This window comes from Pongo abelii, chromosome 18 (assembly GCF_028885655.2).
Source record: "Pongo abelii isolate AG06213 chromosome 18, NHGRI_mPonAbe1-v2.0_pri, whole genome shotgun sequence".
NCBI classification, from domain to species: domain Eukaryota; kingdom Metazoa; phylum Chordata; class Mammalia; order Primates; family Hominidae; genus Pongo; species Pongo abelii.
The window spans coordinates 11,831,157-11,902,474 of record NC_072003.2 but is presented as its reverse complement, the minus strand read 5'-3'; the positions used below and the strand labels follow the sequence as shown (position 1 = coordinate 11,902,474).

The following is a 71,318-nucleotide window of genomic DNA, read 5'->3' as shown; positions in this document are numbered from 1 at the left end:
ATGTACCCTAAAAAATGTACATCTAATGTATCACTAAAAATAAATACATTAACTTAAATGAAAAAAATAATTTTGGCTGTGCATGGTGGCTCAAGCCTGTATTCCCAGCACTGGGAGGCCAAGGTAGGAGGATCACTTGAGCCCAGGAGTTCAAGACCAGTCTGGGCAACATAGTGAGACCCTGTCTCTAAAAATAGTAGCAATAATAATAATTTTTTTTTTTTAAAGAATTTGGAGGCCGGGCACGGTGGCTCATGCCTGTAATCCCAGAACTTTGGGAGGCCAAGGCTGGCGGATCACCTGAGGTCAGGAGTTCGAGAACAGCCTCACCAACATGGCAAAACCCCGTCTCTACTAAAAATACAAAAAAAAAAAAAATTAGCTGGGTGTGGTGGCGCATGCCTGTAATCTCAGCTACTCAGGAGGCTGAGGCAGGGAAATCACTTGAACCCAAGAGGTGGAGGTTGCAGTGAGTTGAGATCGCGCCATTGCATTCCAGCCTGGATAACAAGAGCGAAACTACGTTTCAAAAAAAAAAAAAAAATCTGGAGTTCCTCAGACCTTTGAGTCTTGGCTCTTGCCACCTACTTAATTAACCTGTCTGAGCCTCTGCTCCCTCATCTGTAAAACGGGGGTCATAGCACCTACTTTCTAGTGTGGCGAGGATTAGATGAGCCAGGGCACGTAAAAAGTGTTCGGCACTTAGGTGTTCAATATGGTGGGAATAAGGAAGAGAAGCTTAGATGGGCGATACTGAGGACAGTCGGGTGTCTGTTATCACTTGCTATGTCTCCTTTCTCTCTCACCTAAGTTTTACTTTCCCTTCCTAGAAAATGCAGGGATGGGCCCCACCTCTCTGGACTCTTTCCACTCTATATTCTGTTCTGTCACTTTGCAAAGCTGGTTGCTCGTGCTCTAGCTAAGATGCTAACAGTTAATGTGTAGCTAATGGGATAATGACTGATAATGGCTTCACGGGGTTTCCCATCTAAGAATTTTACCCAGTGACACCTCGAGAAGCCAAAGGAACATTCTCTGCAGAGCCTGGCACAGACAAGGGGATACGAGAGGGTGATTTGGGTTGAAGGCCGCTTCCTTGGCCCTCCTATGTCTGCTAAGTGTCCTTAGACCCAGCCCCAGTTTATTAAATGGATGGGTGCTGGATACAACTGCAAAGAGGAAAGACAAGAATTAAAGCCCTTAGAATGTTTCTGGGGGGATCCTTTAACATCCCCTTTGGGGCATGCAAAAGGGCAGGATCAATAGATGTGCCATGAAAGTTCTGGGGGCTGCACGTGGGAAGAGGCCCCAAGATTCACTCTCTACTCCTCTGTGTTATTGTCCTTGATTTCCTAGATTTACGCTGGATCAGAGTTCTGAATTTGGTCATCCCAATACCACCTTCAAAGTTACTGCCTTTTCGGTACCTCCTACCTATATTATTATTTCAGAGTTTGTTCAATTGCAGCCTGTGGGCCAAATATGATCCCAAGTCTGCCTTTGTAAATAAAGTTTTATTGGAACACAGCCAGGCCCACCCATTTATAGTCGAGATGAATGGCCTGCAAAGTTAAAAATATTTGCTATCTGGCCCTTTACAGAAAAAGTTTCCTGACCTTTGATTTTACTTCATTTAAAAAAAACAACTTATGTTTTTGACTTACATTTATTTTAAAATGAATTTTTTTTTACCACTACCATAAACAGAAAATCACAATCTCTAGCCTGAATGGAAGGAAATTAGAAAAACAGAGCCAAAGCAAAACAATGATTTTCAATTCTACCTGGAGGCTGTCGCCTAACCAAACTTCTGAGTTGAGGCCTGTGTGCTCTTTCTTTAGGAGAGATATTATTCTTTCATTCATTCGACAGGTATTTGTTGAGCACCTACTATGTGCCATGGCCCCCTTACCCCCCACTCCTTTAGGTCTGACTTATACATTCTGTTCCCCACAATATTTCATTTGAACAAAGATAAAAGATTCGGATTCTTAAAAGGTTGAGATCAGGCATGGTGGCTCACATCTGTAATCCCAGCACTTTGGGAGGCCAAGATGGGAGGATCACTTCAGCCCAGGAATTTGAGACCAGTCTGGGCAACAAAGTGAGACCCCATCTCTTTAAAAAAAAAAAAAAATGATTGAAACCAACCAAATTAAGGGAAAATCCACTGGACCAGGAGCTTGGTTTTCTTGTTGTTTTCTTGACCAACATCTTGTGCTGTCTCCTGACCTGCCATGTGCCCTTGAGCAAGTCAAGTCCTCTCTGAGCTTGTTCCTTCCACATCAGATTTTCCAACTCACCTGGACATACAGTCGCCTAGTGCTCCACCCCTTACTTCTAAAAATGATAATTCCCAGCCCCCTTCCCTGGAGATTCTGATTCAGTGGGTTTGGATGATGGACCCAGTGATGTAAATTTTTAACAAACACTCCCCTCCCGCCCAATCCACCCCTGCCCAGGGGATCGCCCCCATTGTATTAGGTTGGGAAGAAGTCTTTGTGGTTCCCTCCCTCATTTCTCCAGCTTCCCAGGATTTTTTCAGCTCTGAGAACCCCGTCCCACCTGATGCCTCCTCTCTCTGGTTAGGGGAGTCTGGAGTGCTGCCAGGGGAGGGGGTGACCATGTGGAGACTTATGCTGTGGGCTCCTGTCATGCCATCGGAACTGGCTGGTTGGAGAGGTGATTAGTACCCTTGGGAGGGGGAGCATTTAGAAACCATTTCAGGAAAAACAGAACAAAACATCTCTTTCCCTAATCTTTAGCCAAAGGCTGATTTGCCAGTTTTCTGGCCACAAAACCTCGGATCCACCCTAGAAGAAGGAGGCCCTAGAATAACAGTTTCCAAGCCCTAGGACTGGTGTCTAACAGGCTTTTACAATCCTGGAGCAAGGAATGAGCCCAGGCAGCCTCAGCCTCCATGCTTCAGCACCAGGCTGAATAGGGCTGTGTTGAAGAGGATCCCATGGGCGCAGATGGACGGGATGAACTTATAACCGTGTATGGTCAGCGCTAGCTGCTTCTCCACGAATCTTACAATCTGAGCTCTGACATTTCAGGTTCTAATTCACTTGCATGATCCAGGACAAGACCTGGGCATCCATTCTAGAATCTTCCAACTCCTTCAAGGACCACCCACTTTCCATGCTTAAAAGACATGTCTTCAGAGAGGCCTTCCCTGGTCCTGGCTGTCCTTGGTCTTTCCCCTCCTTTTAACTCTGTGTCTATTCTGTCTGCTACAAATCCCTCTCCAAGTCTGCTGTTTGTCTTATGACCTTTTTTTTTTTTTTGAGATGGAGTTTTGCTCTTGTTGCCCAGGCTAGAGTGCAGTGGTGCAATGTTGTCTCACTGCAACCTCCGCCTCCCGGGTTCAAGTGATTCTCCTGCATCAGCCTCCCGAGTAGTTGGGATTACAGGCACGCGCCACCACGCCCGGCTAATTTTGTATTTTTAGTGGAGACAGGGTTTCTCCATGTTGGTCAGGCTGGTTTTGAACTCCCGACCTCATGTGAGCTGCCTGCCTCGGCCTCCCAAAGTGCTGGGATTACAGGCATGAGCCACGGCATCTGGCCACAACTTTTTTTGTACTTTATCATCTTGGATCTTTTTTTCCTTCTTGAATTGTAGCTGTTACAACTTGTAATTGAATGTTTGTTTGTGTATTTATTAATATCTCATAGTTCCCTCACTAGTCTGTTCCCTTCACTGAGTCAGGGACTATGTCATTTTCATTTGTCACTGTGCCCCAGCACCGGGACAGAGTCTGGCCCTTGGGAGGCCCTCAAAAAATAGTTGTGGGATGAAAGAATAAGTACAGCAGCACTTCTCAAACTTTAACACGCAGGTGATTCACCTAGAGATTTTGTGAAAATGTAGATTCTGAGCCACCAAGGCTGGGTGGGACCTCAGAGTCTGCATTTTTCACAAGTTCCCAGGGACACTGATGCTGCTGGTCCATGGACCACACTTTAAGTAGCAATGTCCTAGATAAAGTCTGTCCTCATCAGTCAGCCACCCCACCATCTATGTCTCCCTCCCATTGCTCAATTCCTGGGGAGAGGTTTCAAGCTTTTCAGAAGCAAGGAAAGGGCTACTGAAACCTAAAAAAGGATTAATAAAGAAGTAGGAAAAATTGCAAGAAGCACAGAATCAAAGATGCTCTGGAAGCTCAGCTGAGGACAGCACACACACTAGATTTTCAAAAGCATCACATCCCTACACTACCCAGTTTTTCTGGTCCTGGAGGCTGAGCAAACATGGTCCCACCTTGTCTGCCCAGGATCTCTCCCAGGAGGGAGAGTGGCTGTTCCAGGGCTGGAAATGTTAACCCTTATCTTACCAGCTCATCGTCATTCTCAATGCCAAGTTGACCATGCATATTCCAGCAATTTACACACTTAGGCTGGTTATTCCGGTGCTGTTTGTGCGACAGTGTCTTGGTGGCAAAATCCGACTCCTACCCTAGCCAAGGATTCACACAAAGCCCTCTCTAGCAACAGAGAGATGCAACTGAAGGTCAAGGTAGTTCAATTGAGCTATTGACGCTCTCCTGTGGGCCACCTCTGCGGGAATATAAGGCGGCTCTCCATCAGCCAAGAAAACCTTTCTCAATAGGATGTCAGCTCACCATCATGCCTAGGGTGTCAGGGGCTCCAGCGTTAAATTTGACACTCGGTTACTATGGCTGCAGTTGCTGAAAGGATTAAAGCGGTGTTTCTTGAAATGTGGTCCATTCATCACCTATGTCAGAATCACTTTGCAGGGGAGGGAGGCTTGTTCAATATGCAGATCCCTGAGCTTTCACCCCAGATCTACTGTGCCAGCACCTTAGGAAGTGGGGTCTAGAAATTTACATAGTTACTACGTTCCTCAGTGACACATAGGTGCATTCACCTTTCAAATCTCTGGGCTCATGTGTTTGCTTCCTCCTCCATCTGTGTAGTTTGTATTCCTTTTGTTTCAGCTCTATTGTGTCTGTCTTTGATGATAAGCTGCCCTAAGCTTCCCTTTGGAAGCCAGATGGGTAGATACATGAAGCTTCATTTGTGACCAGGCATCCTAGGGAACCGCCCCTGCCCCCTGCTCTCTGCAACTACTCCATCATCAAAGTGCAGCTCACATAGAAGCTGCCCAGCAAATTATTCCTTATTACCTGAGTTAGACCATCCTATCCCCAGAGTTCAGTGTGTCCCCAGCACTTTAAGAAACATCTGTACCATCAGATACTCCAAGGCACCAAGCCAAACCCTTCACATATGGCCCCCAGAGAAGTGCCCATTTCATCCGACCCCCAGACTCTTCAGTCTTATAAATAACATGATTTTCTCTAGACATCTCCCCAAAAGAACCTGGGAATCCCCTTTGGATTATTCTTCTCCTAGACCCAGCATCATTCTGCAGTATGAATGAAATCTTGAATTTCAAGTTACTATCATTTCTCATCTTGTTATTTCTCCACCTGCCTCCACACTTTCCCTCCCCAAACTTCTCCACAGAGCAGTCAATCAGATCATGTTGCTACTGACTTAAAACCTTCAGCTGGGCACAGTGGCTCACCCCTGTAATCCCAGCACTTTGGGAGGCTGAGGCGGGCAGATAATTTGAGGTCAGGAGTTCGAAACCAGCCTGGCCAACATGGAGAAACCCTGTCTCTACTAAAAATACAAAAATTAGCCAGGTGTGGCAGCAGGCACCTGTAATCCCAGCTACTCGGGAGGCTGAGGCAGGAGAATCACTTGAACCCAGAAGGTGGAGGTTGCAGTGAGCTGAGATCACATCACTGCACTCCTGCCTGGGTGACAGAGTGAGACTCCGTCTCAGAAAAAAGGTGGGGGGGGGGGGGGAAAGAAAAATCCTTCAATGGTGTTCCATTGCTCCTAGAATGAATTCCCCAGACTTACCGTAGCCTGACCATCTTTCTAGCCTCATCCTCACTCTGGCCTTTCTAGCTGCGACGGCTTCTTTCAGGCCCTCCTGCCTTTCATGTTCCCATCCACGAGGCCTTTGCACGAGCTGCCACCTCCACTTGGTGCTGTCTCCCATTGCTTTCTGCCAACCAACTCCTACTCACCATTTGGGTCTCAGGCCTAAGCTCCAGCACCCTTCCTCAGGGAAGCCCTCTTGATATCTCTGCTTGGGTCAATCCCCTTACGCTAGATTTGCAGAGCACTGGGTTTCTCTTCCTTCATAGCACATTGTCATGCTGATACATTCACATTTAGTTGAGGGATTACTTAGTTGATTATAGTTAGGGCAATTGCACACCCTTGTCGCCCTGGGATAGTTCTAGGTATGCTTACTATCCCACTGCAATTACTGACAGCACCCTTTTCACTCTCAGAAGTGTCCTACTTTGGATGATACATGTGGCCATCCTAATAGTAGTGCATCCCACCAGACTGTAAACTTTATGAGGCATTGAACTGTATTTGTTTCTGCTCATCATTGTAGTCCCAGTGCCTGGCTCAATGCCAGTAAGTAGGTGCTCGGTAAGTAGGTCCTCCAGAGAACCAGGCTAAGCATGCATGGTCTTTTATGACCTGGCCTTGGAAGCCACATACTTGCTTGCACCATATACTGTTGATTGACTGGACACCAATCAATGAGTCCAAAGCTCTCAATGGGCTGTCATAGAATTTGCAGACATTTTTAAAAACCACCACACATCCCCCAAGGATCTGCCTTTCATTCATTAACTCATTCATCAAATATTTATTGGTTCTCATGCCCCTTCCTCTTGTATAATTTGTGCCCTGCACAAGGATTCCCAACCAGGAGGTTAGAGGGTGAAATGCAGCCTACAGACTCTTCACCAAGCCATACGCCTGGCTTGGGGATGTGTCTGCCTAGAGGAAGGGGAATTTTTTTCCCTTTGCACCAAGGTGCTGTCTATTTGTCAAGCTATCTGCCCTGAGAGGTGACTATTTTCTAAATCATTGGCTCAGAAGAGGCACCTTTTTCTAATTTTCATATAGGCACTGTAAAGATTAGTGGGGCTGGGTGCAGTGGCTCACACCTGTAATCCCAGCACTTTGGGAGGCCGAGGCAGGAGGATCATTTGAGCCCAGGAGTTCAAGACCGGCCTGGGCAAAATAGTGAGACTTCATCTCTGCATAAAATAAGACAATTAGCCGAGGATGGTGGCACACACCTGTAGTCCCAGCTACTCAGGTGGCTGAGGCAGGAGGATCACTTGAGCCCAGGAATTTGAGGCTGTGGTGAGCTGTGATCTCACCACTGCATTCCAGTCTCAGCCACAGAGCGAGACCTCCATTTCTAAATAAAATAAAATAAAAATTAAATTAAAATTTAAAAGAGTAATAGGAACCCTGGTTGTTCACCCACTATGTGAAGACATTGGTGGAAAAGCCACGGGTAAGATAGATGAAACCTCTGCTCTCGGTAAGCTTGTGTTCTATTGGGGAACGAAGACAATAAGCAAGAAAGCACACACTTGAAAAAATACAAATCTGATTACAGATTGGAAACAGCATTATGGAAGAAAAGCCCCTCACGTGATCATCTCCACTGTGCTAGTTGCTGAAGGCAGAGGCTGGAGTCTGGAGGCTGAGGCTGCCTTATCTCGGACCCCCACCTCTCAGAAGACATCAAACAATGGAGGAACCAACAAGAGCAAATAGACATAGCCTGTGTCCAAGAGGATTTTAATCCCACATTACGAGGGAATTCCAGAATGTCAATGTATAAGGCCTTTAAAATCAAGAATCTCATTCATCCAGAATAGTTTACATACCGTCCTGCCAGGAGGAGAGAATGGGGAGGAATTCCTAGGCCTCCTCCTGCCACGTCATTCTTTGAATTTTGAACTGTTGGACCATGCATGGGGCAGTAGGGTAGAAATGGAAGGCATCCTCACTTCCCCAGATCCAAAGATTCATACGGATGCGAGAGTCTGGCCAGAGTCCTAAGGTTGAAGTTGCCTGTGGCGGGGTAGGCAACTGAGGTCACTTGGATTAGGAAGATAGTTCCATGGTTTTATAGCCTAAGAGACACCTCACAAAAAGATACCCGGCAATCTTGGAAAGAAAAATAAAACACATATCAGTATGAAGAAGGATAATGAGCAGAACTGACCAGGGTTGGTTAGTGAGTTCCATGAGATCAAGGGGTTTTGGGGACAAGTTGGTTCACTCACTGCTATATTCCCAATGTCTCCAATAATGTCTGGCATACGGGAGATTCAAAATATGCATACATTGAGTGAATAATTGGAAAAAATCACTTTTCTGGCAGAAGGGAAAGAATTTTTTTTGTAAAATTAAAAAATATTTATTTAGAAAAGTACAAGGATGGCGCAGCGGCTCACGCATGTAATCCTAGCACTTTGAGAGGCTGAGATGTGGGGACTGCCTGAGCTCAGGAGTTCGAGATGAGCCTGAACAACATAGTGAAACCCCGTCTCTAACAAAAATGTAAAAATTAGCCGGGTGTGGTGGCGGGTGCCTGTGATCCCAGCTACTCGGGAGGCTGAGGCACAAGAATTGCTTGAACATGGGAGGTGGAGGTTGCAGTGACCTGGGATCATGCCACTGCCTCCAGCCTGGGCAAACGAGTGGGATCCTGTCTAAGAAAGAAAAGAAAAGAAAAGTACAAGGATGCTCTCATAGAATGAAGGATCGCTTTTATGACTGTACTTGGGATCCTGGGAAAATGACAGCCCACTCCTGGGACATTATTTACAACAGAAACATCTTTTTTTCTTCTTCTTTGCAAAACTTTTCAGTGCCAAACTGTTCTTTTCAGAAGACAGGCCAAGAGAGCTGGCCTCCATCCTCCTTGCCACTCTGGGGACACCTGGGGACTTTCTTCTGTGACTTGCCAAGAACATCCCATGAGCCACGCTGGGTTCCAGACGTTTGGGTAGTAATGACTGTGGTGGTGGAGCACAACCCCCACCCCCTGCTTCCTGTTATCCTTTCTGACCATATTTCAGGGAAATTCAAATCTGGGAGAGCTCTGAAGCTCCATTCCGGTGGTGCCAAACCTCCTGATGAAAACAGAACCAGAGTCAAGCAGCCAGATGTTTCTATAATGGGAAAAACCCGGGCACAGCCACTTACTTTTGTTCTACTCACAGACATTTGCATTCATTTCATGTGATAGCTTTAGGAGACACGAAACAGCCTAAAACAGCATGGTTTGGGGCTGTTTCTCCAGAAGCTTGGAAATTCTGTGGTTGTTGCCTTTGGTGCTTAGTCAAACCTTCCTTGTCATAAGTCAGATGGACACTATTTGTACTGTTCATTCTTACTGCATTTGCAGGATGTTTTACGACAGCAGTTTGTAGGTATTTCTGTGACAGAAATCAGAGACAAAAGGAAGCAGGAAAGGTCAGACTCAAAAGGTATGGCTTTACCCCCTGACTCACGGTGAGAAGCTATGAGACCCAGAGCTCTGAGCTTTAAGTCGGACGATACTAGGGCTTGAAATCATTATCTCCATCTTTCCCCTCAACCCAGTCTGTGGAGGTGGGCGGCAGGGAGGAAATGGCCTCAAGAAAGCATGTTTCTCAGGTCCCACTCTAAGGAATTCAGATTTCCTGACTCTTCATACAGTAAGGACTTGGGGGCTACCCAACCATCTGTCTCACACCAAGATGGCAGCCAGCTGAGCCACACTTATAGGCTCACGCCTATAACCCCAGTACTTTGGGAGGCCAAGGTGGGTGGATCACCTGAGGTCAGGAGTTCGAGACCAGCCTGGCCAACATGGTGAAACCCCGTCTCTACTAAAAATACAAAAATTAGCCGGGCATGGTGGCAGGCACCTGTAATCCCAGCTACTCGGGAGGCTGAGGCAGGAGAATTGCTTGAACCTAGGAGGCTGAGGTTGCAGTGAGCTGAGACTGTGCCACTGCAATCCAGCCTGGGCGAGAGAGCAAGACTCTGTCAAAAAAAAAAAAAAAAAAAAAAAAAAAAGAAGCAAGTCATTAGGTGCAGCCCACTCTCAAGGGGAGAGAATTACACAAAGGCATGAATACCAGGAGGCAGGGGTACGGGGGTCATCTTAGCAGCCTATGAACCAGTTTGTTTTCAGCAGAAGCACCCACTGAGTGGAAGTTAGTAAAACCCCTGGCATCTGTTAAGATTCAGCTAACCCACCAACCAAAAGTGGGTTATGATGGTTGAATCACATTCATATTCAATCTATTCCCATCAGGAGTTTGTGGCTATTTGAAAAAATCTCCATCCTCCTTAACAAGAGTCCACGTTGTCTTCTGCGCGACCTGCGCTGCTACGACGTTGAGTTCTGTTCGGCTTTCTTAAGGTTGGGGATCAGATTTGCACCCAGGCATGGGCACCCCTCGTCATTCCTTTTAAGAACAAGAAAGAGTGAACAGGATCCAGTTACAAGAGACTGCAGAACCCTAAAATGTTCAAGCCAGAAAAGACACATGAGAGATCACTGTGTAATCAATTATCTTCTATCCCACCCTGAACCAAGCCCCCATCCTTGGTGACTTTCCATACCTTCAAATGCCTTCCTTACAGTTCTTTCTCTCTCTCCATATAGACCAGCTACTGCTGTGAAACAAACCAGCATGAACTGCAGTGGCATGCAACAATTAGCATGCATTTCTCATTTACATGTCTGTGGCTTGGCTGGAGTAGCTCTGTCTCTGACAGAAGTTCTGTAGATCCTCTAGGGTAGCTCTACTTCACATGTCTTTCATTTTCTGGGACCACTAAGCTGCCAGAGGTATACTATGCTCATGGAAATGGCAAAAGAGAGAGAGGGCAAATCCTACCACCCAGGCACCCTTCCGTTCTTTGTGTGTGTCATCTTTGCTAGTATCTCATTGGCCAAAGCAAGTCACATGGCCAAGCTCAAGATCAAATTGAGGAATATACTCCTCTCATTACGAGGCAATGGCCAGGGTCAGGATGTATACTATTATTATAAGGGGCTGAAGGACTGGGACCAGAACTCCATCAAACACACTCTTTCTTACTTTCCCCCACACCAAGTTCATTATCGAAACACCAGAAGCAGGAATACAAGCAGGTATGAGGCAGGTTTCTGTCTCCCATCTTCCTAGAGGGACAGGAGTATATTTAAAGACAGAAAACAAAGAATAGCAAGTAGCAGGTGAATGGGACAGACAGGTTGGGCTCTGGAGAGGGTTGAGAAACAAGGGAGAGGAACAATTGTCCTGTTTTTTTCTCTGGGTCTTGGAGAGGGATCTTGGGGGTCTGGACAGGTTCTTTCCAGTTGGGACACACCCCACCAGCTGGTGGCTTGGGAGACAGTACAGGGAGGAGGCATCTCCTGGCTCTGAATCAGAGTGAGAACATGACTGTCGTTTCCAATGATCTTGCAATAGTTCTGATAACAGAAGAAAGACTTCTCTGTGATGGCATGCCTTTAACATCTTACTGATCACCCCCACTATTTTTTTAAGAGACAGAGTCTTGCTATGTTGCCTAGGCTGCCTCAGAACTCTCAGGCTCAAGCGATCCTCCAACCTCAGCCTCCCGAGCAGCTGGGATTACAGGTAAGCACCACCGCACCTGGCTCCCTTTTTAATAGACCCTAAACGTCAGACTCATGGACTCTTTCAGGCAACAGTATCTGGCTACAATTTACTAACACTGTTTTATTTCAATAGTGTTTATATTCATAAGTTTGTCTTCTATTTTTGGCAGATGGCACTGGTTTCCTGTTTACCATGGCAATATAGGGCTTTCTTTTCAAATAAACATATTAAAATCAACGGAGTTAATTTAAAGAAAACAATTAAGTGAATACTAGTTCAGGTGGAAGGTGGATACGGCAAAAATTAGAGCTTGAGTGTGGTTAGCATTTGGTAAATAGTGATAGGGTGGAAAGAGGAGAATGGGGTTTGCTGCAGTGAGTCTAGGTTCAAATCCAAACTTTATCAATTGCATAGAGCCTTTGGGTAAGTTACTGGTGTAGCTTCTCTGAGCCTTAGTTTCTTCATGGATAAAATGAGGGTAACTTGTTTTGCAGGGCTGCCGTGTTCTATTGAAGGTTATGTTTGTAAAGTAACCTGCACACACTAAGCCCTCAGCAAATGCAGAAACCTGCCTGCTCCATCCCCTACCTGGCCTTTCCATTCTGGGAGACTTTGGAGTTTTCTCTGTCCTCCACATCGCTATAGGCAGGTAGGTGGGCCCTTCCTGGCCCTTCTCTATAGCAACCAGATCTCACCCTCCTCCCCTTTTATGGAGGAAGAGGACTCAGTTCATATAAGTGCCTTCCTGTCCCCTCTCCAGCTCCACACACACACACACACACACACACACACACACACACACACACACACACACACACACACACACACACAAAATTATCTTGGGGGATGGGAGTATTGGTTAACCGTAGAATTAAAGGAGATTTGGCAGGTCAGACCCTAGGCCAACTTGGGAAGCTCAAGACCTGGGGGAGGGGGTGGCCCTTTAGAGGGGATCTCAAATCCCCCAAGGATCTCTAATTTAGACCCAACAAGGCCCTCTCATGACAGACCTCCTCAGCAGGATTAAAAAAAGATGCTCAACAGAAAATACAAACATGGAGTCCAACCAGAGCACACAATTGCACAATAAGTTAACATTTCTTAAAAGGGTTTCTCATTCTCTTGTCAGTAGCACAAATCAATTGCCTTGTATGCTGGGGTATGTGCAAGTAACATGAACCTGTCAAATTAAAAGTTTTAAAATATACTGTTATATGTTGTGACCCTGTTTTGGAATTTCTTCAATTTGTAAAAATACTGACTGCCACTCCCTCCTTCCACACACACACGATGGGGCTCAGGCGCCTCTGGTCTCCTCCCCCATCCTCCCAAGAGCCCCTAGAGCAGATCAGCCCTCCCAGTTTACAGATGGGGAAACTGAGGCTGAAAAGAAAGGCAGTTCCTTTGATGTCATTTCCAGGGACACTAAATACCAGGACTGTGGGTTGAAAGGCTGTGGGGAGTGGTTTGTGTGAGTGTGTGTGTGTGTACTGGTGGGGTGGGGGGAGTGAACAGGGGGTCCTGGAAGAGTCTAGACTGGTTGCTGGGCATCTCACACCAAGGCCAGGACTCCAGGTGAGATAATAAAAATAACAATGACTGACGTCTGTGGAGCAGGTACCATGAGCCAAATATTGTGGACGTATTATCACCTTCCGACCTATAATCACTCCCATTCCCAGAAGAGGAAACTGAGACAGGGGAGATTATGGACGAGCTCCGAAAGTTCATAAAAGGCCAGAGAAGGGGTTCTAGAGCAGGGAGCCCGGATTCCAAAGCTCCTTAGGGAAGAGGAAGAAAAGGAGAGAAGAGGAGAGGAAAGAGAACGAGAGGGATGTGGAAACCTGCAGAGAAGGGAAGCCCCTTGCTCCCGGGAGCCTCCCTTTCTCCCTTTTCCCCCGGGCCCGTGCCACCGGCTCCGCCCCAAACTTGGCCACACAGCCGCAGGGAGGCGGGCGGGGACGGGGGAGGGGGGCTCCAGGGCGCTCCCGGCCTCGGCCTTTCCCTCCGGGGCCTCCTCCCTTCGCCGGAGGCCCCTCCCACTCGGCTCTCCCGGCTCCTGGCGTCACGGCCCGGGAGGCGGGATCGGGGAAGGAGGGGCCCCGCCGCCTAGAGGGTGGAGGGAGGGCGCGCAGTCCCAGCCCAGAGCTTCAAAACAGCCCGGCGGCCTCGCCTTGCACCCCCAGCCAGTCCGTCGATCCAGCAGCCAGCGCAGCCGCCAGCGCCGGGTGAGTTGCGGGCGCACCCAGGGCGCGGGGCGACATCGGGGGGGCCCCGGGATCGCGTACGCCCGGGCAGCAGGGACGCGACCCCCCCGCTTACTGGACCGGGAGCAGCCCCCGAAATTGGTGACAGTAACGGGAGGGCCGAGGTGCCACCCATGCCGCCGACCTCCGTTCTGCGCCACGCTCGCTTGGGCCCCCGAATTCCACTTCGCCATCCCGGGACGGCTTCCCACGCCTTTTGAGCCGATGCGGGCGGGAAAAGTTTGGGGAGGAGTCAGGGCGCCTCCCCTCGCCCCCGGACTCACACCCGGGGCTCTTGGAGTCCAGGGAGAGCCCCAGGTCGCGTGAGGGATTCCCGGGCAACGTCCCCAGACTCGCCTCGCGGGCAGGACGGGTGCGCCAGGCCGGGCCAGCGGGTCCTCCTGGGCTGCGTACCCCTCTAGGCCCCCCGCCGCTGCTCCGTCGCGCCCCCGAGCGGCGAGGAGCGACTTCTTGGGGGTCAGGAACGGTGAAGGAGCCGGGAGGCGCTGCTGGGATGACACCTCTCTTCCTGCCAACTCTAGTAGGGCTTGGGGGGCTTTAAAGAGGCGAGACCACACCCATGGGTTCCAGAGGGAGGAGAGGCTGCAGCTCGGAGTGTGGATTCTACGCCCTCCCCAAATCCAGAGATGTGAGCACGCTCCAGGGAGGTCTTTTAGGTGGAGATGTGGGGCTGGACATGGGGACTCCGAAGACACCACAGGGCAAAGCTCTCCCTCCAGGCCAGCTTCAGGTTTGGGGAAGGGAGCACTGCCCCTCCCAAGCTTTGAGGGTGTGTGTGTGTGTGTGTGTGTGTGTGCACCTTCATCTTATAATTCAGCTGTGTCTAAGTAAGGGGCTTGGAGAGGGACTTAAGAAGCCTCCAGTTCAAATACATTGTGATTCCACTTTTATGAGACACCTAGAATAGGCAAATTTTATAGACAGAAAGTAGAATGGTGGTTGCCAGGGGCTGGGGGTACCTGGGAACCGGGAGTTACTGTTTAATGGGACAGAGTTTTTGTTGGGGAGGATGAAAAAGTTTTGGGTACACATAGTGGCAATTGTTACACAGTACGGTGAAGGTATTTAATGCCACTGGGTTGTATACTTATCATCGGTTAAAATGATGATTATGATGTTGTGCATATTTTATCATAAAAATTTTTTTAAAGCCACATTTAGCCACCTCTGCACTCCAGTTTGAATCAGAGAGAAATCTAAGAACCGACACGTTATTGCTGGGCACCTCTTGGAATTCGGCCTTCAGTTAAGAAAGCTTAAAGAGGACGAGGAAGGGACGGGGTCCTGGTTTCCCAGGAGTCACACAAGGGGAAGGATGGCGACCTGAGCTGCTGGAGGTTTGCAGTTGGCTGGTGCTCGCCCTCCATCTCCATTTCTCCCTGGGAGCCTCACCCCTGAGCTGTTTCCAGCACACTCTCCTGTTGCAAGTGGGGAAACAGGCTAGAGATCTAAGTTGGTTTGCTCAAGGCCACTGAGCTGGTAAATGCAAAGAACTAGACCTTGAACCTCCGTCTGCCTCCCAAGCCCTCCCCTTCTTTCCACCTGGAGATGCCCTGCTGGTTTGCAGAGAGGGAATGAGGGGAGACCCTTCTGGGGAAAACAGGGCGTGGATGCCCATGGGGGCCTTGGCAAATGCCAAGACCACAGCCCAGGGAGAGGCGTGGAGGTGGCAGGAAGGTGCAGAACCTGTTTTCCCACTGAGGGTTTTTGGATCTCACCACCTCCATCCCATGGGGAACCAGGGAGTCGAGTAAGAGGCAGAGGGCTGGCCACATAGCCTGGAGCCTCCTCTACCCCTCAAGTGGAGAGATTGAGGTGCGCCTGAAATCCAGAGAATGTGTTTGTGTTGGAAACCACGGAGTCGACCAGCTGAGTGGGTGAGGGCAGGGCCAGGCGGAAACGTCCCTGTGAGGAGGGTGAGGCTTGGGGCTGACACTGCCCCACCTCGGGCTGGAGGAGGGGGTGTACCCGCTCTGGCTGGCACCACACCAGATTAGGGGTCTAGCTAATGAGGGGCTAAAAGGGCTTGGTGGCATTTTATTGTGGCTACGGAGCACATCCATTTAGCAACCCGTCCCTGCTTCTCCACCCCCACCCCAGTAATGGCACTTAAATCCTTTCTTCCTGGAATGGAAGTGAATGTTTCACCTCAGTTTCTTTTCTCTGCCTCTCACATAATATCTTCATAGTAGGAGCTAAAACCACATGCATATGTGCACAGACTCCCCATTTTCCAGCAACAGGTAGTTAACAGAGAGGATCAACCAGCCCATTTTTCACCCTAGGCATAGAGTGACACTCTCCTGCCCTCACCTCTGCTATACAGCCTTCCAGGTCAGTGAGGGCACAGCAAAGCCACTTCTTTGTCACAGTAAACTCCGCCAGACGGGACCAGGAGGGGAAGTCAGTCGAGATGAAAATATATAAATGTCCTTCCAAGCCAGATGGGCTGGCGCTGGACTGCTGGCTGCTTGGCGAGGTTTGTTTGGGAAGCAGGAGTCCAGCCACCCTCCTTTTGCAGGGTGGGATGGGGAGATCAGATAATTGTGTGTGTAGGGGTGGGGGGGCAACATGTGGCTGCTTCCCAGCTCTGTAGCCAAGTGGGGACTCTGACACGGGCTACAGGGGCTAAGGTGGGGACAGGGCGGGGCTCTCCAGCCACGGGAGTTCCAGAGGGGACGCGGTGACATTACTTACCCAAAGGTAGGGTGGGGCCCCAGGCACTGGGATTGAGTGGGCAGATCTCTCCCAGAGGAGAGAGTTAAAGGCCAGCCTCGGGATGCCTGTGCAGGAGGGGTGTGTGTGTGTCGGGGTGTCTCAGGAGGGCAGGTGATTGGCAGCAGCAGCTGGAATGAAGGAAGAGGGCAGCTGGCATCATAGAAGGGATGGAGGCCTGACTCTTGGACGGTGGCCTCAGCATGCGCAGGGAAGGAATGGGGATTGGTGTGGTGGTGACAGGCAGAGCAGTCTCCCCTTCTCACCCCAGGAGTAGTGAAGTCTGGCTCCCTGCAGAAGTTAGCCAAAGAATGCAATTTCGGCAGCACCGTGGCAGGAATCAGATGCATCTGGCTCTTGTTAGGGACAGGCCAGGGGGGAGTCTAAAAATATCAGAGGCAGAGCTGCCACCCAGCGGGAGAGTGCCGGGCTGGTAACCTGATACCTGAGCGGAGGCTGGTGGTGGTGATGAGGGCACCCGTCCTGCTCCACTCCAGAGGTACTCATGCTCCTTCAGGTGCCTGAAAGGGTGAGAGCTCACTGCATTCGGGACAGCCCTGGGCTAAGATTGGAGAATTTCAGGGCATAAGGACCTTAGAAAGTCCCAGTATGACACTGACAGCTAGGGACACTCAGAGAGGTGGAGTGACTTGCCCAGGTCACACAGCAATTTGGCAGCCGACCCAGGACTAGATCTAGGCCACAGCTGAGGGGAGTTCAGTGGGATTCCAGGCCCAGGTCCCCAGGGCCTGGGACCCTTATAGCACGTGTCATCTGTCCAGGATGCTGGATTTCCGTGCTCCCGTGCTGATGGGACAATGGTGAGCAAGAGCTCCGCTCAGGCAGCAGGTCACTTCCCACTGAGCACTGGGTTGTTCCCAGGCAAAGCTGTTGAACCCTGGGAACGCTGGCCCATCTTGGGGCAGGATATAGGGAGGAAGGAGGCTGGAGGAGAACTAGCTGAATGAGTCCCTCTCTCCTTCCCGTGCGGAGACACTGTTGGTTTTGTTCATGCGGTATCTCCGGTGCTTAATGAGTAGTTGCTAAAGTGAATAATTGAATTCCTGGGGCTCTCGTCTTCCTTGGCAGGCTGGGCTTCTGTTGATCTAAAAGGGACTGAGGATGAAGAAGAGACTTCTCCAGTTCCTGCTCTTTAGGGACAGGCTAGATGACATCAGCTTCTAGAAGCTTCCTGGAACTCTGGGTCCAGAGCTGAGGGAGGGGTCACCAGGGTGATATTTGACACCAGGATTGTCCTGAGAAATCTAGGATGCAAAATCGCCATCACCATGCAGGATATACAGACAGACAAGCCAAGCCTCTCAGTGCAGATCGCTCAGTCTAAGATCAAGCAAGTTTTTCCCAATAGCAAAGTCATACACTTTGAAGATTTCTCTTTTGATGACCTGATCACAAACTTCTCTGAACTGTCTTTCCTCAAAATGCAATGAATTTAAGAAATTTGCAGTGAATAAATAAGACCCAAAGTTTTTTTGTTGATCTTATGAATGTTTTCCAAAATGTGTTACCGCTGGTGGCACACAAGATAATTCTCAAAGGCCCATGGCATAAAAACAGAAAAGAATAATTATGTCTTCTTCTTGATTGGTATTGGGGGCATAAAATGTAAGTAGCACACAAACCCATGGTTTCACAGATACTTCTGCTTGGGTTGAAACAAAAGTGGATGCTGTAAACTTTAAAACATTTTAAGATACTCAAAGAATTTAGTTAATAAGCTCAGTGGTCCTTGTGTTTGGCAAAAATCTGAGTACTAGAGTGCCTGCTTTTTGGGAGATGGTTTTATAAGAGGGGCTGGGATGGACGTGTCACACTTTTTGGAAACACGACTCATCCTGAAATATCTGAGAGCTCCCAGACCAAGCCCCTGTGTTCAGCTTCAGACTGAGGCCTGCCACTTAGCTTCCAAGGGAGTCCCTTCATCTTTAATGAGGGTGATGATTCCACTCTGATGACCTTTGCCAGTTGTCTGTGGATCAGAAGAGGTGATATATTGATGCACATGGAAGTGGCTTGATTTGTTTGTGGTTTGCTTGAACCAAAGGAAGGCTGAGGGAGAGGCTGGCTTCCTCAATTTAATCTTGATGGGTTATTATTAAGCAGCTCTGTGCAGTGAGCTGCTTCAGGCTTTGGCAATAAAATGGGGAATTTCCCTGTCTTCAGAGGAGGTTATCATCTAGCGATGGGGGTGACAAGTCCAAGAATGCAAGCTCCTTACGCCTGTAATCCTAGCACTTTGGGAGGCCAAGGCGGGTGGATCACGAGGTCAGGAGATCGAGACCATCCTGGCTAACACGGTGAAGCTCTGTCTCTACTGAAAATACAAAAAAAATTAGCCCGGCGTGGTGGCAGGCGCCTGTAGTCCCAGCTACTCGGGAGGCTGAGGCAGGAGAATGGTGTGAACCCAGAGTTTGCAGTGAGCTGAGATCACGCCACTGCACTCCAGCCTGGGCGACAGAGCGAGACTCCATCTCAAAAAAAAAAAAGGATAATTTTAAAAAAGAAAAGGCAGAGATTGCGAGCAGGGACCCTGCCGGAGGAGCAGTGGGTGCCTGGTTTGTCTTCAGTGCTGAGTGTATGAAGGGAGGGAGATGGAGTAGGGAGGGATGAGGGGGCCACAGTGTGGAGTGGGCTTCCCTTCCACATCCCCAAGAACCTGGCTAAGGAGGCAGACGTGAGGATGCTCACGGAGCATTATTGGAATAGAATATCCAATGATAGGTAAGAAATAGAGAAAAGGAAAAGTGGAAGCAACCTAAATAACCATCAGCCATTTTGCAGAATATTTTACAGCAGTTAAAAAAGAACAAGGGGCCGGGCGCGGTAGCTCACGCCTCTAATCCCAGCACTTTGGGAGGCCAAGGCAGGCAGATCACTTGAGTTCAGGAGTTCAAGATCAGCCTGGCCAATATAGTGAAACCCCATCTCTACCAAAAATACAAAAATTAGTTGGGCGTGGCGGTGTGCACCTGTAATCGCAGCTACTTGGGAGGCTGAGGCACAAGAATCGCTTGAACCCAGGAAATGGGGGTGGCAGTGAGCCGAGATCATGCCACTGCACTCCAGCCTGGGTGACAGAGCAAGACTCTACCTCAAAAAAAAAAAGTTTATCCATTGTACCCATATGGAAAGAGCTTTATGGCATTACTGAGTTTAAAAAAAGAACAACCAGGAGAAGTATATGTGGAAAAAGATATTATTCATATAAACAGAAATTCTTGTTGTATTTTCTGTGGCTTCACATGTTTATGTGAGGAACAATGTCTGGAAGGAGACATCGGAGTAGGTCCATGTGCTTGTCTCTGATGGGAGGGTAGGGAAGGAACTGGATTGAAAGGATACAATCTTATCTCAAGCCTTATCTGTAACCAAGAGAGTATCTTCAGGAATTACTGACTTCAATAATAATGCACTCATTTTCCCTGAACTTGGTAAGCAATGGAGGTTGTGCAGGTGTGAGGATGGGGAGAGATGATGCCTTTGGCTGTTGGGGGTCAGAGACTCCATGGATGGACCAGTTAGGGACTGTTCTGGAAATCCAGAGACAAGGAAGTGGTGACCAGTGTGAGCAGGTGTCATCCAGTCCCCATGGAGCATCCCCCTCGGAACATCACATTGCAGATGCCAGTGAACATAACGTGTTTCCAGTCTGGGTGCTCTTCACGGGGGTTAACCATGGCCAGGTGTGGTGGCTCAGGCCTGTAATTTTAGAATTTTGGGAGGCTTAGGCAGGAGGATTGCTTGAGCACAGGAGTTTTGAGACCAGCCTGGGCAACATAATGAGACCCTGTCTCTACAAAAAAATAGCAAAATTAGCCAGGCATGATGACACGCACCTGTAGTCCCAGCTGCTCTGAAGGCTGAGGTGGGAGGATCGCTTGAGCCCAGGAGTTTGAGGCTGCAGTGAGCTGAGATTGCACCACTGCACCCTAGCCTGGGCGACAGAGCAAGACCCCATCTCTTAAAACAAAAACAAAAACAAAAAACAAAAAAAACCCATGCTGACCACTCCCTTTCATTGTGAAGTGAAGGGTTCTGTTTCTCTCACAGAACTGATGGAGGAGATGCTTTGGGGTCCCAGTTGTCTTATAGTGGACATTTGTCTTTGGAGTGGGGATGGGAGCTTCTCTAACTCATCACAGTGTTCCAGCCTTGAGGTCCTCATCTGTCCCAGAATGAGTGCCTAGTAACTGTGGCATGAATAAAATGGTGTCTGCTGAGGGGTGACAGGTGCATTCTGAAGACAGTAGGCAGATGCCAGTGAGATCTGAGAATTGGATTGTGGGGTGCTGCAGGGGGGCTGTGTACAGACATGTGGAGGGTCGAGGGGGTGCTATTTGGAAACTAACTCGCAGGCTGTGACATTTATTCTGGAGATAATCCTTAATTCCTGAATTTGGGAGTTCTGTGACAGGTCATCTATGCTGATTTATTCCTCATGTGTTCATTCTAATATTTATTGGCAGCTTACTATGTGCCGGGCAGTGAACAAAAATGGACTCGGCCCCTGTAATGGAATTTATCTAGCAGTGGATGGAAGATCATCTACAGGAGGGTCAAGAGAAACCTAAATCTTTTTTTTTTTTTTTTTTTTTTTTTGAGACAGGATCTTGCTGGGTCACCCAGGCTGGAGTGTAGTGGGTGCAGTCAGCTCACGGCAGCCTCGGACACCTGGGCTCAAGTGATCCTCTGTCCTCAGCCTCCTGAGTAGCTGGGACCACAGGTGCACCCAGCTAATTTTTAAATTTTTTGTAGAGACTAGGTCTCGCTTTGTCACCCAGGCTGCTCTCAAATTCCTGGCCTCAAGTGATCCTCCCTCCTCAGCCTCCCAAAGTGCTGGGATTACAGGCGTGAACCACTGTGCCCAGCTGCCACCTAAATCTTTTAAGGGTCTTTGCCCTTGTCTGTCTAGGGTACAGAAGAAAAACGAAAAATCCCCTCTTTCTCCTGCTCCCTCGTTGACTTTTCTGAATATATTTAGATCATCAAGTGATATGATGTTTTGAGTAAAATGTGGCAAGGGAGCCTTGAGTCCTCTCTCTTATTAATGTGGAAAGTGTCTTGAAATTCAGATGGATGGTCATTAGCTCTAAAGCCCAGGGCCTAGAGCCCAGGAGAGGCTGAGAGCAGTGGACCAGGCTGGTCTTTGAGCCAACAGTGGTGGCCTCTCAGTATACACCACCACCACCCATCACTGGCTTACAGTGGAAGCCTGGAGCAGTCCTCTGTCTCTTCGTGCAAACCTTCAGTCCTTCTGGAATCCATCCCCTCCTTTCATCTCAGTGGCTTCTATCTTGGCCCAGACCGCTGCCATCTTTTGCCTTGACAATTGCACAAGCTCCGTGACCTCTGTCCCCGCAGCCACTATGGCCTTGCAGTCCATTTCCCATATGCATCCAGAAGGATCTGATAGAGACACAAAGCTGACCAAGTCACTCTTCCCCTGTCCCACTTAAAATTCTTCAGTAGTTTCAACTGCTCCTAAGCAAAAACCAGGCCTTACATGATCTGACTCAGAGGTTCTTGGCTGGCTGCTCTTCAGAATCTCCTGGGGAATCTGGATAGAATGCTGATTTCCAGTCCCCACCTGAAAGTAATGATATCAGACTCTCTGGAGGCAGGGGCCAGGGCACAGGGGTTTAAGATGCCCCCAGTGTGGTTGGTGGTGAGACGTACTGGTCTAACCCCTTCTCTGGACTCATCACTTTCCCCTGTTGCCTTCTACTCTAGCCCATTCTTTTTTCTTAGTTCCTGCAACTCTTTTTTTTTTTTTTTTGAGACGGAGTCTCACTCTGTCGCCCAGGCTGGAGTGCAGTGGCGCGATCTCAGCTCACTGCAGCCTCCGACTCCCTGGTTCAAGTGATTCTTCTGCCTCAGCCCCCCAAGTAGCTGGGACTACAGGCATACACCACCACGCCCAGCTAATTTTGGTATTTTTAGTAGAGGCAGGGTTTCACCGTGTTGGCCAGGCTGGTTTCTATCTCTTGACCTCACGATCCGCCTGCCTCAGCCTCCCAAAGTGCTGGGATTACAGGTATGAGCCACCAGACCCTGCCAGTTCCTGCAACTCTTAATCCTCTCTCACCACTGCTTCTACCTGCTCTTTCCCTTGCCGTTCTTCTTCCACATTCCCTTCCTCTCTCTGTTCAGCTAATTCTTTATCCTTTAAGACCTTTAAGACTCATACCAGGCCAGGCATGGTGGCTCATGCCTATAATCCCAGCACTTTGGAAGGCCGAGGCAGGAGGATCGCTTCAGGCCAGGAGTTTGAGACCAGCCTGGGCAACATAGTGAGACTCTATCTCTACAAAAAATAAAAATAAAAATTAGCCAGCCAGGTGTGGTAGCTCATGCCTGTAATCCCAGCACTTTGGGAGGCCGAGGTGGGTGGATCACTTGAGGTTAGGAGTTCGAGGCCAGCCTGGCCAACATGAAGAAACCCTGTTTCTACTAAAAATACAAAAATTAGCCAGGTGTGGTGGCACATGCCTGTAGTCCCAGCTACTTGGGAGGCTGAGGCAGGAGAATTGCTTGAATTCAAGAGGCAGAGGTTACAGTGAGTTGAGATCACGCCGCTGCACTCAAGCGCTGGGTGACAGGGCAAGACTCTGTCTCAAAAATAAAATGAAATAAACATTAGCTCGGTGTGGTGGTGTGCGCCTGTCATCCTAGGTACTCCAGAGGTTAAGGCGGGAGGATTGCTTGAGGCTAGGAATTCAAGGCTACAGTGAGCTGTGATTGCACCACTGCACTCCAGCCTGGGTGACGGAGCGAGACTCTGTCTTTAAAAAAAAAAAAAAAAGCCACCATTTTTTCAGGGACGCTTTCTAGCCCTAAGTTAAGTCAGATTTTCTCCTCTGCCATTAGTTCTGATGGTATTTGTTTAAACCCAGCAAGAGCTGGCAGGCACAGGGACCATCGCTTCCTATCTGATAGTTCACCAGGGCACCCCAGTAACCATCATGATGTATCCCCAGTGTCTCAGCAGACCCAGAGGAGGAGTGGGAGAAGGGAGCCTTGGGTGAGCATTGAGCTGGAGACTGCAGGGGCAGGGGGTCTGGAAGCCCTGAGAAGTCACTAGGGTCAGGGCAGCTGCTCCCTCTCCCTCCTGCAGTTGGCTCTGTCTGGAGCCACATTAGGCCCGAGTGGCATGATCAGCATCCGTTTATACCAGTGTGACACGGGGTCACATTCTTCCCAGACCAGAGCCTGAGAGAGGCTTAATCATCGACACACCCAGAGTGGGGTCTGCACGCCTGCAGGCATTTGGAAATGACTCCTGTAGCATACAGGCGATGTTAAAGACTGTATTAGGCTCGTGTTCATTTCGGTGTATTACTTAAATGTCCCTTGGCAAGTGATGCTGATTTTCCATTTACAGTGTAATGCATGTTTAAAAATGAATCGGGCTGGGTGTGGTGGCTCATGCCTGTAAACTCAGCACTTTGGGAGGTTGAGGTGGGAGGATCACTTGAGCCCAGGAGTTCAAGACCAGTTCGAGGAACATAGGGAGACCCCCATCTCTACAAAAAATAAAAAAATTACCCAGGTGTGGTGGCATGCACCTGTAGGAGGCTGGGGCAAAAGGATCACCTGAGCCCAGGAGGTCAAGGCTGCAGCAAGCTGTGATCATGCCGCTGCACTCCAGCCTGGGCAGCAGAGTGAGACCGTGTTTTAAAAACAAAAAACAAAACAGAATAAATATTTAAAAAAGAATCAATTTAAGCTTAATGTGTTTTAAGGAAAACTGTTGAATAGTGAGTGGAACAGGTGGTGCACCCACAGAAATGATCACAGTGATGTGATTGACACTGGGGGCCCACCCAGGTCCCATTTGCTGGATTATGTACTCATCACCTCCAGCTGTCATGAGTGCAGGCTTCGAATGACTTTCTTCTTGGTTTCACCCAAGAGTATCCCTTAGAAAATCCCTAGCACAGCTGGGCGCGGTGGCTCAAGCCTGTAATCCCAACACTTTGGGAGGCCAAGGTGGGTGGATCACCTGAGGTCAGGAGTTCTAGACCAGCCTGGCCAACATGGCGAAACCCCATCTCTACTAAAAATACAAAAAATTAGCCGGGTGTGGTGGCAAGCGCATGTAATCCCAGCTACTCAGGAGGCTGAGGCGGGAGAATTGCTGGAACCCGGGAGGCGGAGGGTGCAGTGAGCCGACATTGCGCCGCTGTACTCCAGCTTGGGTGACAAGAGTGAAATTCCATCTCAAAAAAAGAAAATCCTAGCACAAGGATCCACACCCCAGTCTTTGCTTCTAGGTAACCGGACCTAAGGCAGTGATGCTCAGGGAATGCGGCTTTAATCCGACCGTCCTCTTGGTCTCTGTCGGAGGAACTGTGGCCCAGTGAGCAGGTGCCACTTGCCCCAGGTTACCCTGTGACTCCCTGGCAGGGCCAGTTGGAGGAAACAAAAGATAAAGGAAGATGCACCAATGACTTTTCTTCACTCACTGGTGTGTTAGCGGGAGTGGGTTTGCCACTCTAGCAGCAGGGTCTTGGTGTTGGGAAAATAAGTCTGTTCTTTTTCCCAGGAGGCATCGTGAAAAAAGCATTTAGTTCTCTCTCTGGAACTAAGCAATCCGAGAGGCACCTGTGAATACACATGTAAATATATAATAATACATAAATATATACATATATAAAATACATATATTGGTGTATATGCTATACTTGACCTCAATTCACCAGGAACGTGAGGCAGCTGGTGCTTTGAATGTTTTCATTTAAGGGCCAAGGGAAGTTGTTTGCAAACCTTGCTGTTTACTGGAATCACTGGGCATCTTTTATCACCTATTGGTGGGGGCTGTCCCCAGAGGTTCTGATTTAATTGGTTTAGAGTAAAGCCCCAATGCTGTGCCTTTCTACTTCCTGCAGCCTGATTTCTCTGCAGCCCTGGTATTGCTGTAAATTGATCGTGCCTAAGCCTTTGCTGTGTTTTCTGTGTCTATCTTCCTTTATTCTGTAGCTCTGGGCTTCCCGAGGCAAGATGGTGTTGAAGGGTATGACTGTTCCACTCCCAGCTCTGCCACTTACTGGGGGTGTGACCTTCGACAAGCTACCTAACCTCGCTAACCCTCCGTTTTCTCATCTATAAAATGGGGATTGCAATGAACCCAAGCAGACAATATTCTGGTGGAGACTATCTCCAATGCCTCAATTCTTCCATTTCCCCCTTGCTTTTGTGGTATTTCATGCTGCGCACAGCGGGAGTCCATGTATAACCCTGGTAGGATGTGAATCAAGGAGAGCTTTGGTTTGCTGTATGAGGGTGTTATGGCCCTGGCAGTCCTCTTTGGGGAAACCCAGGTCTCTCCACTTTGCCTTTTCCTCAGGGGGTCTTAGGGCTCCTAGAGAACCAGTGTCCCATCCTGCTAAGCCCCACCTTGGACTTGACCCTCCACACCTGGCCTTACCTTGAGCTTCCTGGCCCTCCCTGGGCTGTGGACTGAATGCCTGGCTCACCCACCCTGGTGTGTTCCAGAGCCTGGTCTGAGCCCCTGCTCCCCCTGCCCCAAGCATCCTCACTGTGTTTTTACCACAGTTTGCAAGCAGATCATGAGCCTTGGAATTATTCATGCTCCCTGCCCTCAGAGGAGTCAGAGAGCTAGAGGCCGTGGGGCTGCCAAGGGGAAGAGAATGCTATATTGTCATCTCAAGGCTTAAGGCTTCTTGGCGAGACCTGGAGTAGGGAGGAGAATACTCCTGAAGACAGCATCCCTCACTCCACTGATAATGACTTTAATATCTGCTGTGGGCCAGGCACTGTGCTGGGCACGGGGACAGAGCAGTGATGAGACAGACATAAATCCCTGCCCGCTGGGAGCTTCCATTCCAGAGAGCAGGACAGAAAAAAAGAAGCGCACAGCGATACATAAGAAAATGGCAGATAATGTTCAGTGATTCAAGAGCTGAAGGCAGGCAGATCACGTAGACCAGAAAAGTGGGGGAGGCTTCTCTGCTGACTTAGGAGCTGGGGCTGAATGAAGAGAAGAAGTCAGTTACACCAAGATCTAAAAACATTCCAGAAAGAGGGATACGCACATGCAAAGGTCCACTACTCTGAGGGGTGGGAGGTGAGTTTGGTTTGTTGGGGAGAAAGAAGGGGCACTGGTTTGCGGCATGAAACCAACCTGACAGTTTTTTTTAGCTCTCTGTGAGGGCCGCGACCCTGTGGTCCATGTCTTTCTGTCTTCCCACAGTGCCTGCAAAGAGCCTCGCATGCTCTGTGTACTCAGCGAACACACTGATGGACAGGTAGTCACCTGTGAAAATGGTGACACACACGCCCCACCTCTTGGGGCATTCAGAGAAGTGGAGAACTGGCTTCCTGGTTGGAGACCACTGAAGACAGGACTGGAATCAATGGAAGAGAGATCCCTGTTTAATGCTGTTTTCTGCACAGTGGGATTCGTAATGCTGGGGTGATTTTAGATGGCTCTGTCATTACGTGACATTAAATCACTCAGTGGGAAAGCGATTCCCTTTTCAATTCTCTTTCAGTTCTTCTGATTCCATCAAGGGGGGAATCTTAGCTGAAGCTAAGGTGTTTAGTGCCTCTTTAACTCTAGTTTCCCCTCTTTAACTTAGACCAGGTCTGCAGCTTAGTTCCTATGGCAGGCAACAGCCTTGAACCAGAATTTGTGAACTTTGGGGGCAGGGGGTATTTATTTTCACAATTAATTTCTATTTATGGCAAATGATGCTGATTTTCCATTCCCAGGGAGCCAAAAGATTTCTTTTTAAAATACATTTATTTATGTTAGAAAGTCGGTTGAGTTAAGGACAATTATGAAGGAAAATCTTCCAGCTGTACTTGAGAAGGTGGTAGACAAATGACTGAAGTTTGGGAACCCTTGTTCTGAAGCTTAGGGTCCAGTAATCAGATGTGGTCTTGGCAATGGTGAGGTCCCCCGTCCCGGGGCATGTTCAGATGGAAACTGGATGCTAGAAAAATAATCCAGGCAGAGGCTGGGGGTGGGGTGTTCTCATGATCACACCAGCGCCTTTCAGCTGAGACTGCATGAGTGCGTGATTCCCATTGTGTTGAGTCAGTTTCCCAACTGCACAGCCAGACAATGTCATTGAGCAGATGCAATATCATCAGAAGCACTCCAATGGGACGGGCAAGGGGTTGGGAGGTTGCCTTTCTTTCCAGCATGGCCACCTCATAGCCCCCTAGGCATGCTAGTAGGGAAATGTTACTGTGGGATTCCAAGTGCATCGGAATGGGTCCCCATGGTGCTGGCTCAGCATCTGCCCTGGTGCTAAATTTTTCATGGTGGTGTCACTTCCTGTTGGATCCCTCCCCACCTCAAGTCCCCGGTTAAGGGGCTCAACCTCCCAGCTCTCAGGTTGGTGAGTCCATATGGGCTGGGTACCCTGAGAGAGTGATGCTGTATTAGTCAGGGTTCTGCAGAGAAACCAAAGGGGTGCATATATATTTAGAGAGAGGGTTTGTTTTAGAGAATAGGCTCATGGGATTATAGAGGCTGGCAAGTTCAAAATCTGCAGGGCGGGCCAGCAGGCTTGGAGACCTGTGGATGAGCTGATGATGTAGTTCAAGTCTGAAGGTCATTTGCTGGCAGAATTCTGTCTTGTTCGGAGGCAGTCAGCCTTTTGTTCTACCAGGCCTTCAACTGATTGGATGAGGCATACCCTGTCAGGGAGGGCAGTCTGCTTGACTCAGAGTCCACTGATTCAAACGTGAATCTCATCCCAAAGCACCTTCACAGAAACACGGTGACCCAGACAAGTTGACGCATTAAGTGAACTATCTGAGATGCTTTCGTTAGACTAGACACATAGCATTAAGTAACATAGAATCCTTTTCAAATCACTCCCTTTTAAATTCTCTTTCACCTCTTCAAAGAGGAAATCTCAGTTTTGTGCGACTATGACTTTAAAACTTCCCAAACATGAGTGACATCCTGTTTTAGCAAAGAAATAGAAACCCAGCCTTGGACTTGGAGCTTCTGAGCAGCAAGAGCTTGGAGCTGGAATTTAATAACAATGTTTTGTTTTCATTATATTTATTTTTTCCAGCACCTTCTATTTATGGCAGGTGATGCTGACTTTCCATCTCAGTTGCGATATAAGGTTACCTTTTATAAAACTGTAAGTTTAAAAAGTGAGTAAGCTAAACAGGAATGGCAGATTTGGGGAAACGTCGACATAAGCGTTGCTGGGACAGTGCCTGAAATGTCCCCTACTTGTCCACATGCCCCAAGCTGCCTGTTTGCATTTCCTTCCCTCCTGGAGGCTGCCCTGGTGGTTTATTTCCATTTGGTGGCTTCCTTTCTGAGAATGGTGGTGGTGGATGGGAGGAGAGAACACTGGCTTTCTGGGGAAGAAAAAGGCCTGGGGGTATCTGTTCTATGACAGATTGCTTGACTACGATGCTGGTGATGATTGATAGTGAGGTAGGAGGTGGGACTGGAAGATAGGGCCCACACGTCAGACCACCAAACTAGCTAAAATAGGGACAGGACAGAAGTACCTTTTTTTTTTTTTTTGAGACAGAGTCTCACTCTTTCGCCGAGGCTGGAGTGCAGTGGCGCAATCTCAGCTCACTGCAACCTCCACCTCCCAGGTTCAAGCGATTCTCCTGCCTCAGCCTCTCGAGTAGCTGGGATTACAGGTGCCTGCCACCACACCCAGCTAATTTTTGTATTTTTCGTAGAGACAGAGTTTCACCATGTTGGCCAGGCTGGTCTTGAACTCCTGACCTCAGGTGATCCACCCACCTCGACCTACCAAAGTGTTGGGATTACAGGCGTGAGCCACTGCGCCTGGCCAGAAGTACCTTTCCATAAGACATGTCCACACAGAAGTGACTGCACCTTTCCATGGCGACTGCCTGATGCCTCACTTTTCCTAGAAATTTATGCATAACCCACCCCCTAATTTGCATATACTTAAAAGTGGTGAACTACCTCCAGGCATACTGCCTACGGGGTAGCCCTGCTCCCCAAGGAGCAGTCCGTCTGCTGCTGTTGTACACTGCCACTTCAAGAAAAGTTGCTAACACCACTGGTTCATCCTTGAATTCTTTCCTGGGTGAAGCCAAGAACTCTCCTGGGTAAAGCCCCAATTTGGGGGCTCACCTGCCCTGTGTCAGTAACACTTCATAGCATTTGCTACATGCCAGATGCTGTTCTAACTACTTTCACTTCATTATCTCCCAACAGTCCAGGGGGTAGGGATACCAATGTCATCCCCACTTTAGAGTGGAGAAATAGGGACACTGAGTGGTTGTTAGTCTACAGTCCAGTCAGTCTGGCTCAAGTCTGTGCTCTTACCTCATTTCACTCAAATTACTTCCTGCTCATCTTCTACCCTGTGACCCCTTCCTATGTTAACTTCCAGGTTAACCAGGTGGGGCCCTGGTTTCCTAGTCTTGAGACTCCTTGGGCCTGGCTGAGTTGTCCACAGTGATGTACAGTCTTTAACTCGCCAGCAAAGATCCATCTATAAAAATGATAGGTCTTGTCACTTATGAAAGAGGGAAAAGTAGCTGGGTGCAGTGGCTCATGCCTGTAATCCCAGCACTTTGGGAAACCAAGGCGGGTGGATCATTTGAGGTCAGGAGTTTGAGAACAGCCTGGCCAACATGGTGAAACCCCATCTCTACTGAAAATACAAAAATTAGCTGGATGTGGTGGTGCTTTCCTGTAGTTCCAGCTACTTGGGAGACTGAGGCAGGAGAATCACTTGAATGCAGGAGACAGAGGTTGCAGTGAGCTGAGATCGTGCCACTGCACTCTAACCTGGGTGACAGAGTGAGACTCCATCTCAAAATAATAATAATAATAATAATAATAATAATTTTTTAAAAAAAGAGAAAAAGCTGTTAAACCAAGAGTGACTGATGGGCCTGGGGATTACTTGAAAGTCACCAAGACAAGGTGCTCTGTGAAGGAAAGAATATTCCTAAACTAATGGGTGTGGGGCTGGGGAACACCCTGCATTTGACACCTGCCTCACCCCGAGCAACGTAATCCACATCAACCTCACTCTCATGCTGACATGCTGTGTGCCTGTAGGTATATCATTAACCCTCTCTGGGCTGCAGTGTGGTTTTACTGGGTAGCATAATTATAGGAGCTCTTTGGATGACAGCAGCCAGCAGTGAGCTCTTTAATTGACAGGGTCAGGCAGCAGTCGTTGGCAGGATGGCAGTTATTAGCTGCTCTGTGAAAGCTGCACAAACTAGCAAACATTTAACAAGTATTTGCTGAGCAACCTTGGGCACTGGGGAAGGTCAGTGAGTCATCGTGTCTGTACTTGAGGAACTCTGAATCTAATACAGCGGTATCTCCACTGTATCAGTTAGCTCTTGCTGGGTAACAAACCACCCCAGAATGTAATGGCTTAAAATAGAAAACACTGATTTTGTTCATGATTCTGTAGGTGGGGAATTTGGGCTGAGCTCAGCCGCGTGGTTTTTCTGATTTCAGCTGGGCTCATTCATGTATCTGTGGTCAGCTAGTGGGTCAGCTGGGGGCTGGCTGGTCTAGGGTGTCCTTCACTGGTAAACCTTGTCTGTCTTCCAAGTGGTATCTTATCTTCCAGCAGGCCAGCCTGGGCTTTTTCACACAGTTACTGGGCAGAGAGAGAGAGAGAGAGAGTGGACATGCATGAGGCTTCTTGAGGCTTTGGCCCAGAATTGGCACAATGTCACACTTCTGCCACCTTTTATTGATAAAAAAAATCACAAGGCCAGCTGGGCCTCAGCAGGTGGAGAAATAGATTGGATTGCACCTCTTGATAGGAGGATTTGATTTGCTAAAATTTTGTTTAAATTTTTTTTCACTCATGCACATGCGGGATATTGGTCTATCTTTCCTTTCTTGTGTAATGTCTTTGTCTGGTTTTGGAATCAAGGCAATGCTGGCCTCACAGAATGAGTTGGGGTGTCCCCTTCTCTTCAATTTCCTGAAACAGTTTGTTTAGAATTGGTATTATTCTTCCTTAAGTGTTTGGCAGAATTCACCCATGAAGCCATCTAGAGTTTCCTCTATGAGAAGAGACTCCAGGCCCTGGATAAACCTTTTTTTTCTCCTTTTATTGCCAGATTTTAAAGAAAAGTCTAGCTTCATTTTTTACTTGTTATTAGCCCTTTAGCTCCTTGAAATCTGGCTTCTTTAGTCATTCATTCAACACATATTCACTGAGCACCATCTATAAGGAACACGTGTTCTAAGTGCTGCGAATACTGTCCTGCAAAAACATGCCCGGCACCTGACATTGTAGCAGGCAGATATGTAATATCCAAGTAAACAACTACAAGGCAACATCCGGCCCTGAGAGATGCTACAGGAAGAAAAATAAAGGGCTTTAGTTCACTTCCCTAAAATTGTGGTTGCCAAGTCGGCCAATGAGCTAATTCTCCCTCCTTGTCCCATTTTTCTAGTCTTTTCTCTCTTGGCTTCTGGGTCCCACCATGTGCTCTTGGTTGCCCTACCACTTCTGTACCCACTCCTCCGTCTCCCTCCCTGGCCTTCTCTCTTCCATCCTTTCTTCTCCTTTAATGCTTTCTCCCTGAGCAGGAGTTCTCATCTACTAGCGGCTTTGTCTGCCACTTGTGTACCCATGACACCAGGATTCCTGGTTCTAGCCTGTTTTCTCCTGAGTGACAGTCCTGACTATATTTCCAACTACCTGAACACATTTCTACCATGTCACCAATTTCTAAAACCAAATGAACTGTTTCCCTCATCCTTCAAACATGCTACTTCTGCTCCCCGTCCCAGTGCAGATCATGGCACTAGAATCATGTGCCCCGTTCCCCAGCCCATCATCAAGTCCTGTTGCTTCTGCTTCTGGAAGCTCTCTCGGCTCCCTCCCTTCTGTCCACCCCTCTGTTCCCACCTCATTTGAGACCCTCATCATTTCTCAACAGGGCTGCTCCAACAGCTTCCCCACATTTGCCTCCTGCTACTCCATCGTTCTGACTGTGGAATGGTTTTCTTCTAGAAGCAGATCATGCCTTTTCTGCTTACAAAGCTTCCCCAGCCCCCTTGGCCTCCAGGATAACATTTGCTCTCCTTTGTGTGGTCTCCAAGGCCCTTAAGCTTCTTGATCAGTGGAGAGTCCTGGTCCATCTTGGGGCCCAGCCCGGCACATGCTCTCCTAAGTGTGCCACTCTGCACTGTGGGGCGTCCCGAACTCCTTGCCTGTGACACCCTCTCCCACCACTCCGCCCGTCCTTAGAGACCCAGCTCAGGTGTCGCTTCTTCCATGAAGATTCTGATGCTGCTCCCACCCCAACACAGGGCCAATCACACCACAAGTGTCTCCCATCGTGTGCCATCATATCATGTCCGTCCGTTTACACACCCTTGCCCTTTAGGGACCCGGCAGTCCCAGGGCACACCGAGCATGCCTTACTCATGCCCAGTACATAGCAGGTGCTCAGTAAATGCTAGGTGAATAACTGCTTCATTTTTAAAGAACGGGCAATGGGACAGTGATCGGAAGGCTGGGATTAGAGCCCTGGCTCTGCCACCTGCAAATTGGATGATGTGAACAAACTCCTTAACTTTGATTTCTCACCCACAAAGTGGATCATAGTGCTTGCCTGTCCTTCTGACAGGACTGTCCCCTCACTGACAGGTATCTACCCTGCGTGCAGCGGTGGGAAGAGCCATCAGCCTGGAGGACTTGGGGATGACCTGTGTTCTCTGCTTCCCTTGTCCCCAGTGTGCTTTGCAAAGCATGTTCCCAGGATGTGGGACCTGAAGGAATAACTTAGCAGTGGCCACCATCTGAAGCTATGTGTGTGGGCCTAGGACTTTGGCTAGATCTCTGATCAGCTCTTAAAGTAAGAGGACCCCAAAAGAGAAGGGAAATTCACATTTAAGTGGGCTACATAATGGTTTCTCTGGTGCCAGGCTGCTTGGGTTCAGATGCCAGCTCCAGCTTTTACTAGCTGTGTGACATTGGGGAAGTTGTCTAACCTCTCTGGGTCTTATTTTCTTTACCTGGAAAACAAGGCTGCTGGACACGGTGGCTCATGCCTGTAATCCCAGCACTTTGGGAGGCCGAGGCAGGCAGATCACATGAGGTCAGGAGTTCAACACCAGCCTGGCCAACATGGTGACACTCCGTCTCTACTAAAAATACAAAAATTAGCCGGGCATGGTGGCAGGTGCCTGTAATCCCAGGTACTCGGGAGGCTGAGGCAGGAGAATTGCTTGAACCTGGAAGATGGAGGTTACAGTGAGCTGAGATCGCACCATGGCACTGTAGCCTGGGCAACACAGCTAGACTCTGTCTCAAAAAAATAAAAATAAAGCAAAGCTAACTTAAAAACCTTCATCAGAGTGTTTTGGTGAGTAATGAATAAATTAATCCGGGCAAAAGAGCTTGGAACAGTGCCTGGGACACACTAGACAACTAATGTTGGCTATCATTATTGTTGAAATTGTGGTTGTTATTATTCCAAGAGATTGGAAGACCCAGGGCTGCACAGACAGAATGATCCTCAGTGGCTTCTGCCCTGGGGCACTGCCAAATTCCAGTGTCCCGCCTGTTGCCATTTCCGGAGAGAGCCAAATGCTGACTTTGTGCCCAGAGCTCCAGCCACAGTGAGCATGGAGCTGGGCGGCCCAGGGTAAATGGGCTTCCTCCTTCCCCATGGCATCTCAGACGCCTGAATATTCCTGGCTGGCTGGTGTCCAGATACTAGGGCAGGAGGCTGGGCTGACCTCTGCCTTCCTGAAAACAGAGGCCAAAGCCACCGTCCCCTCGGAGTGCTCTGGGCAGTGGGAGGGGCCTGGGTTCTGGCCAGCCTGAGGCTGAACCACCGGCCCCGGAGCAGGCCTGGGAGTCCTTGCAGGGTGGCCTGGGTGACTGCTCACCAGCCCGGCCCTCCCCAGGGTTCTGGGCCAGAGCCTACCTGGCTGTTGGAGCAGGAGCTGTGGGTGGAACACTTCTGAGTTGGGAGATTGCCTCGGACCTCCAGACGCCAAACATCTCAGGTCTGTATTGAAAGGTTCCACACCTCGGGATTGTCCTCTTGCCTACAGTTCCTGGAAAAGGCTCCAACTCAGACTGGGAATCGGCTGTGGTTTAAATAGTAGGAAGAACTCCCGAGGGTGGGAATGGAGTTGGGCGGACGGAGCGGTCATCTTAACAGCACGTTCTCCCTCCGCGGGAAGCCAGCTGGGCTCTGTGACTCTTGTTCCCTGGCACGTAAGGGAGTATGTGCCAAAGTGACTTCCTTTGGCAACAGCAAGCAGGGGATGGGGCTCACGGGTGGATATTCGTGGTTATTATGAAGAAAAGGACAGGAGTGGACCCTTACCCTGTCCGTGGGCAGATCCCACAGACTTTTATTTATCCACGAGACCCTCATGGTGACTTTCCACGAGCAACAGCAAACCAAATGTTGCTTCTGGAAGAGGGAGGGCCAGTGAGCCTCCAGAAGGTTGTTTGTGTTTCTCCACACCCAGAGCTAGACGTGCGACACACACATACACACATGCGCGTGCACACACACACACACACTTTAAGCAAACATTGGACTAAGGCATAGCAGGACGGCACCTCTACTTAGGAAACAGCGAGGAGGTGTCAATTCTCTTTGTTACCTGGGGTCAAGATGGACATTTCTGGGAGCACTATCCTTATTCCCGTCAAACTGTAGAACTTGCAACTCCAGCTGGGCACCGTGGCTCATGCCTGTGATCCCAGCACTTTGGGAGGCCAAAGTGGGAGGATGGCTTGAGGCCAGGAGTTTCAGACCAGCCTGGGCAACACAGCAAGTCTCCATTTCTACAAAAAATAAAATTAGGCGGGCATGGTGGTGCACAGCTGTAGTCCCAGCTACTGGGGAGGCTGAGGCAGGAGGATCGCTTGAGCCCAAGAGTTCGAGGTTGCCGTGAGCAATGTTTGAGCCACTGCACTCCAGCCTGGGCAACAGAGAGAGATCCTGTTTAAAAAAAAAACAAACAGAAAAAAACTTGAAACTCACTGAGCCACAAATGTTCCGCTTTGTGTGCAGAATTTCCATAACGCCACCCACAGTTCCCAGTGTCTCACCCCTTTCTCCTCCCTCTTGTTCCTCCTCCACAGCCCCACTCTCTCCAGTTCTGATGCCCGGAGGTTTCTTGTTTTTGCTTGAAAAACCCATTTGCTGTTCTTCTACCCTGTTTATGGGTTCTTTTTCCTTTAAAAAGAAATTTAAGTCTGAAGTTGTAATTTCCTGTTTCTATATTATTTTATGTGATTATTTTTATGGGTATTTCACAGAATCGGGAGTATTCAGGCCTTGAATCTGAAGACAGCTCACCATGGTACCTACAATGCATCGAATCAAGGTTGGGGCATCCAGGCCATTTAGTGTATTCAGCGTGATCCACCTCACCGATTTTCTGGATACCCAGAAAAAGTGATTCATTTAGAAATTAATTTCGAAAACAGAATTGAACCCATTCTACCACATGTGCTTAGTTCCTTTTAGATATCAAGGAAAAACTTTATCCATAATCCAAACCAGTCTCAAAGTTAGATCAAAAAAGACAGCAAACGCTTCAGCTTGGCCAGTGAGATAACAGGATGAAAAATGCAGCCAACCCTATGCAGCCTAAAGAATGGGTTTTTTTTTGTTTGTTTTCTGGTTTTTTTTTGAGATGGAGTCTCACTCTGTCACCCAGGCTGGAGTGCAGTGGTGGGATCTCAGCTCAATGCAACCTCCACCTCCCGGATTCAGGCGATTCTCATGCCTCAGCCTCCCGAGTAGCTGGGATGATAGGCACCTGCCGCCACGCCTGGATAATATTTGTATTTTTAGTAGAGATAGGGTTTCGCCATGTTGGCCAGGCTGGTCTCGAACTCCTGGCCTCAAGCGATCTGCCCACCTCGGCCTCCCAAAGTGCTGGGATTATAGCCATGAGCCACTGCACCCAGCCTAAAGCATGGTTCTTATCGAGGCCCTCTCTTAATTAGCCCAGTCATTCCTCAACCTTAGCGAATGGGCCAGTGCAGAGAGAGGTTACCGTCACAGATTCCCCCTGCCTGGTATAAAGCTCAGTGGACACAAAGATGATTTGATACTGCCTTGTGCCCTCTCTGCTGATCTTAATTAGGCTGCTGCGTGGTTTTCACCAGGCCCTAAGCATGTGAGTGGAAAGAGAGTCGTAGAAAAATGCCCTGTATTTGGACCTGGAAAACTAGTGAGTTCCAGTCCTGTGAATTTTGGCAAATCACCCACAGCCATTAGGACCCTCGGTTTCTCATCTGTAAAATGGGGATAATGATACCTTGCTCTGCCAGCATCATAAGGTTGACATGAAAATCCCGTGCAGGATGTGCTGTGTAAGCTGAAGCTTGACCTTTAATCATGAGGAGCCTCGTTTTCATGTGGCATGACCCCTATGGGCACCCTTTCCCCAGGGATCTGCCTTATCGCCTACTTATCTTGGGGTTATGTTGAACCCCTGTGTCCTGCCCACAGTTAGAAGTGAATTTGCTATCTTCCCTGAAAAGTGCCACACATGGATTGTTTGTCCTACTTGTCCTGTGACAGCAGCAGTTGCTGAGGCCCCTCCTGGCAGGCAGCAGGGAAAGGCAGTCAAGAGAGAGACTGGCTGGAGAATGTACACTGCAAAGAATCAGGCCAACCACAGGCTTGTAACCAAAACCATATATTTGTTGCATTTGGGGTTCTGCAACAGAAGACTTGAAATGATTAAAAAAAAAAATTGGGCCGGGCGTGGTGGCTCACACCTGTAATCCCAGTACTTTGGGAGGCTGAGGCGGGTGGATCACAAGCTCAGGAGATCGAGACCATCCTGGCTAACATGGTGAAACCCTGTCTCTACTAAAAATACAAAAAATTAGTTGGGTGAGGTGGCGAGCGCCTGTAGTCGCAGCTACTTGGGAGGCTGAGGTGGGAGAATGGCGTGAACCCGGGAGGCAGAGCTTGCAGTGAGCTGAGATCGCACCACTGCACTCCAGCCTGGGCAACAGAGAAAGACTCCATCTCAAAAAAAAAAAAAAAAAAAGAGAGAGAGAGACTGGCTGGAGAATGTACACTGCAAAGAATCAGGCCAACCACAGGCTTGTAACCAAAACCATACATTTGTTGCATTTGGGGTTCTGCAACAGAAGACTTGAAATGATTTAAAAAAAAAAAATTGGGCCAGGCGCGGTGGCTCATGCCTGTAATCCCAGCACTTTGGGAGGCCGAGGCGGGTGGATCACGAGGTCAGGAGATCAAGACCATTCTGGCTAACACGCTGAAACCCCGTCTCTACTAAAAATACAAAAAATTAGCCGGGAGTGGTGACGGTCGCCTGTAGTCCCAGCTACTGGGGAGGCTGAGGCAGGAGAATGGTGTGAACCCGGAAGGCGGAGCTTGCAGTGAGCCGAGATCACACCACTGCACTCCAGCCTGGGTGACAGAGCGAGACTCTGTGTCAAAAAAAAAAAAAAAAAAAATTGGAAGGAACTGAAGCAATATGGAAAATAGATGGAACCACAGAGAGGAAGGAAGGAAAGGTGGAAGGAAGAAAAGAAGGAAGGAAACTAGAAATGCTAGGGGAAAAGGAGTTTTTAAAGGAAAAGTGCAATCATAGTACACTATTTGGCTCTGTAGAGTACACTATTTATATAGCAATCATGTAAATGACAATTGTTGATCTAAATGTAGACTGTATTGAGACGATGGAAGAAGGGAGATGGGAGGGCAAATAATGGTGAAAAAGAGAAACTTTTCCCTAAGCAGGAAGTTAATAAGTTAACCAAGAAATAGAAGTGCATGAATATTGTTTGGAAATATGGAGACAGGAAGTAGAGTAGAAACAGCTGAAAAGATTAAAAGTGATTGCTTTGGCCAGGTGTGGTGGCTCATGCCTGTAATCCCAGCACTTTGGGAGGCTAAGGCGGGCGGATCACCTGAGATTGGGAGTTCAAGACCAGCCTGACCGACATGGAGAAACCCCATCTCTACTAAAAATATAGAATTAGCCAGGCGTGGTGGCACATGCCTGTAATCCCAGCTACTCGGGGGGCTGAGGCATGAGAATTGCTTGGACTTGGGAGGCAGAGGTTGTGGTGAGCTGAGATCGCTCCATTGCACTCCAGCCTGGGAAAAAAAACAACCAAAACTCCATCTCAAAAAAATAAAAATAAAAGTGACTGCTTCCAGGTTGTAGGACAGGGGTACGACAGAAGACTGTTTTTCAGCATATGCCTTTTGATGTTATTATCTTCTTTAAAAAATCATCATTTTATGTAGATCAAAACATTTTTAAAAGAGAAGTTCTGCAAATCTTAGGACTTTGATTTCTACACAGAAACTTGAACATTTCATCTAGTGCAGTCTCCTACCTTCAGGTGGGTAAATGCCCAAACTCAGGTGGCCTTTTAGAATGTTCTGCTTGGCCCCTGAAGAAATTGAAGAAGGAAAAAAGCAGTTTGTATTCCACAGCGAAAGTTATGCTTCAAACTGGCAGAGGCTTTTGGGGAACATCATTGAGTCTTGAAAGATTGTCTTGGGCCTTCTGAGGAGTCTCCCACTGAGATACGATGATTAGAGTAGTAGCCAGGAGACCCTGGTCTAGTCCTGACCTTGTTCCTGCTTTGCTGTGAGATGGAGCAAGTCTTGGCCCTCCTTGGTTTCTGTTAATACCTCTGGACAATAGGGCTTTGAGTTTTCCGAGGGCCTTTACAGCTCTACATTTCTAGAACTAGACAACGATAGCAAATAGCTGTCAGAGGGGGAGAGACAATAAACAACTGAACGAATAAGACGCTTTCAGACCATGCAATCCTCCAAAGAAAATAAACTAGAGGGATGGGCTAGATTATGCTGGAGGGGGCGTCGTTACTTTACATGGTATGCTCAGGGGTGCTTTTCTGGGGAGGTGATGTTTGAATTAAGACCTAGACAATGCCAGAGAGCCAGCTGAGGGTGAAATGGAGAGACCGCTCCAGGGAACCATGTTCAGGGGAACCAAGACAAGACTAGTTCCCCTAAAGCAGCAGAGCACTGAAGCCTGCAGGCACAAGGGCGGGCATAGGGGTTGGGGTGTGGTGGGGGAAGGAGATGGATCCGTGTTTACTATTACATTTTTCGAAGGGAAAATAACTTTTTGTGAATGGCAAGGATTAATTCCGATGCCACCTTGGGCTTGGTGGACCAGCCTTCATCCAACACACAGCCCTGGGAACTGTTTGTTCTTTCGTATCATCAGAGAGGGCAGAATGCAACATGCGTGTATGTAGTGGCAAGGAGACAGCACCACTTGGAAAAGCCCTGGGGAAGCTGGTCTCTGGGGACCAGAATTATATTTCTTGGGGGCAACTTATGTCAGGAGCCAAAGACATAACATCAAGTCTTCTCCACCCACTCACATAAATGCTTAAGAGTTGGTGCAGTGCTTGGTCGGGCATGGTGGCTCACGCCTGTAATCCTAGCGCTCTGGGAGGCCAAGGCTGGTGGATCACCTGAGGTTAGGAGTTCGAGACCAGCCTGGCCAACATAGTGAAACTGTATCTTTACTAAAAATACAAAAATTAGCTGGGCATGGTGGTGCATGCCTGTAATCCCAGCTACTCAGGAGGCTGAGGCAGGAGAATCGCTTGAACTCGGGAGGTGGAGGTTGCAGTGAGCCAATATCACGTCACTGCACTCCAGCCTGGGTGACAGATTGAGACTCTGTCTCAAAAAAAGAAAGAAAGAAAGAAAAAGGTTTTGATACTGTCTGAAGACCCTCTGAAGATCAGGGCTGACACAGTATGAACAGTGTCCAGTATACATGGCAGCAAATTAAATTGATTAAATCACAAGTAAAATAAATGCACATACTCTTTGATTCAACGCCTTCACTGTTAGGAATCTATCTTTAAATATATTAATGCAAGGTGTGCAAAGAAATAAGTGGAAGGTTGCTCGTTTGCAGTGCCGTATGGAGCCACAGAAAGTCTGGAAACGACCTAAACGGCTACCAATAGGGAACTAGTTAAGTAAATTGTGGTGCAGCCGCACAACAAAACACCAGGCAGCCATTCAAGGAATGAGGTGGATTCGTAGGCACAGGGAAAGAATGTTCTCTGAGGGATATTATTAGAAAAGCTAGGTTGGAGGATGGGGCTTAGACTTGTGGCCAAAGGAGCTTGCTGGAGCTCCCAGCTCCACACTCTTGTCCCCTACTAGCCTTCGGCCCCTCCAGCCAAAGAAAGTTGACTGGGGCTCGGTGGGAGCAGCTGTGCCCAGGACAAGGTGCCGGGAAGGGCAAAGCACCGTACCGGGGCCTGAATAAATGCACTCCACCAGGGCCTGAATAAATGCACTCCACCAATCCAGAAAGCGGACAGTGGCGCTTCCTCCAATCAGGTGTGAAGAGATGAGTGAGGGGCGGGACAAGAGGCAGGGAGTGTTACTCTGGTACAGCTCCCGCCACACGGAAACGTGGAGTGAAGAATAAGTGTTCTCCCAATAAATATCTCTGGAAGGAGGCACAGGAAACTGAGAAGCGTGGTTGCCTCTAAGAGGGCAGTGGATGACTGGCGTCGGGAATAGTGGCGCAGAAGGGAGACTTATTTTGGTATAGAGATGCAGGAGTAAAGGGTTATTTTTATTACCTCTTAAACATTCGGGGGATTTCCGCTATTTCTGAATAACTTCCTCCAAAGCCTCGGGTGAAGTCACCAGCAATGTCCTGGGTTCACAAGTCCTAAAATTGAGCTACCCCATTTTGGTTTTTACTGGAGATCTGAATTCCAGACGTCATAGGAGACCTTTACTTCTCTGTTATTTTTCGGAGTGCCTAATGGTTGAAACCAACCTCTAGCTGCCATTTCACTTACACTGTACTAGAAACCTTACTTGACTTCTCGTAAAAACGTATCCCTTTCTCTGTAGAAGCTTGTTCCTGATGTCTGAAATGTCCAATTGAAACCATTCCCAGAGCTTAAAGCAGTATCTCCCAGACATCAGCATTTGACAACCACCCTGAGGATTTCTACTGACGCTGAGGACCACCTGTCCTTTTACTTACGTAACATTTTCCCTAAACTGTTCACTTTTAAAGCTTCAATAACTTGGTTTTAAAATACTTTATATCACTACTATAAGTGGTGTTTCTTCCTTATAAAAAGAAAGAACGTTAAAAATAAATACAATAAACTCAGAATGATGTTATTAAATTCTAGCTACAAATACATTTTAACCAAAGATCTGCTTTCTCTTTTTGTCAAAAAGAAATTAGCAAGTATTGGAGACTGACTAGCACCAAACTGGGTCTTTTCCTTGGTGAACTCAGTAGGATTGGCATAGGAACTTTTTCACCATGTGGTTCAATGTTGCTTAATGCCCTATCAATGCACTATCCAAAATCATGCCTTATAACATTTTAATTCCATCCTTTGGGAAAGAATGGGTTAAAACCTTTTTTCTTTTTAATTATTATTTTCTAGAAAGTTTTAGTTACATGTCCATATGCACTTGTGTCATCCTAGCTGGACAGCATATGAAGCCATTATCACCCTGGAGTTAATGGCCCTGGTGAAGTTGGCATTTGGGCATTCCTGCTGATGTTAAAGTAACAGGGCATTAAGCATGGTACATGAGCCCTTTTTCCCCCCAGGGTCAGAAATGCATCTATTAAAAAAAAAAAAAGGAATGCATCATTTTGGAGGCAGCAGCATATGATGGCAGCTAAGAATGACGCAGGCCTAAACAAAGGGGAATTTGTCCTTCTTGAAAGAATTAGAAGAATCTCTAAGCTGGTTCATTGGGTCCTTCTAATTGGTGATGCACAGAATCACAGCCAGGACCTCTCAGACTGAGTTCTGCAGCCATACAGCTCCTGGCTCATTGTTAATGCGTCTTAGGTCTCAAGGGGTGGACCCTGTATGAGCCCATGAGCCTTGATCCATTCCGTGGGGGGATAATGGGGGTGAGAATGAGCATGGTTGGAGAGGAGAGCTGGCAGTGAAAAGGTGGAGGGTTTGTGCAGTCAGTGCATGTCCACTAGAGGAGGGGGAATAGTTGGTACCAGAAAAAGGCCTTTTAAAATGATCCTATTTCACACTGGGGATGGTGGCTCACATCTCTGTAATCCCAGCACTTTGGGAGACTGAGGCAGGCAGCTCACATGAGGTCAAGGGTTTGAGACCAGCCTGGCCAACACAGTGAAACTCCATCTCTACTAAAAATGCAAAAATTAGCCAGGCGTAGTAGCACGTGCCTGTAGTCCCAGCTACTGGGGAGGCTGAGGCAGGAGAATCGCTTGAACCTGGGAGGCAGAGGTTGCAGTGAGCCGAGATTGTGCCACTGCACTCCAGCCTGGGCAACAGAGCAAGACTCTGTCTCAAAAACAAACAAACAAAAATCCTATTTCAGAAATATCAGTGAATGCTTAAACTCTGAGTGAAAGTTTCATGAGAGAGGATCTTTACATTATCTCAAAATACCTTCCCAGACATGCCGCAACATGGATGGACCTTTGAAACACTATGCTAAATGAAAGAAGACAGACACAAAAGGCGACACTACTGTATGATTCCAACGATGTGAAATATCTAAAATAGACAAATCCATAGAAACAGAAAGTAAATTATTTGTTGCTGGGGGTTAGGGGGAAGGGAGAATAGGGAATAACTGCTTAGTGAGTACAGAATTTACTTTGGGGGTGATGAAACGTTCTAGAACTGGATAGTCATGATGGATATACAATATTGGGAATGTAATGTGTCTCATTTACACTAATAGTAAATTGTATGTGTATTTTATCAAATATCACTTCTACAATTTTTTTTTTTTTTTTTTTGAGATGGAATCTGTCTCTGTCACCCAGGCTGGAGTGCAGTGGCGTGATCTCGGCTCAGTGCAACCTCTGCTTTCTGGGTTCAAGTGATTCTCCTGCCTCAGCCTCCTGAGTACCTGGAATTACAGGTGCCCACCACCACGCCCGGCTTATTTTTGTATTTTTAGTAGAGACAGGGTTTCACTATGTTGGCCAGGCTGGTCTCAAACTCCTGACCTCAGGTGATCCACCCACCTCCGCCTCCCAAAGTGCCGGGATTACAAGCATGAGGCACTGTGCCCAGCCTTACAAAGTATTTTTTAATGACAAAGGGGAAATGTACAGTGAAAGAATCTGGCAGAACACAACCCGGTGATCAAAGTTAGCATCACCAATGATGGGACAAACTGGCATACTACACCTCCTGGTGGGATCCACTGAGGACACATGGCTCATATGCCATTCCAGCTTAAAAAATATAATCTGGATTGAATCATCAGGGAACATCGAACACAAATTTGAGGGACATTCTACAAAATAAGTGATCAATATTCTTAAATAATATCAATGTTATGAAAAACGAAGACAGGCCTGAGGAAGTGTCCCAGATTAAAGGGAACTAAAGAGACCTGAAACTAAAATGCAGTGTATCATCTTGGATTGGATCCTGGGGCAGGAAAAAGAAAGCCATATAGAACATTATTGGGATAATTGGGGAAATTTGACTATGGACTGTAAATATGATAGTTACATTGTATCACGTTAAATTTCTCTATTGTGATCATCATGGTGTGGTTATGTAAGAAAATGTCCAACCAGGCGTGGTGGCTCAAGCCTGTAATCCCAGCACTTTGGGAGGCCGAGGCAGGCAGATCACCTGAGGTCAGGAGTTTGAGACCAGCCTGGCCAACATAGTGAAACCCCGTCTCTACTAAAAATACAAAAATTAGCTGGGCGTGGTGGCACGTGCCTGTAGTCCTAGCTACTCAGGAGGCTGAGGCAGGAGAATCACTTGAACTTGGGAGGCAGAGGATGCAGTGAGCTGAGATTGCACCACTGTACTCCAGCCTGGGCGACAGAGCGAGACTCTGTCTCAAAAAGGAAAAAAAAGAAAAGAAAAGAAAGAAAATGTCCTTGTTTTTCAGAAATACACACTAAAGCACTTAGTTGTATGGTTTAGGCAACTTACTCTCAAGTGGTTCAGAAAAAGAGAGAGAGTGTGTGTGTGTGTGTGTGTGTGTGTGTATGTGTGTGCATTAATCCATTTAAAACTGGGGCTACAATATCATCCCAGTGAACAGGTCTGATTTGCACTGTACTTCAAAACATGAAACTACAAATTAATTTTTTTCCAAAAAATGTAGTAACTATCTGGTCACAAATTATTGGAATAAAAGAAGAATGAACCAAGTGTTGATATTAGGAGGTTGCATCTTCCAACCAGATCATTTGATGTGACATCTTCCCTTGACATTTGAGTTTTGTTGACCAAGATGATGGTTATAAAATACTCAACGATTTTATCAATTTTTCCCAGTGTGACTTTTAATTGATAGTTAAAGCATTCTTTTGAATGCTTTTTCCTCATTTATTGGGAACTTGTCCAGCTCAGACAAGTCCTCATGTATTCATGCCCTCAGTGGCTTTTCATCTGATCTCCCATGACATTTTTATCAACTTTGGACAATTGTAGTTCTGTTGTAAGACTTCCAGTTTATCTTTGCAGTTGCTTCCTCTTGCATGTCACTCAAACTGTCCTGCCAAAGTAAAGCATTACCCTGAAATCTCAGTGGTTTAACATCCAGAGGCTTATTAATTCCCCAATCATAATATCTGTCCAAGGTGTGAGGCTTCAACCTACTATGGCTGCACCATCCCCAGCTACCTCCTTAGGGAGAGGGAGCATGGAGAACTCATACCTGCTCTCTTCTGCATCAGCCCAGAAATGGCCATGTCATGCAGTTCCGGCTCATTGGTTAGAATTAGTCACGAGTACCTGCTCTCTTCTTCATCAGCCCGGAAATGGGCATGTCATGCAGTTCTGGCCTATTAGTCACGAGTTCCCCACCTAGCTGCAAGGGAGTCCGGGAAATACAGTCTTCCTGTGTGATCAGAGAGGGGAAAATGAAATGGCAGCTGTCTGCCACATGTTGTATTTTTTTGGGGTCCAGTGTTGTTCAAATGGGAATATATATTAAGAAGAATGGTGTATGAGTGGGTATTTATTTTATTTTATTTTATTTTTATTTTTATTTCTTTGAGATGGGGTCTTGCTGTGTCACCCAGGCTAGCGTGCAGTGGTGAGGTCATGGTTTATTGCAGCCTCCACGTCCTGGGCTCAAGCAGTCCTTCTGCCTTAGTTACCAGGTAGCTGGGACCACAGGCACATGCCACAACACTAGGCTAGTTTTTCAAATGTTTTGTAGAGATGGAGTTCTGCTCTGTTGCCCAAGCTGGTCTCAAACTCCTGGGCTTAATTAACATCCTCTTGCCTTGGCCTCCCAAAGTGGTGAGATTACAGGCATGAGCCACCCTGCCCAGCTGGGGGTTAATTTTATAAATGGTCAGATCATTAGGAAATATTTCTGTATTGCGATCACTTTTGCTTTGTTATGAAGTAGGGGCTCTGATCAGGAAACCTCAGACAATGAGCTTCTGGGCATGGGGAATCAGGAACAGCATCTTAGCATACACAGAGCCACTCCTTCCTGCCCAAGAAGCGTGATGCTTTTCTGAATTAGGGCTTCTAATGAGTCCTCACCCTCCTCCTTCACAAGGAATATTTGGCGTCTGGATGCAACAGCAGACAGCCCCTCTCAGGCCAGACTTTTGTCCAGTAAAGTCTCCAGGCACGTAAAGATGGGGAGCACTGTTTTTGCTTTTCTAAGACCCCATGAAATGTTGCCTTTTGTTTTTAACAGACAGAGCCTTGCTTTGTTGCCCAGGCTGGAGTCTAGTGGCGCAATTATGGCTCACTGCGTCCTCAACCTCCCAGCCTCAAGCAATCTTCCTGCCTCAGCCTCCTAAGTAGCTGGGACTGCAGGTATGACTACCACGCCCAGCTAATTTTCTTTTATTGTTTTTAGAGACAATGTCTTACTATGTTGCCCGGGCTGGTCTCAATCTCTTGGGCTCAAGCGATCTTCCCGCCTTCTCCCAAAGTTCCAGGATTATAGGCGTGAGCCACCACGCCCAGCTAAAAGGTGTTTATTTTTTGTTGTAATTTTGTTTTGTCATTGACAGATTTTGAATTTCTCTTTCTTACCCTCTTCAGCACATCCCACTCTGGGCTTTAAACGTGACCCCTCACCTCGCCTCGTCCTGCCCTGTGAAAATGTTGGTGCTTCTTGCTTTCATCATCGCCTTCCACATCACCTCTGCAGCCTTGCTGTTCGTTGCCACCATCGACAATGTAAGTTTCCTTTCCTGCCACTCATGCAGAACCCTGGGTCCTGGAGTCAATAGAAGTGGGTTGTATTGGTCTGTTCTCGTACTGCTAATAAAGGCATACCAGAGACTGGGTAATTTATAAGGAAAATGAGGTCTAATGGACTCACAATTCCACGTGTCTGGGAGGCCTCTGCAGAAGGCAAAGGAGGAGCAAAGCCATGTCTTACATGGCGGCAGGCAAAGAGAGCGTGTGCAGGGGAACTGCCCTTTATAAAACCGTCAGATCTCGTGAGACTTACTCACTACCACAAGAACAGTACGGGATACACTCGCCCCCATGATTCAGTTACCTCCCACCAGGTCCCTCCCATGACGTGGGAATTATGGGAACTACAATTTGAGATTTGGGTGGGGACACAGCCAAACCATATCACAGGTTGAGAATCCTGCCAAGGTTCTCAACGTTGAACCTGCCAAGGTTCAACCACGATTCAGGGTTGTCCTCCCTGCGAGGCACACCCATCTTCTGACCCAAGGGCTGAGGACTCTTGGCCTAAATGTGAAGGTTCAGGCCGTCCCATGTTCAGGTTTTGGTGGCAGGTCCTGGCAGGCAGGAACGTTTGTCCTCCCATCCGTGATTCTTTCATAGAGCCTGGCTCTAGGAAGCCCTTTGAGGATGTTGTGTGACTTCAGCATTCCTCTAGATGAGAGTTCTCAACCTTGCCACTATTGTCATTTTGGGCTGGCTAATCCTTTGTTATGGGGGCCTCCCTGTGCATTGTAGGAAGTTCAGCAACGTGTCTGGCCTTATCTGCTAGATGCAGTAGCACCCCCACCCCTGGTTATGACAATCCAAAATATCTTCAGACATTGTCAAATGTCCCATGGAGAACAAAATCACTCTCTGTTGAGGACCGCTGCCCTAGATCTTCCAGATGACCCATCCCAGGTGGCCTCTGCCCCCAACCCCTGACACCTTGTTATCAACCAGGGTACCTTGCTGCTAGCCCACCTGGCCATGTCCTCCCCAGCAGAGCTCATGCATGGAACTTTCCAGACTCTACCTATGCCTCTATGAAAAATTTAATGTTTTCCTTTAGTATCCAGCTTGCAGCCGTATGGCAGGAGTGTATTGGATAAATAACCTCTTGGCATAGATTAATATCCCTCCAAGCAGGGAATGACACCAGGGAAGCTTCTTAACAGCCTATACACTGTTCCAAAGACCTGGCTTCCATCCTGCTCATTTTACACTGCAGAGATAATTAAAGGCAGAAACATCGCTCAGAAAGCCAAAAAGTACACCATACGAGTGGTCACCAACTCTGCCTACATATACGGCTCCTGTTGATATATCATCATGACAATAATAACATAAACGATAACACCTGTCACTTAGCGATCACTATGGCCCTTTTATGCATGTCATCTCATGTGATCCCCACCCCAACTGTACCAGGTAGGGCACCAACATCTCCTTGCACTGGGTTACAGGTGAAGGAACTGAGCCTCAGGGCCATTCGGGCACTTGGCAGAGTTTAGAGTGCAGTAAGCAGCAGAGCCAGGATTTGAGCCATTCCAGAGGCTCCTGGTCCTAGAGCCTGTCAGGGGAGATGAGCACAGTAATCGCATTTGGGTTCTGGAGCTTCTTGCTGAGCTGCTGTGAGTGGCCTGGGCAGGGACCACATTGATGCTATGGATTATAGCAGTGGTCCCCAACCTTTTTGGCACCAGGGACCAGTTTCATGGAAGACAATTTTTCTACAGATTGGGGAGGGGGCATTGCAGGGGGATGGTTTCAGAATGATTCAAGTGCATTACATTTATTGTACACTTTATTATTATTACATTGTAATATATAATGAAATAATTATACAACTCGTCATAATGTGGAATCGGTGGGAGCCCTGAGCTTGTTGTTCTGGACTAGATGGTCCCATCTGGAGGTGATGGGAGACAGTGACAGATCATCAGGCATTAGTCTCATAAGGAGCGTGCAGTCTAGGTCCCTGGCATGCACAATTCACAATAAGGTTGACACTCTTGTAAGAATCTAATGCCCCTGGTGACCTGACAGGAGGCAGAGCTCAGGCAGTAATGTGAGTGATGGGGAGCAGCTGTAAATACAGATGAAGCTACCTTCACTGGCTGCTCACCTCCTGCTGCGTGGCCTGGTTCCTAACAGGCCACAGACAGGTACCAGTCCATGGCCCATGGGTTGGGGAACCCTGGATTATAGTATTTGGACCCACCATTCCAGGAGCTCACTGTGAAATAAATGGGACCAAATGTTCTTTTAGAATCTCCTTTTTCTGTTTCTTCCCATCTAGTCCTTTGGGATCCTGAAAAGGTCCCAGACTTAGTGAAAAGGATAGACAGACATTAGGGGCAGGAAAACCATCAGCCTTAGTGAATCGTATCCAGCACCCCCAGGGCATGTATATTATCATGGCACATACTAAGAAGATGCAGATGGACTTTTTGTCCATCAGTGAGTCTGAGGCTGTTCATTATGTGTTTGGAATTGTGCTTGGCAACTGGGAAATAAAAGGAAGGCCGTCTTGGGCAGTGGGGGAAGGGCAGCAGCCACCAAAGCACAGAGGGAAATGAATGCTTTTGGCTGAAGACAGGAGAATCTTGTCTGGTCATCCCATCCATTGCAGTGTTTGTTTGTTTGTTTGTGACAGGGTCTTTCTCTGTCACCCAGGCTGGAGTGTAATGTTGCGATCACGGCTCACTGCAGCCTCTACTGCCCAGGCTCAAGCGATCCTTCCACCTCAGACCCCTGAGTAGCTGGGACTACAGTCGCGCAACACCATGCCTGACTAATTTTTTGTATTTTTTTGTAGAGATGGGTTGCCCCGGCTGGTCTCAAACTCCTGGGCTCAAGCAATCCTCCCACCTCGGCCTCCCAAAGTGCTGAAATTATAGGCATGAGCCAGCGTGCCCAGCCCTGACTGCTATTATTTCCACCAACTCAGCCTCATCTTTTCTCCCATACTCTCTGAGGGCCTGGACCACCTCTTATCCTTTGGGAGAAAGTAGCAAGGCATCACCTGGAGCCGGTTGGAAATGTAGAATCCCGGCCAGGGGCGGTGGCTCATGCCTGTAATCCCAGCACTTTGGGAGGCCAAGGCAGGTGGATCACCTGAGGTCAGACGTTCGAGACTAGCCCGACCAACATGGCGAAACCCTGTCTCTACTAAAAATACAAAAATTAGCCAGGTATGGTGGTGCATGCCCCTAAATCCCAGCTACTCATGAGACTGAGGCAGGAGAATTGCTTGAACCCAGTATGGGAGAGTTGCAGTGAGCCGAGATCATGCATCGCACTCCAGCCTGGGCAACAAGAATGAAACTCCATCTCAAAAAAAACAAAAAAAGAAAAAAAAAAGAAATGTAGAATCCCAGCTGGGTGCAGTGGCTCATGCTTGTAATCCCAGCACTGTGGGAGGCTGAGGTGGGCGGATCACCTGAGGTCAGGAGTTCAAGACTAGCCTGACAACATAGTAAACCCTGACTCTACAAAAAATACAAAACTTAGGCATGGTGATGTGCACCTGTAGTCCCAGATACTCAGGAGGCTGAGGTGGGAGGATTGCTCGAGCCCAAGAGATGGAGGCTGCAGTGAGCCAAGACTGTGCCACTGCCCTCCAGCCTGGATGACACAGCAAGACCCTGTCTCAAAAAAATAAATAAATAGAAAAGAAAGAAATGTAGAATCCCAGTCCACCCCAGACCTCCTTAGTCAGTCTGCATTAGAATAAGCTCCCCAGGCAATTCTCACATGCGCTGCAGTTTGAGAATCCCAGAAGCCCACCATGCCTTATGCCTAATTAGCAGTCAGTGTTTGCATCATGAACGGACAGCCTTTCTCTCTATTTCCGTTTTGTGTTACAGGCCTGGTGGGTAGGAGATGAGTTTTTTGCAGATGTCTGGAGAGTATGTACCAACAACACGAATTGTACAGTAATCAATGACAGCTTTCAAGGTAAGTGTGAATGAAGGAAGCTGACTGAGAAGCACTGAGGGAGGAAGGAACGGTCAGGAGTGGGGCTTCGGGTTCCCTGACTCCGTACCCTCTCCTCCACTCGCTGCATACTCCGGTGGGCCTGGCCGCGTTTGCTCAGTGTGTGCTGGAGCGGAGGACAGCACAAGCTGGAGATGCCAGGGCTGTGGAGAAGCCAGAGGCTGGAGGGAGACCAACTCCAGCTAAGTTGGACCTCATGCCTTCTCTTCTCTGTCTCTTGGCACAGCCGAGTTTCCTGTTCTCATCCTTTCTCCAGCTTAAACTCTCATCTAGAATTTTCTCTTCCCTTTTTTTTTAATCCAAGCCTCGCCTCTAAATGGGCTCAGAGACCATAATTTACTCTCCAGTCACTTTTCCCCGTCCAGCAGTAAGAAATCCGAGATCTGGCAGGGCGCAGTGGCTCATGCCTATAATCCCAGCACTTTGGGAGGCAGAGGCGGATGGATCACTTGAGGTCAGGAGTTTGAGACCAGCCTGGTCAATATGGTGAAACCCCATCTCTACTGAAAATACAAAAATTAGCTGGGCATGGTGGTGCACGCCTGTAATCCCAGCTACTGAGGAGGCTGAAGCAAGAGAATTGCTTGAACCCAGGAGGCGGAGGTTGCGGTGAGCCGAGATCACGCCACTGCACTCCACCCTGGGTGACAGAGTAAGACCCTGTCTCAAAAACAAACAAACAAAAATCCGAGATCTGGCTTCCGTTCCTAGACAAGCTGTGTAGCCTTGCATTGGGCAGGTCAATTTCAACATCTTCAGCCGTAGAACAGAAGTAATAACGATGCCTTTGCAGTGCCTGCCCACCTCTTCAATGAGCTAAAATACATGAAAAGGCTTTGAAATACAGAAAATCCCATTCAAAAACTGCTGACCACTGTTTTTCATTATGAAGTGAACGGTTCTGTTTTTCCTCATAGAACTGATGAAATAGATATTTTGGGATCCCAGTTGCCTGATAAAATACAGTATACCCGGTTAAATTAGAGATTTCAGATAAACAATAAGTACTTTTTTTTAGTATCACTATGGCCCAAATATTAATATAACATGGGACATACTTATGCTAAAAAATATTTGGTTTTGGTGGTGGTTGGGGGAGGGTTTAGTTTTTTGGTTTTTGTTTGTTTGTTTTTTGAGACAGGGTCTCACTCTGTCACCCAGGCTGGAGTGCAGTGGTGCAATCACGACTCACTGCAGCCTTGACCTCCCGGGCTCAAATGATCCTCCCATCTCAGCCTCTCAAGTAGCTGGGACTACAGGCACTCACCACCATGCCCAGCTAATTTTTGTAATTTTTGTAGAGATGGAGTTTCACCATGTTGCCCAGGCTGGTCTCGAACTCCTGGGCTGAAGAGATCTGCCCACCTGAGCCTAAAGGAGGAGCAGGAGCCACCGTGCCTCTCCTAAAAATTATTTGTTGTCTATTGGATATTCATTTACTGGGCATCCTGTCTTTGTGTTTGTTTTGGTTTGTTTGCCAAATCTGACAATCCTATTAGGGAGCAAAGGAGCCTACTCCCTGGGTCCCAGATTCTCACCACGCTCAATAACAATATCCACATTCATCATAAAAGCAGCAAAAATACCAGTAGAAGGCACCATTTACTTAAAGTTGACTGTGAGGCATGGGTCTAAGTCCTTTACATAGGTGATTTCATAGCCCCATCAGGCAGGGACCATAGGCCCCATTTTAAGATGGGGAAACTGAGGCACAGAGCAGTTAAGTTACCCAAGGCCACATAGCCAGGAGCGAATGATGGCAGCAGGATTCCAGTCTAGATGTGACCAACTCTAAAGCCGGTGCCCTTAACCACGGAACACCATCGGTGCTCCCTTCCATCTCGTCTGTTACTCTGTCATGCTAACCTCTGGCCCTGGGAACAGCCCTCCTTCCCTGTGCTCTGCAAGCCCCAGCTGGCGCCAGTGTGCAAGGCCAGCTGGGAGGGCTTGTTGTGCTCTGTGGTTGTTTTTCTGAATCCTCCACATGGGATTATTCACTTATTTTTCTTTAAAACAGGGGTTGGCGAACCACTGGCCAAATTCAGTCCAAGACCTGTTTTTGTTTGGCCCGGGAGCTAAGAACAGTTTTTACATTTTTAAAAGTTGTTTACACACACACACACACACACACACACCCCTAAAAACAAAACAAAAAGAACATTCGACAAGAGACCATATGGTTCACAAAACCTAAAATATTCACTGTCTGTCCCTCTACTGAAAAAGTTTGCCAACTTTTTTTACTTTAAAAAGTTTACTTTTAAAATAGCCCACTTTTCTGTACATAAATCTACTGTATTTATTTAGTAGAGACAGGGTCTTGCTATGTTGCCCGGGCTGTTTTTTCATGGCTGGCTTCAAGTGATCCTCCCACATTGGCCTCCCAAAGTGCTGGGATTTATAGGCATGAGCCTCTGCACTCGCCCATAAATCTATTTTCTTTTTTTTTTTTTTATTTGAATCAGGGTCTCGCTTTGTCACTCTGGTTGGAGTGCAGTGGTGCAATCACGGCTCACTGTAACCTCTGCCCCCCAGGTTCAAGTGATCCTCCCACCTCAGCCTCCCCAGTAGCTGGGACTACAAGTGTGTGCCACCACACCTGGCTAATTTTTGTATTTTCTGTAGAGACAGGGTTTCACCATGTTGCCCATGCTGGTCTTGAACTCCTGAGCTCAAGCGATTCTCCCGCTTCACCTGCTTTGGCCTCCCAAACCATAAGTCTATGTTAAAGAGAACGCCGCGTCCCTCCCATGAGTGATAAACTAGTATCACTTGCTATAAAAGAAGGAAAGCTTTCTGAAAATACTAGACTGAAAGCCCAATGATGTTATCAAAGTCTGGGCAGACACACTTCCCACCTGAAGCCTCTAAGCCTGTTTCTGGTCCTTTTCATGTTAAAAAACAAACAACCCCAAACACCCAGATATTAGTGGGTGTTTTTAAAGCGCAAAAGCAGCTGCTGGAGAACTCCTCCTTGAGGTCCTTAGACAAATCTATTTATTTATTTTTATTTATTTATTTTTTTGAGGCAGAGTCTTGCTCTGTCACCCAGGCTGGAATGCAGTGGCACCATCTCTGCTCGCTGCAGCCCTCACCTTCTGGGTTCAAGCCATCCTCCTGCCTCAGTCTCCCGAGTAGCTGGGATTACAGGTGTGTGCCACCACGCCCAGCTAATTTTTGTATTTTTAGTAGAGACAGGGTTTTGCTATATTGGCCAGGCTGGTCTCAAACTCCTGACCTCAGGTGATCCACCTGCCTCTGCCTCCCAAAGTGCTGGGATTACAGGGGTGAGTCACCGTGCCCAGCCCTTAAAGGAATTTAAACTGAGCAAAGTGAGCATCCCTCTCATTCAGTGAATTTTTGTTGTTTCCCGTCCTCATTGGGTTCCACATACACCCATCTCAGGGGCTGTCTTGCAGGCACATCCTGCACCCCCTCCCAGCTTTGAGAAACCCTGTTCTAGGAACATGTATTCATCCTTTCCCCCAAAGGCATGTTTTCCCCATTTGCCCCATCATGGGTCACTTGTTGCTGAAAATACAGATTCCTGGTGCCCACTCCAGGACAATGGTGGCAGAATTTCCAGGAGGAGAGGCCTAAGAATCTGTATTTTTAATAAGCAATCCCAGGTAATCCCTGGGATTGGGCAGATTTGGGAAGTACTGCTGTAAGCCTGAGGGTCACCACTGGGGCTCCATGTTGGAATTCCCTCGGTGGCTTTACGAAGCCCACGTGCCTGCTCTCAATGCCCGACATTCTGATTTATTTCATCTCAGTAGAGCCTGCTGGGTTTTCTTTTCTTTTTCTTTTTTTTTAATGGAGTTATAATTTACAAACAAGGAAACGCAGGCTTCTTAAGGGCTCCGTTTGGTGGGTTTTGACGATTGTATAAACATCCATGTAACCACCATCCAAAAGAAGACAGAGAACATTGCCAACTCTCCAGAAAGTTCCTCTGGCCCCCTTCCACACAGTTGCCACAGCTTTCTGCCCCGAGGGCAACCACTTCTGACTTCTGTCACTATAACTCACTTCCACCTGTTCCTGGGCCTCATAGGAATGGGGTCATGTGGTTTGTGTCATAGTGGGGGAGCCGGTCTGACTCCTTTCACTCCCCATAAGGAATTGGGGGAAAGGCTAGATGCTTTCCAAGTAACCATAATGTGTAGCCAGAATGGATTAAATCCACAGCTCTAGATGTTTCATTAAGTACTTACCAATTATGTTCACTCCAGTGAGTTTTCAGGCAAAACTGCAAAATTGAAGGAAAAAAAAAAGAAAGAAAAAGAAAAGGAAGGTGTGTCCTTAGATTTTCTGTGCAGCGTGGACGCTGTCCCCTCACCTTATCTTTCAGCCTCATCCTGGTGGTAACATTCAGCATTCAGCTCTTACACAGGACTCCCACCTTGCCTGCACTCTCCAAACCCCCTTACGTAGATGAGTTTACTCTCCCTTCCCAGCCCGATGAGGGAGGAGCTATTAGTACCCATTTTAGAGTTCAAGACCAGCGTGAGCAACATAGCGAGACTCCATCCCTAGAAAAATTTTTTAAAAATTAGCCAGACATGCCTGGAGTCCCAGCTACACAGGAGGCTGAGGCAGGAGGATCACTTGAGCCCAAGAGTTCAAAGCTGCAGTGAGCTATGGTTGAGCCACTGCACTGCAGCCCGGATGTCAGAGTGAGACCCTTTCTCAAAAAATATATATATATCCCCATTTTACAGGTGAGGAAACTGAGGCCCACGAAGGTAACCCATGTGCAGGACGCCTTCCCTACGCCACATAGCTTTCTACACATAGCTTCACTGTGACCTGCCCCTGTGTGACACCCTCCACCCTAGGCCTCCCTTCTCCACTGAAACTTCTCTGTACTGAGCCCCAAACCTTCATACCCCAGTCTCTGTTAAGGCTGACCTGAAAAGAAAGGAGCTTTCCTCCTCTTTGTAAGTAGTGACTGTGAAGATCAGCCTCCGATACCTACAGGCTACTATGGAGTCCACAGAGCACTTCACAAGGTCACAGTCCCGTGAGCCCTGAGTCCATGAGAATCCCTCTCTAAAATGTAGACCCCCAGGACCCCATCCTGATTTCTGGAGTCAGAATCTACCACGTTGGAACCTGAGATTTGTACTTCAAAAGATTCCCCTGTCCATGAGCCAAGCATTTGGGATCTGTGACCCAGACCAGGAAGAATGCAGAGCAGGTGGTTCTTGCCTCATCTTCCAGATAAGGGGGCCGAGGATTGTCCGGTCAAATGGACACTGGAGGTGAAGGGCAGGGGGTCTGGAAGACTCCTTGGCTGCCCTTGTGCTCAGACCGTGTAGACGACCGCCTGAACCCCTGCCTGTTTGCCTCCTGTCACCCCTACTCTGGAGCTGCCACGGTCACTGTGCACCCCGCAGTGCCGGCTGGCCAAGGTCCTCAGTCCTGCGCCCCCACCCTTTTCCCGCAGAGTACTCCACGCTGCAGGCGGTCCAGGCCACCATGATCCTCTCCACCATTCTCTGCTGCATCGCCTTCTTCATCTTCGTGCTCCAGCTCTTCCGCCTGAAACAGGGAGAGAGGTTTGTCCTAACCTCCATCATCCAGCTAATGTCATGTAAGTACATCAATGGGCTTCCTTAACAAGGGGCTTTCTGGAATAAGCAGTCCCTTCCCAGCCGCCAGGAGGGAAGACAGGAGGAGGGAGGATTTGGAAAGGAGAAATTGGCAGCCATGCGGTGCTGTGTGCCGGGGTGTGTGTGTGTGTGTGTGTGTGTTTGTGTGTGGGCGCATGCATGCTGTACCTCAGTGGGACGTTTTATATTCGGGAGTTTGGATTGAGTTGGGAGTCCAGGGAAGGCATCCTGGAGACATGAAGCCAGAGGATCTGGAGAGTGAGTAGGAGTCGCTGTCGACAGTGTTCTATCTCAGTACAGAGAGGAGGGAACAGTGTCCTGGGTAGAGGGAACAGCATGACGGAAGCCCTGTGATGGGAGGGACGGAGAGCTGCCCAGTGGGGCTGGAGTGCAGTGGGAAGTGAACCAGCAGGGCAGGCAGGGCCATGCCCCATGGAGTCTTGCAGGCCATAGAAAGGATTTGGGGTCTTTGTTCTCAGCTGATGGGAAGCCATCAACAGGTTTCAAGCTGGTGGGTGACAGAGGTGCCCACGTTGCACCAGGCCTGTGCTGGCTGCAGGGGCTCAAGAGATGAACGAGGCACAGCCTCAGTCCTGGAGGAACTTGGAGGAAGCAGAGGTCTCAGAGCATTTTTTTCTGCTTAGGAATTTTAGCAAGGCTGAAGTCAGATCAGAAGTCAGAAGCCACACCATGATCATTTGTTGTTTCTCAGTGATGATTTAAAGCTTTCTGATGACAAAATGCAGACGTCCCTTCTAGGGTGCTTTCCAATCAGGAGTTAACGAGTGGCTTGATGAAGGCAAGAAATCTGGGTGTCGGAGCCACCTTAGGCTGCTTGGCCCTAACCACTGTAACTACCACCTCCTTCCAGCCCTCCACCTCCCGGGCTAGGGTCAAGTCCAAACCTGCCATGCCCTCAGGATGACCATGAGACGTGTCATCAGTGCAGTGCAGTGACAACTTGTTCTAGTTTGCCTGGGACCATCTGTTTTAAAACTGAAAGTCCCGTCCAGGTGCAGGAGCACTTTGGGAGGCCCATGCAGGAGGATTGCTTGAGCCCAGGAATTCAAGACCAGCCTGGGCAACATAGTGAGACCTCCTCTATACAAAAAGAAAAAAAATTAGCCAAGCATGGCGGAGCACACCTGTAGTCCCAGCTACTTGGGAGGCTGGAGTGGGAGATCATTTGAGCCTGAGAGGTAAAGGCTGCAGTGAGCTGTGGGGTGCTGTACCACTTGTATTAGTCCATCCTCACGCTGCTAATAAAGACATACCCGAGACTGGGTAATTTGTAAAGGAAAGAGGCTTAATGGACTCACAGTTCCACATGGCTGGGGAGGCCTCACAATCATGGCGGAAGACAAAGGAAGAACCAAAGGGCTTACATGGCAGCGGGAAAGAGCGCGTGTGCAGGGGAACTCCCATTTATAAAACCATCATATCTGGTGAGACTTACTCACTACCACAAGAACAGTATAGGGCGACCGCCCCCGTGATTCAGTGTTCTCTACCTGGCCCCGTCCTTGACATGTGGGGATTATTACAATTCAAGGTGACATTTGAGTGGGGACACAGCCAAACCATAGCACCACTGTACTCCAGCCTGAGGGATAGAGTGAGACTCTGTCTCGAAAAAATAATAAAATAAAATAAATAGAATAGAATAAAATACAATATAAAATAAAAACACTGAAAGTCCCGCATCCTAGGAAACCCCAGTCCAGGGCAAAGTGGGGTGGTTGGTCACACTCAGCGTCCCCTCCCCTTGGGGCACTTTTACTGGACAGCCAGGTACCACTCCTTCTAGGTACAGGTGGAGAATGAGAGTGTTTTCAAGTGCAAAAGACTCCGGAGGGTCACTTGATCTTGAGAAACCCCCAAGTCCACCACAGTCCTTCTGGGGACCTTTCTAAAGCGCAGACTCCCAAGGCCCCAGCCTGCCCTCTTGAATCAGAATCTGCTGGGTTAGAGCCTGGGGATTTCTACTCCTGTCCCTGAGCCAAGCTTTGGAGAGCAACGAGCCAGAACAAATGAGGCCTAAAGGGAGAACGCGTTCTTCCCAAGGACCCCGGGCGAGGTAGTCAGGAGGTATCTGATCCCCCTCCTTTACTGTCTCTGTATCTGCCAGTTAGAGGCATGGACCCACCACCCTCACCGACCCCATTAAAGGCAACTGAATCCTGTCATTTAACTTGGGGTGGGGGGACTTGGGTGGTTACTCTGTTGCCCGGTCTGAAGTACAGTGGCGTGATCATGGCTCACTGCAGCCTCAGCCTCCAGGGCTCAAGCAATGTCCCACCTCAGCCTCCCAAGGAGCTGGGACTACAGACATGTGCCATTATGCCTGGCTAATTTTTGTAGAGATGGGGTTTCACTATGTTGTGCAGGCTGGTCTCACAATCTGCCAGCGTCAGCCTCTCAAAGTGTTGGGATTCTGAGCATGAGCCACCGCACCCAGCTTCTGAAGTTTATTTTCTGTTATTGTCTATGTTTTTCTGTTGATTTGTAAGGCCACTTAGTCAAAATTGATTACCCTAATATATATATTTAGGAATTTTATATATAAATTTTCATATATATATGAAAATTCCCCCGTATTTTAATATGAAAGTCACGTCTTCCCATTTTCCTTCCATAGCATCCCGTTCTCCCCAACTCCTTTGGCCATTTTCTGGTCCAAAGACCTGGCCCTCCCTGTTCTGCTTCAAACTGCAGAGTGTTTAATGCTGTATTAGGCAGGGATCTTTAGACGCAAGCAGCAGATACTCTAACTCATGTGAGAGATGGGATTCTGGGGGTAGCCTGCAAGAATCAAAGGAAAAGCTGAAAAACCAGGTCTTGGAAAGAAGATCCAGGTACCAGCAACTGACAGGCAGCGGCTCCAGGGAGGTGCTGTCAGAATCAACGAACCCTGACAGGGTCACTGTTTAGATTCAGGTTTCCAGGAGTGAAAGTCTGATTGGTGGAGATTGTCTACATGCTTGGCCCATGGCCAGAGAATGTCTGAGCATCTTGAAGGATAGTCCCACCAAAACTGCCTGGCCAGGAGAGGGATAGGTCCTCCAAGGAAAACCACAGCACCTAACCTCATCTTACCTCTAATGTCTGTAAATATTGAGACAGCAAGTATTTCTTTTTTTATTTTTTGAGATAAGGTTTTGCTCTGTCGCCCAAGCTGGAGTGCAGTGGTGCAACCTTGGCTCGCTGCAACCTCCGCCTTCCAGGTTCAGGCGATTCTCGTGTCTCAGCCTCCCAGGTAGCTGGGACTACAGGTATGCACCATCACACCCAGCTAGTTTTTGTGTTTTTAGTAGAGGTGAGGTTTTGCTATGTTGGCCAGGCTGGTCTCGAACTCCTGGGCTCAAGTGATCTGCCCACTTCAACCTCCCAAAGTGGTGGGATTACAGGCATGATCCACCACACCCAGCCAAGGACCACAAGTATTACAATTAGGGTGCTTTTGGCTTTATGTAAGAGAAAATCGAATTAAGTGTGACTTCAGCCACAAAGATAGTTACTATTTTTACATAACAAGTACTCTGGAGGTAGCAAAGTTTCTAGAGCTGATTTAGCAGTGTCTGCGTCAAGCACTTCCACTCATTCCATCCTTCTGTTCTGTCATCTTTAGTGTTGGTGTTGACCTCTTCGTGGCTCCAAAAAGTCTGCTGCAACTCCAGACGTTTCATCCTGCCCCGACAATATTTAAAGCAGTCAGCAAGAGAAAGGAGAGCAATTTAAAAAAGCCTTCTCCTCCCTCATCTCTCTCTTTTCAGGCAGTCATATTTTTCTTTTTTTTGAGAGGAAGTTTTCGCTGTTGTGAGGGCTGGAGTGCAATGGTGCGATCTCAGCTCACCGCAACCTCTGCCTCCTGAGTTGAAGCGATTCTCCTGCCTCAACCTCCCTAGTAGCTGGGATTACAGGCACCCACCACCACGCCCGGCTAATTTTTTGTATTTTTAGTAGAGACGGGGTTTCACCATATTGGCCAGGCTGGTCTCGAACTCCTGACCTCAGGTGATCCACCCGCCTTGGCCTCACAAAGTGCTGGGATTACAGGCATGAGTCAGCGTGCCCGGCCCAGGGAGTCATATTTTTCACTGAAGGTTTTCTGTGGTCAGAACTAGGATACATACTGACCCATCAGCTATAACAAGTAAACAGGAACCAGATTGCCAAGAAGAAGATTGGCAAACTATGGCCCATAGGTCAAATCTGGCCTGCCACATGTGTTTGTAAATAAAATCTTATTGTAACACTGCCACTATCATTCATTTTTGTATTGTCTATGGGTGATGTCATGCTACTGTGGCAGACTTGTGTGACTATGGTCCACAGAAAACCTAAACTGCTTACGATCTGGCCCTTTACAGGGTACGTCTGTGGACCTCTGGCTTAGCCAATGATGTTTACCCTCTGGGTTGGTGATGTGGCTGCCCAAACAAAACTGGGTTTAGTTAGCAAGAATGGGAAGCAAAATAGCTACAGGGTAGGTGACAATATCCTTCCACAAAATATCAGTTGTAATTTTTCCAATAGACTAAAATAAATACCTATTAATAATAAGAGCTTAAGGCTGCACACGGTGCCTCACGTCTGTAATCCCAGCACTTTGGGAGACCAAGGCAGGAGGATTGCTTGAGCTCAGGAGTTCAAGACCAGCCTGGGTGACATGGCAAAATCCTGTCTCTACAACAAAATAATAGTAAATAAAGAATAAAAGCTGAAGTTTGTCTTCAACTCTGGCCGTATGCCCCTGGGGTACCCAGGGTGCACTGTGGTCCATGATTTATTCAGAATCTACCTTTCTTCCTGACAGGTCTGTGTGTCATGATTGCGGCCTCCATTTATACAGACAGGCGGGAAGACATTCACAAGAAAAACCTGCAGTTCTATCCTGTGACCAGAGAAGGCAGCTACGGCTACTCCTACATCCTGGCGTGGGTGGCCTTCGCCTGCACCTTCGTCAGCGGCATGATGTACCTGATACTGAGGAAGCGCAAATAGAGTTCCAGAGCTGGGTTGCTTTTGCTGCAGTACAGAATCCACATTCAGATAACCATTTTGTATATAATCATTATTTTTTTGAGGTTTTTCTAGCAAACGTATTGTTTCCTTTAAAAGCCAAAAAAAAAAAAAAAAAAAAAGAAAAAAGAAAAAAAAATCCAAAAGAGAGAAGAGTTTTTGCATTCTTGAGATCAGAGAATAGACTATGAAGGCTGGTATTCAGAACTGCTGCCCACTCAAAAGTCTCAACAAGACACAAGCAAAAATCCAGCAATGCTCAAATCCAAAAGCACTCGGCAGGACATTTCTTAACCATGGGGCTGTGATGGGAGGAGACAAGAGGCTGGGAAAGCCAAGTCTCTGGGGATGTGCTTCCTATGGGTTTCAGCTGGCCCAAGCCCCTCCCGAGTCTCTGCTAGTGGTGGGTGGAAGAGGGTGAGGTGGGCTTTAGGGGAAGAATGACAGCTTCCTGAGAGGTTTAGCCCAAGCTCCAAGTGAGAAGCAGGTGTAGTCCCTGGCATTCTGCCTGTATCCAAACCAGAGCCCAACCAACCCTCCGGTATTGGGGTGGGTCAGAAAAAGTCTCACCTCAATTTGCCGACAGTGTCACCTACTTGCCTTAGGAATGGTGATCCTTTACCTGCGTGCCAGATTTAGACTCACCTTTAGGCAAAACCTACAGCACCCCCCATCACCCCAGACCTACAGAATCAGAGTCTTCAAGGGATGGGGCCAGGGAATCTGCATTTCTAACATGCTCAATGGGCAACGCTTCAGATGCGTTGAAGTTGGGGACCACGGTGCCTGGGCCAGGTCAGCAGAGCTGCCTCATAAATGCTAGGATGTTATCATGTGGAGATGGGGAGGTGAATGTAACCCCCACAGCAGGCCAAAACCTTGGCCTCCATCGCCACAGCTGTCTACATCTAGGGCCCCCAGACTCCATTCCTGAGCCATGTGAACTCATAGACACCTTCAGGGTGTGGGGTACAGCCTCCTTCCCATCTTATCCCAGAAGGCCTCTCCCTTCTTGTCCAGCCCTTTATGCTACACCTGGCTGGCCTCTCACCCCTATTTCTAGAGCCTCAGAGGACCCATCCACCATTCATTCATTCATTCATTCGTCAACATAAATCATGACTTGCATGCGTGTGCCAGGCACAGGGGATATACCCTCTCGAGACAGTCTCCTCCTAGGGCTCATGGCCTAGTGGAGGAGACAGATTAAAACTTAATTAGAAAAACTGGCTGAGTGCAGTGGCTCACACTTGTAATCCCAGCACTTTGGGAGGCCGAGGCGGGTGGATCACCTGAGGTCAGGAGTTCAAGACCAGCCGGTGCATGCCTGTAATCCCAGCTATCAGGTGGCCGAGGCAGGAGAATCACTTGAACTGGGAGGTGGAGGTTGCAGTGAGCCGAGACCGTGCCACTGCACTCCAGCCTGGGTGACAGAGCGAGACTCCATCTCAAAAAAAGAAAAGAAACTAATTACACACTGTGATGGAGGCTGCAAAGAACACCACTAAGAATTCAAAATCAGCTGGGTGCGGTGGCTCATGCCTGTAATCCCAGCACTTTGGGAGGCCGAGGCAGGTGGATCACAAGGTCAGGAGTTCAAGACCAGCCTGGCCAACATGGTGAAACCCCGTATCTACTAAAAATACAACAAAATTAGCCAGGCGTAGTGGCAGGTGCCTATAATCCCAGCTACTTGGGAGGCTGAGGCAAGGAGAATTGCTTGAACCTGGGAGGCGGAGGTTGCAGTGAGCCGAGATTCACCACTGCGCTCCAGCCCAGGCGACAGTCTGAGACTCCGTCTCAAAAATAAAATAATTCAAAATCGAGGCCTGTGGCATGGGAGGGAGCCTGCTTTACATGTGCCTATTTTTAAATGCTCCTGGAGGCATTTAGGCATTTAGATTAGTCTAAATATAGCTTCATTCAGTTTGTGCAGATGACATTTATTGGGCAGTACCTGTCTGTGTAACACCCAGAAAACATGTCTGTGGAGGGGCCCATGGTCCCGACAGTAAATGTGGTGAGAAGGTCCCATATAGCCGGAGTTTTCAAGCTTTAGGGGTTCCCGTGCCGCTTGGGACGGGCTGATTCAGCGGGTCTGGGTGAATGATTTCCAGGTGATTTTAAGACTGTGCTGAGAAATAGGGCTTTTGGGGCCTTGTCCTTCAGGATCAAAGCATGATGTGCTGTGTGGCAATGCAGGCCACCCAGGAACCATCCCAGGAGATAAGCTCTTTGCACCTCATTGTCTTTGTCTGCTTATGTTGGAGCAGGATGCTGGGGGCTGTCCTGGGATGGGGTGTGGGACCTTGTGCTATTTAAATACTTTTGCACTTGACCTTCTGCTGAGTGGAGTGATGGTTTGCCATCAGCTCAGTTCCAGTGGAGCTGAAGAGACATCTGGTTTGAGTAGTTTTAGGGCCACCATGGACGTCTCTTCAATGCAGGACTGGCTCTTTCCATCTACTCTTTCATTCATGTGTCTTTGACAGACAGTATTAAATGTTTACCATGTTCCAGGCGTGTGTGAGGCTCAGAAAATACAGGAGTGAGCAAATCCAGATATCCTCCCTGCCCTCATGAAATTTGGAGTCTATGAGATAGGACCCCCTCCCTATGGAGAAGCCACCAACGCAGTACAGGGTGACCGGGGGCCAGAGACAGGACAAATGTCACCTCCTGCCTCCATGAGATACTGTTACTAGTTGTATTGTGGGCAAGAATGTGGTTTACACCCCTAGGGTTAACAGGATGCTACCCAAGCTCATGGAGGAAGTTGAATCTTAAGTTCCCTTGAAACTTTCTACCTTGGTGGCTTTTCTATTATTTTCTTTCTTCTTTTTTTTTTTTTTGAGACTGACTTTTGCTCTTGTTGCCCAGGCTGGAGTGCAGTGGCACCATCTTGACTCACCACAACCTCTGCCTCCGGGGTTCAAGTGATTCTCCTGCCTCAGCCTCCCGAGTAGCTGGGATTACAGGCATGCGCCACCACACCCAGCTAATTTTTGTACTTTTAGTAGAGATGGGGTTTCTCTATGTTGGTCAGGCTGGTCTCGAACTCCCGACCTCAGGTGATCCGCCCACCTCAGCCTTCCAAAGTGCTGGGATTACAGGCATGAGCCACTGCGCCCGGCCTTCTATAATTTTCTGGTAGTCACAATGGAAACAAACAAAACACCTTAGAACCAGAGATCGACCCCCTCAAGCAATACATCAATTCCCTTCACAAGAAACGTCAGGGCTATGTGAGTATCTGTGTTGAATGCAGTCTGAAATGATCCTGTGGATTTTCCCGGCTGGTTGCCACTACTGTACATTCAGTGCCCACATCCACCTGTGCCATTAAGCTTTTTTGAGACATGAGAGATGCCTCTTCCCTGCTGTATGACATGCATTTGGGAAGTTGGAAAGAAATGACAACATCAGGGAGAAAACTTCCAAGCTTCTTACCTGTAGGTAGAATTAGCCCTCACTTGGTGCTTATTACCAGTTATTCAAGAACAATAACAACAACAAAATTAGTCGACATCCAAGAAGCAAATATTAGGACCAAAGATAGCATCAACTGTATTTGAAGGAACTGTAGTTTGCGCATTTTATGACATTTTTATAAAGTACTGTAATTCTTTCATTGAGGGGCTATGTAATGGAGACAGACTAACTCATTTTGTTATTTGCATTAAAATTATTTTGGGTCTCTGTTCAAATGAGTTTGGAGAATGCTTGACTTGTTGGTTGTGTGAATGTGTATACATATATATACCTGAATACAGGAACATTGGAGACCTCCTCACTCCCACACACTCTGCTATAGTTTGCGTGCTTTTGTGCACACCCCCCATGAACAGGCTGGCGCTCTAGGACTCTCTGTGTTCACTGATGATGAAGAAACCTAGAACTCCAAGCCTGTTTGTAAACACACTAAACACAGTGACCTAGATAGAAGCTGTATCATAGTTTAAAATCTGCCTTGTGGGATGTTACTAAACTCGCTAATAGTTTAAAGGTTATTTACAATAGAGCAAGTTGGACAATTTTGTGGTGTTGGGGAAATGTTAGGGCAAGGCCTAGAGGTTCATTTTGAATCTTGGTTTGTGATTTTAGGGTAGTTAGAAACTTTCTACTTAATGTACCTTTAAAATAGTCCATTTTCTATGTTTTGTATAATCTGAAACTGTACATGGAAAATAAAGTTTAAAACCAGATTGCCCAGAGCAAGACTCTAATGTTCCCAACGGTGATGACATCTAGGGCAGAATGCTGCCATTTTGAGGGGCAGGGGGTCAGCTGATTTCTCATCAAGATAATAATGTATGGTTTTTACAGTAAGCAATTGATAAATGGACAGTTTATCACTGGACAATCTCCCTCTGCTTCTTTAATGGGGCCAGCTTTGCAGCCCTGCAGCCTGGGTAGTCGCACACAATTCCATGCATCCATGCTTGGGAGAATGATCTGCTAGTGCCATTTTAAATTATTTTATATAGATTTCTTGTAGAGACAGAGTCTCGCTATGTTGCCTACGCTGGTCTAGAACTCCTGGCCTCAAGAAATCCTCCTGCCTCGGCCTCCCAAAGTGCTGGGATTGCAGGTGTGAGCCACTCACTGTGTCCGGCATAAAGTAGAATATTCTTACAAGAAATAAATATTTTGTAGTCATGGAGAAGAATGCTCCTAAAATGTATGTATTCGTTCATTCATCCATCCATTCACTCATTCTTTTATAGAGGGGGAGTCTCGCTATGTTGCCTATGCTGGTTTTGAACTCCTGGGCTCATGTGATCCTCTCACCTTGCTTCCCAAAAGCGTTGAGATTGCGGGTGGGAGCCACTGCGCCCGGCTTTAAAGTTCTTCGTATTTGAACAAGCAGCCCCATATTTTCACTTCTCAGGGATCCCCACAAATCACTGATCCATTTCGTTAACCTTCCTGTTCATTGTTACTAGATCGTGTTCTTTCATTTCATTTGTATTTAATAAAGACCTCTGCTTTAAAGGATGAGGTCATGATGAAATGAGACTATCTTCTACCACATACTCTGCTGAAAACAGAAAATTTCAGACAGAGAAGGAGAGAGAGAGAGATCCCTTTAACTTCTATCTAAGGAATGGCAAAGGTAGCAAAAGCTATCTTTGTATCTTGAGAACACTCATTTCCTTACTGTCACACAAGGTTTGCAAACTAAAATCTTCAGAGGCTACTGTCTGCCTTCTTTGCGTTTCTAGATTGGATTTTTTTTTGTCCATGTGGCTGGAGGATGGTGATCATCCCAGAACACTCAATTTCATATTTGTTCCATTCAGGAAATCAGCCTCTCATTCATTCATTCATTCATTCACCAAATATTTGTGTAGCTGTAATAGTACAAGCGTTGTGCTAGGTGTAATGGTGACATCCTGTGCCTTTGTCTCCATTACATACTAGGGACTTTTGGGAGGACATGATTGAACCTTTACCACCCATTACCAGGCCATAAGGAGCCCCAGCTGGACACGACTGAGATCACAACACATCACCCATCGCCCTGGAGTGGGAGCTGCCTTGATGAACTTAGTCCCTGCCATGATCTAGATAATATTAGTCTCAGTTTCAAGTTTCCAGGGCTAGATTCTGATGGGCCTGCCTTGGGTAACACACTCACTCATCATCGCCCCAGTACTTGGCTGGAGTCAGGAGTGAAATCAAATTATGCAAACATGAGGGTCTGGGTGCAGTGGCTCACGCCTGTAATTCTAGCACTTTGGGAAGTGAAGGCAGAAGGATCACTTGAGGCCAGGAGTTTGAGATCAGCCTGGGCAGCACAGCGAGACCCCATCTCTATAAAAACTAAAAAATTAGCTAGGCATGGTGGTGTGCTCCTGTAGTCCCAGCTTCTCAGGAGGCTGAGGTGGAGAATCGCTCGAGCTTGGGAGGTCCAGGCTGCAGTGAGCTGTGATCACGCCACTGCACTCTAGCCTGGGTAACAGAAACTCTGTTTCAAAAAATAAAAATTCTTATACATTCGTGAAATGAACTAACCCCTTCCCAAGAATGATCTAACCTGAAGTCTCAACCAGTTTCCACTTCCGGCTCCTAGTCCAGGGCGATGGGTGATGTGCTGTATCTCAGTCGGGTCCAGTTGGGGCTCCTTATGGTCTGGTAATGGGTGGCTAAAGGTTCAATCATGTCCTCCCAAAAGCCCGTAATATGTAATGGAGACAAAGGCACAGGATGTCACCACAAATTGTCCCCTTGGAAAAAGGACAGGCAGGGAACCAACGTCCAGTGGCCACAGGTTCATTATTGGTCACAAATACCAGGAAGCCCCTTCCCTGGTGGGAGGGAGACTTGTGGCTGCTCAATCTGTTGCTCTTGGTTCTGCTTAGTGGAACCATCTCCCTCATCCACTGTCCCCTGTGGTCAGATTTAAGATGGGTAGTGTGGAGCAGATCCTTTCTTTCTCCTTCCTTCCTTCTTTTCTTCCTTCCTTCTTTCTTTCTTTCTTTCTTTCTTTTTTTTGAGACGGAGTCTCACTGTCTCCCAGGCTGGAGTGCAGTGGCGCGATCTCGGCTCACTGCAAGCTCCGCCTCCCGGGTTCATGCCATTCTCCTGCCTCAGCCTCCCGAGTAGCTGGGACTACAGGCGCCCACCACCACATCCGGCTAATTTTTTTTTTTTTTTTGTATTTTTAGTAGAGATGAGGTTTCACCGTGTTCGCCAGGATGGTCTCGATCTTCTGACCTCGTGATCCGCCCGCCTCTGCCTCCCAAAGTGCTGGGATTACAGGCGTGAGCCACCGCGCCCGGCCACACAAAGCGTGCATTGGCCGGGAACTTTCTTTCTTCCTCTGGGTGTGAGGCCTAGTGTCTCAGAGGTAATTTTCAGGGTTGTATAGTTACAGGCTCTTCTCAGTCACAGATGGGGTTCCTTTGGCCATGCAAGATCTTGTCTCGACCCAATTTCTTTAAGTTTTTTTTTTCAAAGCACAAAACATTTATTATCACAGAGATTTTGACAGTCAGGAATCCAGTAGTGGCTTATCTAGGTAGTTCTGCCTATGGCTTTTATGTGATGGGCCTAATTTGAGCCTCAGAATTCCTGGCCCCATGCCTCTGAGCTTTACTGCAGCCTTGAGGCAATAACTGCAAAGCCCTTCTAATCTGAGCTATCTCTCTATGCCTGTCCCTCTGTCTGATGAAAAATGCTAACGTATCTAGCATATCTTTTGCTGGAATCCCATACATCTTATCTTCTGCTTAGCTTTTTGCCGCCACACTATTGATCCTTAGTTTATAGCAGGGCTTAGCAGATTACTGCTTTTATATGGTTTACAAGCTGAGAATTTATTTTGTGTTCTTAAAAAGTTGTGAAAATAGCTGGGCACAGTGATTCACACTAGTAATCCCAGCACTTTGGGAGAGTGAGACGGGAGGATCACTTGAGCCCAGGAGTTTGAGACCAGCCTGGGTAATACAGCAAGATGCTGTTTCTACCAAAAAAAAAAAAAAAAAAAAAAAAAAAAAAAAAAGCTGTGAATTATGGCACAGGCCTGTGGTCCCAGCTACTTGAGAGGCTAAGGCAGGAAGATTGCTTGAGCTTGGGAGGTGAAGGCTGCAGTGAACCGTGATCTTGCCGCTGCACTCCAGCCTGGGCAACGGAGTGAGACTCTGTTTCATCAAAAAGGAAAAAAATGTTTTAGGCTGGGGCAAGTGGCCCACGCCTGTAATCCCAGCATTTTGGGAGGCTGAGGCGGGTGGATCACTTGAGGTCAGCAGTTTGATACCAGCCTGGCCAACATGGTGAAACTCCATCTCTACTAAAAATACAAAAATTAGCCAGGTGTGGTGGCAGGTGCCTGTAATCCCAGCTACTTGGGAGGCTGAGGCAGGAGAATCGTTTGAACCAGGCAGGTGGAGGTTGCAGTGAGCTGAGATCACACCACTGCACTCCAGCCTGGGCAACAGAGCAACACTCTGTCTTTAAAAAAAAAAAAACATTGTAAAATAATACAAAGAAGAATATACAACAAAGACTTTATTTGGGCTGGGCGTGGTGGCTCATGCCTGTAATCTCTGCACTCTGGGAGGCCGAGGCGGGTGAATCACCTGAGGTCAGGAGTTTGAGACCAGCCTGGCCAACATGATGAAACCCCATCTCTACTAAAAATACAAAAAACTAGCCAGGTGTGGTGGCGGGCGCCTGTAATCCCAGCTACTAGGGAGGCTGAGGAAGGAGAATTGCTTGAACCTGGGAGGCGGAGGTTGCAGTGAGCCGAGATCACGCCACTGCTCTCCAGCCTGGGTGATAAGAGCGAAACTCTGTCTCAAAAAAAAAAAAAAAACCTCATGTGGCCTGCAACACCTGAAATAGGTACTATCGGCACTTCATCGAGGAAGTTTGTCAACTCCTGGTCTAGCACTTGACTTGTCTATTTCTATAACTCTCTAAATCTTTGGATTCTCCATCACTGTAGATTGCAGGCTTCAGGCAGAAGGAATCTTAGGAAAGCCACATTTTCTTCCATTTTGCCATTGGACCATGTATGACCCAAGATTTACTTTTTCTTGTTGGATCTTACTGAAGGCTCTAAGAAGTTGAACTTGCCAACATCCTCATATATTTCTACAGTTTCTCCTGATACTACAACATCCACAGGTTCATGGTTGGTGTAAAATAGGTGACAGTTTGAACCAGGCTTCAACTATGGCCCATGGGCCACATCCAGCCCACCACCTGATTTTGTGAATTAAATTTTATTGGGACACAGCCACACCCACTCATTTACATAGTGTTCATGGATGCTTTCCGAAGCAGAGTTGGGTAGTTCCGATAGAGACCATATGGACCACAAAGTCTGAATAATTTACTATCCGGCTCTTTCCATAAAAAGTTTGTCAAACCAAATGTTTTGCCATAGCGTGACAAGGGTAACAGCTTCCCAGCCTGAATAACAGGATCTCCACTGCCCTCTGACCTGCCACTGCCATTCAGCCAATTCCACGTGAGAGTGTCTGTTGCTTGCAGCACTAACATAAGCTACCAAACTTAGTATTAGTCAAGGTTCTTAGTTGCAAGCAATAGTGACTCTGGCTGATTTAAACAGAAAAGAAATTTATTAAAGGGAAAGCTAGTTGTGCCCAGGCTTGAAAGCATGCGCCAAAGCCCCCCGAGTTGCCTCAGATCGTTCCACAGAACAATTTGGTAAGAAAACCACTGCTGTCAGGGCCGGGCACAGTGGCTCACGCCTGTAATCCCAGCACTTTGGGAGACCGAGGCGGGCGGATCACGAGGTCGAGAGATCGAGACCATCCTGGCCAACATGGTGAAACCCCATCTCTACTAAACATACAGAAATTAGCTGGACATGGGTGTGCAAGCCTGTACTCCCAGCTACTTTTGAAGCTGAGGCAAGAGAATCGCTTGAACCCGGGAGGCGGAGGTTGCAGTGAGCTGAGTTGGCACCACTGCACTCCAGCCTGGTGGCAGAGCGAGACTCAGTGTCAAAAAACAAAAAACAAACAAAAAAAGAAAACCACCGCCGTCACCGCAAGATGGTACGGTTTGCAGCCAATATTTAAACCTGTGCTATCCCTCCTTCTGTGGATTGGGAGCCTGGCATGGTGCCTCTGACTGGTGAAGCCTGGATCACGTGACCATGTCCTGGCTGCAGGGAAGGCTGGGAAATGATGAGCAGCCATCTTCAGTTTACATCACGGTGGTTAGTTCTGCAACCCACCAAGACTCAGAAGGAAGGGAATTCCCCAACGGAGGAAGGAAGTTCAGATGTTGGGCAAACAAAATATCAAATGTCTACTAAATCCTATCAGAAGCCTAGTTCCCTGTCTACCCACAGCTAATTCCAAACTATATTCATCCATATCACACCTACATATTCTTTGCTATATTATGTACAGTCTGCACTGTTGTTACATACTTAGCTTTTTTTTTTGAGACAGGGTCTCACTCTGTCACCCAAGCTGGAGTGCGGTGACAAAATCATACCTCACTG

General features: G+C 47.9%; 1 protein-coding gene across 2 annotated transcripts; it reads left to right on the top strand.

The window, feature by feature from the left end:
* The first annotated feature begins 13,455 nt into the window (after window positions 1-13,455).
* EMP2 (epithelial membrane protein 2) lies at window positions 13,456-61,476 on the top strand. Of its 2 annotated transcripts, none has more exons than XM_002826112.5 (5): window positions 13,456-13,725; window positions 46,545-46,682; window positions 50,561-50,651; window positions 56,143-56,289; window positions 61,125-61,476. In XM_002826112.5, the coding sequence occupies exons 2-5, from the start codon at window positions 46,605-46,607 to the stop codon at window positions 61,310-61,312; spliced, it is 504 nt and encodes a 167-aa protein (XP_002826158.1). In that variant the 5' UTR covers window positions 13,456-13,725; window positions 46,545-46,604; the 3' UTR covers window positions 61,313-61,476. The 2 variants fall into 2 exon arrangements, with proteins under 2 accessions (XP_002826158.1, XP_009248730.1); XM_009250455.4 differs by lacking the exon at window positions 13,456-13,725 and adding an exon at window positions 34,101-34,495.
* Window positions 61,477-71,318: the final 9,842 nt, after the last annotated feature.

Excerpts from the sequence above, each read along its gene's own strand:
- EMP2 (XM_002826112.5), top strand. The coding sequence starts at position 46,605 with ATGTTGGTGCTTCTTGCTTTCATCATCGCCTTCCACATCACCTCTGCA. Across the intron at positions 46,683-50,560 it reads TCGTTGCCACCATCGACAAT|GCCTGGTGGGTAGGAGATGA; the intron begins GTAAGTTTCCTT and ends TTTGTGTTACAG. Across the intron at positions 50,652-56,142 it reads AATCAATGACAGCTTTCAAG|AGTACTCCACGCTGCAGGCG; the intron begins GTAAGTGTGAAT and ends CTTTTCCCGCAG.